At 38.8% G+C, this 72,089-nt stretch overlaps 1 protein-coding gene across 2 annotated transcripts; it reads right to left on the reverse strand.

Moving 5' to 3' along the window:
- Positions 1 to 40,860: 40,860 nt before the first annotated feature.
- Positions 40,861 to 48,020, reverse strand: RGS4 (regulator of G protein signaling 4). 2 transcript variants are annotated; one of them, XM_043878216.1, is made up of 5 exons: positions 47,752 to 48,020; positions 44,821 to 44,925; positions 44,439 to 44,500; positions 43,685 to 43,851; positions 40,861 to 43,296 (listed from the first exon to the last, which is right to left on the reverse strand). In XM_043878216.1, exons 1-5 carry the CDS (start codon positions 47,793 to 47,795, stop codon positions 43,057 to 43,059), a joined length of 618 nt encoding a protein of 205 aa, XP_043734151.1. In that variant the 5' UTR covers positions 47,796 to 48,020; the 3' UTR covers positions 40,861 to 43,056. The 2 variants fall into 2 exon arrangements, with proteins under 2 accessions (XP_043734151.1, XP_043734152.1); XM_043878217.1 differs by lacking the exon at positions 43,685 to 43,851 and having other exon boundaries at positions 42,960 to 43,296; positions 47,752 to 47,925.
- Positions 48,021 to 72,089: the final 24,069 nt, after the last annotated feature.

Below are 72,089 nucleotides of genomic sequence, written 5' to 3' on the forward strand. Positions count from 1 at the left end.
AAAATTTCTTTAATTTTTAAGTTCTTTATTACTCCTTTAATTTTCATTTTTAAGACCTACTATTACCTTGCAAAAAAATACCCTATTTTTAGGGCAAATTTCATATATTTTTTATAATTTTCGTGATTTTGTTTTGCTTTTTTAATATTGTATTTTTGAGAGTCTAACCTTTACTCTAGATTTTTAATCTTTGCTTTTTGGTATTTGTTATCAATTTTGTACCTTTAAGAATCCAATCTTCGGTACCCATTTTTACTTAGGAGTGTGATTACTGGCTTGATTGCTCTCTCCCCTTTTGACTCTCCTTTTTCTCCCCTAGGTCAGCTCTATCTCCTCCCTCCCCCTTCTCTTCTCTACTTAACTCTGTGACTCGCTTTGGGTGTTCCAGGCTGTGGAGAACACTTAGGGAACTGGCTAGATCTGTCTCTCTCCTTTTGACTCCCCCTCCTCCCCTCCTGGTCACCTCTATCTCCTTCCTCCCGCTTCTCTTCTCTATGTAATTCTGTGAACCTCTCTGAGTATTCCAGAGTGTAGAGAGCAAATAGGGAATTAATTACTGGCTAGATTGCTCATTGGTGTTGTATGGATGGAGAAGTCTTGAGGCTACTGTAAGAATAAGACCAAAAGCCAGAGGCAGGAGGCTTAAATCCAAAACTTGAGAACACCAGAAAACTCCTGACTCCAGGGAACATTAATCAACAAGAGCTCATCCAAAAGCCTCCATACCTACACTGAAACCAAGCTCCACCCAAGAGCCAACAAGTAGCAGAGCAAGACACATCAAGCTAATTCTCCAACAACGCAGGAACATAACCCTGAGCATCAAAATACAGGCGGCCAAAAGTCACACCAAACCGACAGACACCTCAAAATCTGCTACTGGGCACTTCATTGCACTCCAGAGAGAAGAGGTCCAGCTCCACTCACAGAGCACCAATGCAAGCTTCAAACCTGACAAGCCACTCGTCCAAACCCACCCACAAGGAGGAACCTCCACAATAAAGAGGAACCTCAAACTTACAGCATACAGAAAAGCCACCCCAAACACAGCAATCTAAGCAAGATGAAAAAGCAGAGAAATATTCAGCAGGTAAAGAAACTTGATAAAGCCCACCAAACCAAACAAAAGAGGAGGAGATAGGGAGTCTACCTGAAAAAGAATTCAGAATAATGATAGTAAAAATGATCCAAAAATCTTGAAAACAAAATGGAGTCACAGATAAATAGTCTGGAGACAAGGATTGAGAACATGCAAGAAAAGTTTAACAAGGACATAGAAGAAATAAAAAAGAGTCAATCAATAATGAATAATGTAATAACTGAGATCAAAAGCACTCTGGAAGGAACCAACAGTAGAATAACAGAGGCAGAAGATAGGATAAGTGAGGTGGAAGATAGAATGGTGGAAATAAATGAAGCAGAGAGGAAAAAAGAAAAAAATTAAAAGAAATGAGAACAACCTCAGAGACCTCTGGGACAATGTTAAATGTTCCAACATTCAAATCATAGGAGTCCCAGAAGAAGAAGACAAAAAGAAAGGCCATGAGAAAATACTTGTGGAGATCATATTAGAAAACTTCCCTAAAATTGGGAAGGAAGTAGCCACCCAAGTCCAAGAAACCCAAAGAGTCCCAAACAGGATAAACCCTAGGTGAAACACCCAAAAACACATACTAATCAAATTGACAAAGATCAAGCACAAAGAACAAATATTAAAAGCAGCAAGGAAAAAAACAACAAATAATACACAAGGGGATTCCCATAAGGATAACAGCTGATCTTTCAATAGAAACTCTTCAGGCCAGAAGGGAATGGCAGGACATACTTAAAATATGTCCTACAAGTAAAACCTACAAGCCAGATTACTGTACCCAGCAAGGATCTCATTCAGATATGAAGGAGAATTCAAAAGCTTTACAGACAAGCAAAAGCTCAGAGAATTCAGCACCACCAAACCAGCTGTCCAACAAGTGCTAAAGGATCTTCTCTAGACAGGAAACACAGAAAAGGTTTATAAACTCGAACCCAAAACAACAAAGTAAATGGCAATGGGATCATACTTATCAATAATTACCTTAAATATAAATGAGTTGAATGCCTCAACCAAGAGACAAAGACTGGTTGAATGGATACAAAAACAAGACCCCTATATATGCTGTCTACAAGAGACCCACCTCAAAACAAGCGACACATACAGACTGAAAGTGAAGGGCTGGAAAAAGATATTTCATGCAAATAGAGACCAAAAAAGGCAAGAGTAGCAATACTCATATCAAATAAAATAGACTTTGAAATAAAGGCTGTGAAAAGAGACAAAGAAGGACACTACATAATGATCAAAGGATCAGTCGAAGAAGAATACATAACAATTATAAATATATATGCACCCAACATAGGAGCACCACAATATGGAAGGCAATTGCTAACAAGTATGAAAGGGGAAATTAACAGTAACACAATAATAGTGGGAGACTTTAATACCCAACTCACACCTATGAATAGATCAACTAAACAGAAAGTTAGCAAGGAAATACAAACTTTAAATGATACAATGGACCAGTTAGACCTAATTGATATCTGTAGGACATTTTACCCCAAAACAATGAATTTCACCTTTTTCTCAAGTGCACACTCAACCATCTCCAGGATAGATCACATCCTGGGCCATAAATCTAGCCTTGGTAAGTTCAAAAAAATTGAAATTATCTTAAGCATCTTTTCTGATCACAATGTGGTAAGATTAGACGTCAACTACATGGGGGGGGGGACTATGAAAAATACAAACATATGGAGGCTAAACAACACACTTCTGAATAACCAACAAATCACAGAAGAAATCAAAAAATAAATCAAAATGTGAATAGAAACGAATGAAAATGAAAACACAACAACCCAAAGCCTATGGGATTCAGTAAAAGCAGTGCTAAGGGGAAGGTTCATAGCAATACAAGCTTACCTCAAGAAACAGGAGAAAAATCAAATAAATAACCTAACTCTACACCTAAAGCAACTAGAAAAAGAAGACATGAACCCCAGGGTTAATGGAAGGAAAGAAATAATAAAAATTAGGGCAGAAATAAAGGGAAAAGAAACAAAGGAGACCATAGCAAAACAAACTAAAAGCTGGTTATTTGAAAAGATAAATAAAATAGGCAAACCATTAGCCAGACTCGTCAAGAAACAAAGGGAGAAGAATCACATCAACAAAACTAGAAATGAAAATGGAGAAGTCACAACAGACAACACAGAAATACAAAGGATCATAAGAGACTACTATCAGCAACTATATGCCAATAAAATGGACAACTTGGAAGAAATGGACAAATTCTTAGAAAAGTATAACTTTCCAAAACTGAACCAGGAAGAAATAGAAAATCTTAACAGACCCATCACAAGCACAGAAATCGAAACCGTAATCAGAAATATTCCAACAAACAAAAGCCCAGGACCAGATGGCTTCACAGCTGAATTCTACCAAAAATTTAGAGAAGAGCTAACATCTGTCCTACTCAAACTCTTCCAAAAATTTGCGGAAGAAGGTAAACTTCCAAACTCATTCTATGAGGCCACCATCACCCTAATACCAAAACCAAATATGCCATAAAAAAAGAAAACTACAGGCCAATATCACTGATGAACAAAGATGCAAAAATCCTTAACAAAATTCTTGCAAACAGAATCCAACAATATATAAGAAAGATCATACATCATGACCAAGTGGGCTTTATCCCAGGGATGCAAGGATTCTTCAATATTGGCAAATCAATCAATGTGATACACCACATTAACAAATTGAAAGATAAAAACCACATGATTATCTCAATAGATGCAGAGAAAGCCTTTGACAAAATTCAACATCCATTTATGATAAAAAAAAAAAAAAAAACACTCCAGAAAGCAGGACTAGATGGAACATAATGTCAAGATAATAAAAGCCACTTGTGGTAAACCCACAACAAACCTTATCCACAATGGTGAAAAAAATGAAAGCATTTCCCCTAAAGTCATAAACAAGACAATGGTGCCCATTCTCACCACTACTATTCAACATAGTTTTGGAAGTTTTAGCCACAGCAATCAGAGAAGAAAAAGAAATAAAAGGAATCCAGATTGGAAAAGAAGTAAAACTCTCACTGTTTGCAGATGACATGATCCTCTACATAGAAAACCCTAAAGACACCACCAGAAAATTGCTAGAGCTAATCAATGAATAGAGTAAAGTTGCAGGATATAAAATTAACACACAGAAATCCCTTGCATTCCTATACGCTAACAATGAGAAAACAGAGAGAGAAATTAAGGAAACAATTCCATTCACCATTGTAACGAAAAGAATAAAATACTTAGGAATAAATCTACCTAAAGAAACAAAAGGCCTATATATAGAAAATTATAAAACACTGATGAACAAAATCAAAGATGACACAAATAGATGGAGAAATATACCATGTTCATGGATAGGAAGAATCAACATAGTGAAAATGACTATACTACCCAAAGCAATCTATAGATTCAATGCAATCCTTATGAAGTTACCAATGGTATTTTTCACAGAACTAGAACAAACAGTTTCATAGTTTGTATGGAAATACAGAAAACCTCGAATAGCCAAAGCAATCTTGAGAAAGAATGGAACTGGAGGAATCAACCTGCCTGATGTCAGACTATACTACAAAGCTACAGTCATCAAGACAGTATGCTACTGGCACATAGACAGAAATATTGATCAGTGGAACAAAATAGAAAGCCCAGAGATAAATCCACACACCTATGGACACCTTATCTTTGATAAAGGAGGCAAGAATATAAAATAGAGAAAAGACAATCTTTTTAACAAGTGGTGCCAGGAAAACTGGTCAACCACTTGTAAAAGAATGAAACTAGAACACTTTCTAACACCATACACAAAAAATAAACCCAAAATGGATTAAAGATCTAAAGGTAAGACCAGAAACTATAAAACCCCTAGAGGAAAACATAGGCAAAACACTCTGTGGCATAAATCATAGCAGGATCCTCTATGACCCACCTCCCAATGTAATGAAAATAAAATTAAAAATATACAAATGGGACCTAATTAAACTTAAAAGTTTTTGAACAATGAAGGAAACTATAAGCAAGGTGAAAAGACAGCCTTCAGAATGGGAGAAAATAATAGCAAATAAAGTAACTGACCAAGAATTAATCTCAAAAATATACAAGCAGCTCATGCAACTCAATTCCAGAAAAATAAACGACCTGATCAAAAAATGGGCGAAAGAACTAAACAGACATTTCTCCAAAGAAGACCTACATATGGCTAACAAATCCATGAAAAGATGCTCAGCATCACTCATTATCAGAGAAATGCAAATCAAAACCACAATGAGGTACCATCTCACGCTGGTCAGAATGGCTGCTATCAAAAAGTCTATGAAAAATAAATGCTGGAAAGGGTGCAGAGAAAAAGGAACCCTCTTACACTGTTGATGGGAATGCAAACTAGTACAGCCACTATGGAGAACAGTGTGGAGATTCCTTTAAAAACTGGAAATAGAACTGCCATATGACCCAGCAATCCCACTGCTGGGCATACACACTGAGGAAACCAGAATTGAAAGAGACACATGTACCTCAATGTTCATCGCAACACTGTTTACAATAGCCAGGACATGGAAGCAACCTAGATGTCCATCAGCAAACAAATTGATAAGAAAGCAGTGGAACATATACACAAGGGATTATTACTCAGATGTTAAAAAGAATGCATTTTAATCAGTTCTATTGAGGTGGATGAAACTGGAGACTATTATACAGAGTGAAGTAAGTCAAAAAGAAAAACACCAATACAGTATATTAACGCATATATATGGAATTTAGAAAGATGGTAACATGACCCTATATGGAAGACAGCAAAAGAGACACAGGTGTAAAGAACAGACTTTTGAACTCTGTGAGAGAAGGCGAGGGTGGGATGATTTGAGAGAATAGCATTGAAACATGCATATTATTATATGTGAAACAGTTCACCAGTCCAGGTTCGATGCATGAGGCAGGGTGCTCAGAGCTGGTGCACTGGGATGACCCTGAGCGATGGGATGGGGAGGGAGATGGGAGGCAGTTTCAGGATGGAGAACATATGTACACCCATGGCTGACTCATGTGAATGTATGGCAAAGCCACCACAATATTGTAAAGTAATTAGCCTCCAATTAAAATAAATAAATTAAATTTTTAAAAAAGAAAGGCATTGTGAAGAAGAAAAAAAAAATAATAAATCAGATTGATTATATTCTTTGCAGCCAAAAATGGAGAAGCTGTATACAGTCAGCAAAAACAAGACCAAGAGCTAACTGTGGCTCAGATTATGAACTCCTTATTGCAAAATTCAGACTTCAGTTGAAGAAAGTATGGAAAACCATTAGACCATTCAGGTATGACTTAAATCAAATCCCTTATGATTGTACAGTAGAAGTGACAAACAGATTCAAGGGATTAGATCTGATAGAGTGCCTAAAGAACTATGGATAGAGGCACATGGCATTGTACAGGAGGCAGTAATCAAGACCAGCCCCAAGAAAAGAAATGCAAAATGGCAAAAATGGTTGTCTGAGGAGGCCTTACAAATAGCTGAGAAAAGAAGAGAAGTGAAAGGCAAAGGAGAAACGGAAAGATATAGCTATCTGAGTGCAGATTTCCAAAGAATAACAAGGAGAGATAAGAAAACATTCCTCAGTGATCAACACAAAAAAATAGAGGAAAGCAAAAGAATGGGAAAGACTAGAGATCTCTTCAAGAAAATTAGAGATACCAAGAGAACATTTCATGCAAAGATGGGCACAAGAAAGGACAGAAATGGTATGGACCTAACAGAAGCAAAAGATATTAACAAGGTGGCAAGAATACACAGAAAAACTATACAAAAAAGATCTTCATGACCCAGATAATTATGATGATGTGATCACTCACCTAGAGCCAGACATCCTGGAATGTAGAGTCAAGTGGGCCTTAGGAAGCATCACTATGACCAAAGCTAGTGGAGGTGATTGAATTCCAGGTGAGCTATTTCAAATCCTAAAAGAAGATGCTGCAAAAGTGCTGCACTCAATATGGCAGCAAATTTGGCCAGTCCTGTGGTCACAGGACTGGGAAAGGTCAGTTTTCATTCCAATCCCAAAGAAAGGCAATGCCAAAGAATATTCAGACTACCACACAATTGCACTCATCTCACACGCTAGCAAAATAATGCACAGAATTATGCAAGCCAGGCTTCAACAGTACATGAACCATGAACTTCCAGATGTTCAAGCTGGATTTAGAAAAGGCTTAGGAACCAGAGATCAAATTACCAACATCCATTGGATCATCAAAAAAGCAAAAGAGTTGCAGAGAAACATGTATTTCTGCTTTATTGACTGTGCCAAAGCTTTTGACTGTGTTGACCACAACAAACTGTAAAATTCTTAAAGAGATCAGAATAGCAGACCACCTTACTTGCCTCCTGAGAAATCTGAATGTAGGTCAAGAAGTAACAGTTGGAACCAGACATGGATCAACAGACTGGTTCCAAATTGGGCAAGGAGTATGTCAAGGCTGTATATTGTCACCCTGCTTATTTAACTTGTTTTTTCATTAGTCATATATGGATGTGAGAGTTGGACTATATAGAAACCTAAGCACCAGAGAATTGATGCTTTTGAACTGTGGTGTCGGAGAAGACTCTTGAGAGTCTCTTGCACTGAAAGGAGATCAAACCAGTCAATCCTAAAGGAAATCAATCCCGGATATCCTTTGGAAGGACTGATGCTGAAGCTGAAACTCCAATACTTTGGCCACTTGATATGAAGAACTGACTCATTGGAAAAGACCTTGATGCTGTGAAAGATTGAAAACAGGAAAAGAGGGGAACAACAGATGATGAGATAATTAGATGTCATCAAAGGACATGAGTTTGAGGAAGTTATGGGAGTTGGTGATGAACAGGGAATCCTGGCCTGCTGCAGTCCACGGGGTCCCAAAGAGTCAGACATGACTAACTGACTGAACTGAACACTCTCAAAGGCTTTAGTATAGTCGGTGAAACAGAGGTAGGTGTTTTTCTGAATTTCCCTTGCTTACTCTCTGATCCAGTAAATGTTAGCAACTTGATCTCTGGTGTGTCTGCCTTTTCTAAACCCAGATTGGATGTCTGGAAGTTCTTGGTTCACATAATGCTGATGTCTAGAATGCAAGATTTTAATCATGACCTTACTAGCATGGGAGATGAGTGCAATTGTCCGATGGTTAGCACATTCTTTAGTACTACCCTTCTTGGGAATTGGGATGAGGATTGACCTTTTCCAGTCCAGTGGTCTTCCAGATTTGTTGATGTATTGAGTGCAATATTTTGATAACATCATCTTTTAGGGTTTTGAATAGCTCTGCTGGAATTCCATTGCAACACTAGCTTTACTAACAGCAGTGTTTCCTAAAGCCCACTTGACTTCACACTCCTGAATGTCTGGCTCTGGGTGACTGACCACACCATCATAGTTATTCAGTTCACTAAGATCTGTTTTTTGTACAGTTCTTCTGTGTATTCTTTCCATCTCTTCTTCATCTCCTCAGCATCTACTTGATCTCTACCATTTCTGTCCTTTATTGTTCTCCTCTTTGGGAAAGATATTCCCTTGATATTTTCAAATTTCATGGAGAGATTTCTAGTGTTTCCTCTTCTTTTGTTTTCCTCTATTTTTATGCACCATTCATTGAAGGAGGCCTTGTCTCTCCTTGCTGTTTTTGGGAACTCAGTTGGATGTACCTTTCCCTTTCTTCCTCACTTTTCCCATCTCTTCTCTCTGCAGCTATCTGTAAAGCTTCCTCAGATAACCACTTTGCTTTCTCATTTTCTTTCTCTTTGGGGCGGTTTTGTCTGCTGCCTCCTGTACAATATTACAGAGCTCTATCCATAGTTCTTCAGGCACACTGTTTACTAGATCGAATCCCTTGAATCTATTCATCATTTCCACTGCATATTCATAGGGGATTTGATTTAAGTCAAACCTGGCTGGCCTAGTGGTTTTCCCCAGTCTTTTTAGTTTAAGACTGAATTTTGCTATGAGGAGCTGATGATCTGTATCACAGTCAGCTCCAGGTCTTGTTTTTGGCGACTGTATATACTGCTTCTCCAGCTTCATCTACAATGTAATCAACTTGATTTTCGTGTTGACCATTTGGTGATGTTCATATGTAAAGTTGTCTCTTGTGTTGTTGAAAAAGGGTGAGCCCAGGTTGGGTGCATGAGACAAATGCTCGGGCCTGGTGCACTGGGAAGACCCAGAGTGATCGGGTAGAGAGGGAGGTGGGAGGGGAGATCGGGATGGGGAATACATGTAACTCCATGGCTGATTCATGTCAATGTATGACAAAAACCACTCCAATATTGTAAAGTAATTAGCCTCCAACTAATAAAAATAAATGAAAAAATAAAAAAATAAAAAGGGTGTTTACTATGACCAGTGCATTCTCTCATCACAATTCAGTTAGCTTTTGCCCTGCTTCATTTTGTTCTCCAAGGCAAACCTTGTCTGTTACTCCAGGTATCTCTTGACTTCCTACTTGTGCACTGCAGTCCCCAGTGATGAATAGAACATCCTACTTTGTGTTAGTTCTAGGAGGTCTTCTAGGTCTTCATAGAACTGATCAGCTGCTTCAGCATCAATGGTAGGGACATAGACTTAAATTACTGTAATGTTGAATGGCTTGCCTTGGAAACGAACCGAGATCATTCTGTCATTTTTGAGGTAGCATCCAAGTACTGCATTTCAGACTCTTTTGTTGATTGTGAGGGCTACTCCATTTCTTCTAAGAGATTTTTGCCCAAAGTAGTAGATACAATGGTCATCTGAATTAAATTTGCCTATTCCTGTCTATTTTAGTTCACTGATTCCTAAGATGTTGATGTTTATTCTTACCATCTCCTGCTTGTCCATGTGCAATTTCCCTTGATTCAGGGACCTACGTTCCAGGTTCCTATGCAATGCTGTTCTTTACAGCATCGGATTTTACTTTCATCACCAGACACATCCACAACTGAACATCATTTTCTGCTTTGGCCCAGCAGCTTCATTCTTTCTGCTGCTATTGGTAGTTGTCCTCCACTCTTCCCCAGTAGCAAACTGGACACCTTCTGACCTAGGGGACTCATCTTTCAGTGTCATATCTTTTTGTCTTTTTATACAGTTCATGAGATTCTCACAGCAAGTATACTGGGGTGGTTTGCCATTCCCTCCTCCTATCTTTAGGGTAGGAATTGCTATTTGTAGTTTTAATTTACATTTCCTTAAGTATTATTGAGTTTGAGCATCTTTTAAAATGTATATTTATATTTTATTAGGGGGAAAGTTGCAGCAAAAATTTTTCTTTTGCTAACTGTTTACTGTGCAGAAACTTTATAGTTTGATGTAGTACAATTTCTTTATTCTTGCTTTGTATCTTGTGCATTTGGTGTCATATCCAAAAAATCATTGCCAAGACCATTGCCAAGGTGCCTTTCCTCTGTCTTTTTCTAGGAGTTTTATTATTTTAAGCCTTACTTAATCCACTCTGAGTCAACATTTTGTTTGTGGTGTAAGAAGTACAGGTTTATTCTCTTGCTTGTGACTATCCAGCTACTGAATAGGGCTGTAAACTGAGTTACATGGCTCAGAAATGCCATGACCTGGACTCCCAGGCTGTCTGGGGTCACAGTTTGGGCTCCTGGATCATGCGGGAACAGATGCTATACTCCACAGTTGCAGTGTTCATAAAAATAATTCAGTGAAATTTATTAGTATTCATTTTATATTCTAGCATACAGTACATTTTTGCAATTTTCCAAGATGGCTTGAAAAGAATATGTATTCTCTAATTTGGGGCTTTAATGTTCTAAGTTTCAGTCAGTTCAGTCACTTAGTCATGTTTGACTCTTTGTGATGCCATGGACTGCAGCCAAATGAGCCTAAAATTTTGAATTCAATTTTTCCTATATCAGTGAAGGATTCCTAAGCTGCACAAGTCAAATATGGAATGGAGGTTTAGAAGCCAAGCTGAATGCATCTGCTAAAGCAGAGATTTTGGCAGTGTTGGGAATTTAAAGATAAAATCTGTCACATTTAGAAAAACTTTCCCTAACTTAAAATTATGATCTAATTGCCCAGTCATTTCTTCTCATGCTTTTATGATTTCATTTTTTTTTCAATTAAACTCTGATTCATTTAGACATTATCCAGCCATAAGGTACAATATAGATTTTATCTTTTGCAATGTGGCTTGGTTGTCCCCCAAATTATTCAACCATCAACTTTCTTCAGCTGATTGAAGATGCTTCTTTTACATATAAAAACTGATGTCTAAAAATTAATAAAGCTAAAATCATATGTCAGACATCTTGTTCTCAAATGTACCCCTCCTTAAGTGTTCCCATTTTAATGAGTGTTATTGCTACTTACCCTTTTACTTACACCAAAACCTTAGACTCATCTTTTAACTCCTTTTTTCTCTGCAAGAGCCATCTCTGTGGCTATACTCCTGATCTCACCAGAAGAAGTCAGAAACATTCATCTCTTAATTTTCCCATGGAAGGGTCTTAACTGCATGTTTCCCCAGAGGCTGTCTGAAGGTCTGGATTCTAACTGGCCTGCATCGAGGCCATGATTATGGTCCTTCTCTTGTGATACTGACACATCCTGGTACACCTTCAACAACTGGGAGCCAGCTAAGAAGAAGGATGATGGATAGCCTGCACAATCTCTAAGTTCTGAGAGGCAGCAGAGCTTGAGCCAGTGTGATTGACAAGGAGCATCTCCTAGATGAGACCAGTCTTTCAAATCTGGGAGGGGAGGCTTTTTATCTAATGCTCAGAAACCAACACAGAGAGTCAAGGAAAATGAAGAACAGAGGGATGTGTTCCAAACAGAAGAGCAAGACAAATCTCCAGAAACTGATATTAATAACACAGAGATCGGTGATTTACCTAATACAGAGTTTGAAATAATAGTCATAAAGTTGCTCACTGAGATCAGAACAATGCATAAACAAAGAAATAAAGACTATTTTAAAAGTACCAAACAGAAATTACAGAGCTGAAGAGTACAATAACTGACCTGAAAAATTCAGCAGAAGGACTTCAACAGCAGTTAGAAAAATTAGAAGACTGGATCAGTGAATTCCACAACAGGGCAAGGGGATTCGTCAAGTCAGAGAAGCAAAAAGAAAAGGGAATAAAAAAAGAATGAATATAGCTTCAAGGAATTATGGGACACCATCAAATGGATAAATATATACTTTATAGAGATAACAGAAGGAGAAAAGAGAGAGAAAGGGACAGAACGCTTATTCAGAGAAATAACGGCTGAAAACTTCCCTAACCTGGAGAAAGAAAAGACATGCAGATCCAAGAATTCAAAAAGTACCAAGTAAGACGAATTTACAGAGACCCACACAGAGACATATTATAATTAAACTGTCAAAAGTTAAAGACAAAGGAAGAATCTTAAAAGCAGTGAGAAAAAAGCAACTTGTTACTTACAAGGGACCCACTCCCCCTGCCATAAGGAAACTGGCAGACTTTTAAAGCAGAAACCTTGTAAGCCAGAAGAGTGTGGGAAGATATATTCAAATTATTGAAAGAAAGAAAAAAAAAAAGCTGCCAACCAAGAATGCTGATCCTGGCTAAGTTATTCTTTAGAATTAAAGAAATAAAGAGTTCTTCAGACAAACAAAAGCTGGAGACTTTTGTCTTCATCACCACTAGTCTAGCCCTACAAGAAAAGTTAAAGGGAGTTCTTCAAACTGAAATGACAAAATATTAATTAGTAATATGAAGGTATATGAAATTGTAAAAGTCACTGGCAAAGATGAAAAATGCATACAAATTTTAAAAAAAGAAACAGTGACTTGGGGTGTGGATATTTTTATGCTAATGTTCTGTGTTGTGGTTTTTAAAGATGGCTGTATGAATATGTCATTTGTGTAATTTTAAAAATTAATAAAAATTAGCATCAACAAAGGCAAAGAGCCAAGTTTGATTACTGGGATAATCAGAAGAAAGGAGAGTAGAGAAGAGAGGAGATTACTGGGATATTCAGTGGAGTGGCCAAAGTGCTTTAAGTACAGTGAAGACTAATATAGACTTTTAAGTTTTATATAATCTTGAATTGAAAACCCCATCTGCCTCCTCAGTTCAGTTCAGTCGCTCAACCAGGTCCAACTCTTTCTGACCCCATGATGGCAGTACACCAGGCTTCCCTGTCAGTCACCAAGTCCCAGAGCTTGCTCAAACTCATGTCCATTGAGTCGGTGATGTCATCCAACCATCTCATCCCCTGTTGTCCACTTCTCTTCCTGCCTTCAATCTTTCCCAGCATAAGGGTCTTTTCCAATAAGTCAGTTCTTCGCATCAATTGACTAAAGTATTGTAGTTTTAGCTTCAGCATCAATCTTTCCAATCAACATTTAGGGCTGATTTCCTTTAGGATTGACTGGTTTGATCTCCTTGTAGTCCAAGAGACTTTCAAGAGTCTTCTCCAACACCACAGCTCAATACCATCAATTCTTTGGTGCTCGGCGTTCTTTATAGTCCAACTCTCACATCCATACGTGACCACTGGAAAAACCATAGCTTTTACTAAATGGACCTTTGTTGGCAAGGTAACGTGTTTGCTTTTTCCTTCAGTAAATTCTCAGGTACATATTTTTGTCCTTTAAGTTTGTTTACATTTTTGTTTCACTTTGATTTTGTAGAATTCAATAACAAGTGATTGTGTTCCATTCTGGCTGGGGTGTACAGGAGAATACAATAGCGTTAATAATATTTTATGTAATTAACTGCTGACAGAATAAACTATGAGACAGAACTGACTATAAAACGTAAGCCTAATAGAACATACAGAGAAGTGGAGGTGAGAGTAACAGAAAATTTTAGCTGCTTTTTGAGTTTTCTGGTATTTTTATTTTTCCTTGTCTTTGAGAGAAAACGTTCCAATCAGGCAAGAATAAAAGCCTTATTCTAATAAACCTTGCAAAAAGTTGGTAGGCATTCAATTTATAAACATAAGTGATAAGGATAAGTGAGGATAAGTGAAAGTCACTCAGTCATGTCCGACTCTTTGTGATCCCATGGACTATACTGTCAATGGAATTCTCCAGGCCTTATGTTAATTCTATTAATGCAAGTTAGCCCCTTTTTTGACTTGAACTCACTCAGGTCATTGACCAGTCTATTCAGAATCTATATGACTAAGGTTCATCTCCAGAATCATGTTGAGTTCACCATGAAACCTCATAGTGTTCATGCCCGGAGCCGGCACACGAGATCCCACCCATGACAAGGTCATGAGGGAGAAAACCTGACAGGAAAGGTGGATCAGGTTTTCAGGGATTCTGAAAAGCTGCCCCCGGTGCTCACCTTAAAGATGATATCTGTCTTTCTGATGCTTGCTTCAATAGACTACTCCCTAATTTCTGTGACACAGGCAGAAGGCCTTCCCTGATCTCTTTCCAAATAAGAATCAATTTAGAACTTTAATCAATAAGTTTCCCGGGTGGTGGTATTTTATGAGATTATCCAGGGTGAAAGGAGTGTTTTAATTTAAACTCCTTTGCTGGTATTTTAGTTTGTTTGGCAAATGCATTTATGCCCTTGGTACTAATATGCATGATTGCTTATAATACCCTAATCATAAAACAGCATAAAGAACCTGATCACATAAAGGCCCTATAGACAAAGAGCCCTTCGGGGGTGAGGAAGCCCTATTAGAGAACATAAAAATATTATTCTAAAAGTGGTTATAGTTAAAGATCTAGAAAAATAAGAGTTTAAAATTGTTAATTTTAACCAGGAATGCTAAACAGGGGCTGCCTCACTGGAGCTGTAGAGTCTTTGTGTGGTAAACCTTTTAGATAAATTTAACTGATAACTTCTGCAAAAGGACTGACCTTTGTGTTCATTAAAGAATAGATTATGGAAAACAGCTTTGCATTCACCTAGGTCATAAAATGTCAATAGGCCCCAAGGCCAGAAGATAATGTACAAGACCGTCATAAACAAAGAAGCATGCAGAAAACACCCTGGTTTCATGAAGAACAAGCTGATGTAATGTTAAACTATCTTCCCCTTAGAAATGTACTAATTTAGGGTATAAAAGCCACGGTAAAAAATAAAGCATTGCCAGACTTTGCCAGACTCTACTACACCCCCCCCCCCCCCACCAGCCTGGTCTCTCTCTCTTTCTCTTTCTCTCTCTCTCCCTCGCAGACTTGGCCCTATCAAGGCTGGTCTCACGTCTCTCTCTTGCCGACGCCGGTCATCCTGAGGGTATCCCCTGGATCCTGCCGAGGCTGGACCCTGGCAGTTCAGTCATTCTTTCTCAGACAACCTTCTCATATGCCGTATATAAACTTCTACACTGCTACCTTTCATTTGCTTCCTCTCTCTCCTGAATCATTTTCCATGGAAAAATTTTGGACTATCAGACCATACCAACTTTTCCTTTGGTGCATATAAAATCATCTCTCCTCAAGTGTATGCCACACATATGACTATACCCAGGGTTGCCCTCTTGCCTGTAACCTCTATCAAGTTATTTAGTCTTTCTGAATCTCAGTTTGAATTTCTATAATTTGGAGAAAATAATATTAGCCTCATTAACACAGCAATCATGAAATATCATACTTGCCAAAGTGCTGAGCACTTCTGTAAGTACATAGGAACAGCTTAGTCATTCCAGCTCATTTTGCCACTTAAGGATTTATCATCAGTGAGCTGTTTCTTAGCTTCAGTGTAACATTTTTCTCTGCAGTGGGATTGCTACCAAGCCAAAATGAGACATTACTATCCCTGCTGCTCACTGAATGACAACTCTCTGCCAATTTCTCCTCCACTTTTATGACTCTTGGTTCAAATAACAAGTTAGTTCTCTACAAAAATCCCATAGCTCATTAATTACAGTGAGTAGGAATCATAAGTATCCAGAAGGGAAAAATTGTATTCTTCCATTTTGCAGTTTGTAAAGGATGAGGCTGTAGAAAATGGTTGACTGACATTCACACTTGGCTATGTGTGTCAGCAAGCCAAAAGGGACTGGATAAAATAGAACTATTAGCTTGGTAATGACATCTTACTGATTTCTAGATATTACACAGGATTTAACTTACTTAAATTATGTTGAATTTGCCATGACAAATGCCACTATAAGGAAACTTTTGAAATTTAGTTATATGAAACTTCTTAGAATTTAGTCATTCTTTCCCAGAAAACTCTGCCATGTACCTGATATTACTAAATGTCCACATTATTAGTACTCGTTTTTAGAACTTCCCATCTTTTTTTGAGTCATTTCCATTTTCAAAAAATTGGGCTATCTTACCACACCTACTTTTTCTTGGACTCTTCTGCAGTCTTTTTTCTTTAAGACTATCACCAGAGCCAATTTAAACCCTGCCTAATAGCTAGGAATGGGGAAAATGTGTTGCTAAAAACAGTATGTTTAAAATGAGGGATGTATTTAATATAAAACTAAGAATGAAAAATTTAGGTGCATAATAATGCTCTACAAATGCCTAACTGTACTATTCTAAAACAGAGTTATTCTATATAACTTAGACAGAGTAATCTTTATGAACCTGCTTCCTCTTTTCAAAAAATGGCAGGTTAATACTATCTGATCTACTAATATTCCAGAAAGAAGTCTATATAAATGTGACTTGTGCTATTATTAGCAGTGTTCTGGCTCTCTTCAGATCCTTAGTTCAGTTTAGTTGAGATAAAGCTCAGAACAGACAAAACAACTTGAGAAAAGAAGGCTGTACTTCAGTGGATATTGTTTCTATTACCTTCGCCAGTATATCAGATGATTAGATAACCAGGACTCAGTTTCTCAATAAGCAAATCAGATTCTTCAAATCAAGGTTTTATTTGAATAAGGATAAGTAAAATATTCCTGCTTATCATTAAAAAACATGCAGATCTGCTATTCACTTCCATCTTAGGGAATTTAGCATAAGGTCAAGCAGAGTGAATTAAGAATAAGATCTTCCAAAATAAATATTACTTCTTATAAAAATGTGATTCTTACTAAGAATGTTCTGTCTCCAATATTTCATTATCATCAAAATATCCACTTATGTTTATAGCTTTCTTTACATTTTATCTTTTATTAAAAGTTTTATATATTCTATCTCTTTCAAAAATGTTGAAAAATCATGCAACAAAAATGTAATTTTCTGTCCTTCTTTCCTTCCTTCCATATATATTTGTCAAACACTGGACTAATGATGGGGAAATACATGAGAATGAGACATAAATTTGTCATGAGGAGCTCATAGCCTCACAAGAGAGAGGAAAGGTAATTAAGTGTTTAAATAAAGATATGTAGGAAATGTTATGAGAACAGATAGAGGAACTAATGAACTCTTCTCTGGGGAATCAGAAGACACTTCACAGAGAAGGAGGCACTGAAGCTAGATCATAATTATTTAAAAAACAAAATATAAAGGCTTTGCCAGATAAAACGGGGGACATTCAATCAAGAAAGAAGGAGCAGAGAGGGCTAAAGAATGGCTTCATAGAGAGGTCCAAAAGGGAGGTTAGGCAAGGAGACAGCTGGGTCTGCTCTATGTCAGAGATGCAGTTCCAAGAAGTCTGTTTACTTAGCCACAAGGCTGATAAATCACTTTTCTCTAATGCTACAAACATTTATCAAGGTTGTTCTTTTGGGAAGTGTCAGTTTTTGCAAGCCTAGAACATGACATCAACTTCTTTTAATTTTGTGTAAATTGATTTCTTCTACTTTTCTTTCTCATATTCATTCAGTTGTTAAAGAATGGTCTATTTTAAGAAAAAAGATTTGGTAGTCAATGAAAATGAGCAACTTTTTTTTATAATTTCTGAGGGTGAGGAGAAGAATACAAAGAAAGACAAAAAGTCCTGTCATCAAACCTAGAAGACTACTCTCTATGATGTATCCTTACATCATAGAGATTTAACTAAGATACTTTGTGGAGAAAAAGAACAAGGAATTCTAATGTGCCAGGCAAGGGGAAGTACATATTATATCTGATTTACCATACCAGTAAATTTAAAACCTTTCAATGGCCTGGGAACTGTGATCTGGCCTACTGCTACCAATCAATCTAGTTTCATTGCTAATCATTCTTCCCATCACTCACACTCCTGTCAGACTGGCCCTCCACCTGATCCTTAAATGGGCAAAGCTTGCTTTCTTTCTGCCAAAGCACTCTCAGAAAACTTCATTCTTCCTTCCTCACATCCTTCAGATCTTAGCTCAAAGAAGCCTTCCTCGATCACAGTCTATAATACAAGATCCACATGCCCCTTCCCTGTCATATGGTAACTACTTCTCTGACTTATTTTCACTCTCTAAGCACTTATTTTCATTTTTATTTGCTAAATTTTTTTCTTTTTTTTTTACTGTATCTCTTTTCCCATTAGAGCTTAAGCAACTGTAAGAAAAGGTATTAGTCTATCTTGTTCAAATAAAGTATCTAAAACACTTGACATTTAGTAAATGGTTAATTATATACATTGAATAATGGAAAACACTTTATATTGACATTATTGGCAACATTTCATAGATAAATAGCTTAAATTTCTGAAAAATGATTTTTCAGATAGTCCATGATTTATAGGTCATCTGGATTGAGTATTCAATATCTCATGATTTGAGATATTTAGTATAATGGAAAATCCATGAAAATCCATGAAAATCATGGATTTCCCATCATACTACATTTTTTTTACCCTAAAAAGATGCTTTCCATGAGACGTATCTTCAGATATAACTAGCCTTATAATGTGCAGTGTATTTATCAGGGTTTTCAAAACCACTAAATCCTAAAAGATGATGCAGTGAAAGTGCTGCACTCAATATGCCCTCAAATTTGGAAAACTCAGCAGTGGCCACAGGACTGGAAAAGGTCAGTTTTCATCCCAATCCCAAAGAAAGGCAATCCCAAAGAATGCTCAAACTACCACACAATTGCACTCATCTCACACGCTAGTAAAGTGATGTTCAAAATTCTCCAAGCTAGACTTCAGCAATACGTGAACCATTAACTTCCAGATGTTCAAGCTGGATTTAGAAAAGGCAGAGGAACCAGAAATCAAATTGCCAACATCCACTGGATCATCACAAAAGCAAGAGAGTTCCAGAAAAAATGTTGACTTCTGCTTTATTGACTATGCCAAAGCCTTTGTGTGGATCACAATAAACTGGAAAATTCTGAAAGAGATGGGAATACCAGACCACCTGACCTGCCTCTTGAGAAACCTATATTCAGGTCAGGAAGCAACAGTTAGAACTGGACATGCAACAACAGACAGGTTCTAAATAGGAAAAGGACCACGTCAAGGCTGTTTACTGTCACCCTGCTTATTTTACTTATACACAGAGTACATCATGAGAAATGCAGGGCTGGAGGAAGCACAAGTTGGAATCAAGATTGCTGGGAGAAATATCAATAACCTCAAATATGCAGATGACACCACCCTTATGGCAGAAATCAAAGAGGAATTAAAGAGCCTCTTGACAAAAGTGAAAGAGGAGAGTGAAAAAGTTGGCTTAAAGCTCAACATTCAGAAAACTAAGATCATGGCATCTGGTCCCATCACTTCATGGCAAATAGATGGGGAAACAGTGACAGACTTTATTTTTGGGGGCTTCAAGATCACTGCAGATAGTGACTGCAGCCATGAAATTAAAAGACACTTGCTCCTAGGAAGGAAAGTTATGACTAACCTAGATAGCATATTAAAAAGCAGAGACATTACTTTGCCAACAAAGGTCCATCTAGTCAAAGCTATGATTTTTCCAGCAGTCATGTATGGATGTGAGAGTTGGACTGTGAAGAGAGCTGAGTGCCAAAGAATTGATGCTTTTGAACTGTGGTGTTGGAGAAGACTCTAGAGAGTACCTTGGACTGCAAGGAGATCCAACTAGTCCATCCTAAAGGAGATCAGTCCTGGGTGTTCATTAGAAGGACTGATGCTGAAGCTAAAACTCCAATACTCTGGCCACCTGTTGCAAAGAGCTGACTCATTTGGAAAGACCCTGATGCTGGGAAAGATTGAGGGCAGGAGGATAAGGGGATGGCAGAGGATGAGATGGTTGGATGGCAGCACCGACTCAGTGGACATGAGTTTGGGTAAACTCCAGGAGTTGCTGATGGACAGGGAGGCCTGGCGTGCTGCAATTCATGGGGTTGCAGAGTCAGGCACGACTGAGAGACTGAACTGAACTGATCTGATAACTGGTTTAAGCAAAAATGGACTTGCAAATGGTCACAAGTATTTCACAGAAACATTGGCAGAGCTGAAGACACAAACTTGAGCTGAGCTTCCAAAAACAACTATGAATCCCACATCAAAGAACTAGCCTGCCAAGGAACAGTTGCTACCTCTCCCACTTTTAGGGAACTAGAGAAGCATGAAATTGGTTGACATAGCCTCTAGATTCAAGGCAAGATTTTATCTCTCCCATGAACAGAAAACTGCTGAATCAGGAAAGTTACACCAGGGGTCCTAGTTGCATAATTAAACCACCATTACCATGATCCTTGCCAGCAACATGACTGCCCTATATCCTTTCTCTCTATGAAACTCCGTTCTGTATCAAAGACTTATACAAGTCCATCTCACTGGTGGAGCTCAAATCTCATTTAGACTTACTGCAAAGGAACTGAGAAACATAGTTCTTTCACTTTTCACGCTATCATGACTAGAAAGTAAGTTGTAAGGGGATCAGAACTGTTGTTGACAGCTAGGTGTCCTATGTTAGGCACATGTTAGTTTATAAACTTATTCAATCTCTGCGAAAACACGTAAGGTAGGTACCATCATGCCCACTGAAAGTGAACAACATTTATGCCCACATTAATGAAGTCATCTAATGAGAGACCCTTGTGTCTTCTTTCTGGAGATTATCAACATCCTCTTTTCAGTTGCACAAATTGGCAATCTTTGTTTTGTTTATGGTTGAAGACTTTAGAGTTAAAAAGCAGACCATGACACTGTTTTAAAAATGTAAAGCCCAAGAGGGTACAAAAATGCAAATTTATGCAACTCCTTCAAAAGTGTCTTGCTGACTTTCAGCAGTGTTGCAAAGTATGTGAGGTGGTTTGGGACTTTCCTCCTGTAAAGTTGGCCTCTTGGTGTATTTCCATAATAGTGGTCTCGTTCTCAGTTCTGAAGATACAAATTTTTCATTTTTATCAATTCTTTTTGGATGATAGACTAGTAGACAATATTTTACTAAGGGCATGTCTGCTAATATTATACCAAATTTATAAGAGATGGATTTAAAAACCAAATTAAATAAGAATGGGCTGCTAAGTAACATTTATGGAACATTTACTGTGCGGCAGGCACTGTAGTAGGTATTTACTTGTGGATTTTTATTATTCCCCCTAAAACTCTGGAAATTAGGGTTCTTTCATTGAAACAAGTAGGTGATACAAGGCTTAATGACATGCTGGGCCACAGCAATTTAATGCACCCGAAGTAGCAGTAATTCTGCCTAGTAATGGGCCATATCTAAAAGTAGCTGTAGGTATGCTTTTGGCATCATGGAGTTGTTGGGAATCAACTTAGAAAACCCATATAGTTTTAATACAGTTGTATTGCTAAAAGTGCTGCTAACCTAGAATAAAAATAGGTTGATGATGTTTAATAAGTAAACAAATCTCCATGTTCCCAATTTTCTACAGATGGAAAACAGACAGAGAAAGTTACTCAGTGACAGGGCAGATAAACTGATATCTTCTTTCAGAAATAACCAAAGAGCTGTTGGAAAAGGGGGAAAAAGCCTCAGAGGCTGGACCCAAGAGCTGTAGAAAACAGTGACCTAGTATCTAGTAAAGGAACTTGTCTACCCTCAGTGGAGAGTGACATGGACTATTTGCTTAGTATAATCTCAGAATTTCTCCTGGCCAGTGACTTCTGTAGACCTTTTATTCTTTATCTTTCCAAATATAAGTATTATAGTTATTATATCCATATCCCATTGTATACTGATAAGTGTGGAGAGCAGGTTGCTCAAGAATTTATAGACCTATGGAATCAGATGAACCTTATCTTAACATGAAGTAGATCAAGAGATTCTGAACTTCAAGCTTGGGGCTAGAGTTGCGTAAGACTTATAAGGATTTTAGGATGGAGTGAGCATATTTGATGTGTGGAAGATATATTAAATATGAGTGAAAGGTGTAATACGATAATTTAGATTGTTTTACAGCAAATATTTGTTCCCTTCTTCCTTCCACTATAGGCAAAGTATACTTCCCTGCATGGCTTCCTGACATGGCTTTGGTCATGTGACTTTTTGACCAATGTGATGTTAGTGTATAAGATGTTGGAAAAGGCTTGAAATGTATTCGTAAAGTGGATCTTGTCACTTTACACTTCTGCCATCTCCCTGAGAAGAACATCAGGTGGAGTGCCTACTGCTCAAGGAGGAGGAAGGTGTGCAGAGAAGACCTAGACATAATATGCAACCTGAGGACAGTAAAACTGTGCCTAGTTTAGACCAGAGGACCCTCGGCAATTCCGCAGGCATCAGGTTAGAGAAGTACAGGCAGGCCACAGAGACAGTGCCCGTTTGGTTCCAGACTACTGCAGTAAAGAAAATATTTGACAAAGGGAGTCACAGAGTTTTTTGGTTTCCCAGTGATGGAGAAGGGATAGGCTACCCACTCCAGTGTTCTTCGGCTTCGCGTGTGGCTCAACTGGCAAAGAATCCGCCTGCAATGCGGCAGACCTGGATTCGATCCCTGGGTTGGGAAGATGCCCTGGAGAAGGGAAAGGCTACCCACTCCAGTATTCTGGCCTGGAGAATTCCATGGACTGTATAGGCCATGGGGTCACAAAGAATCAGAGAAGAGTAAGCAACTTTCACCTTCACCTTAAGATCTGCTTCACCTAAAGTGCACATAAAAGTTATGTTTACACTACTCTGTAGTCTACTGAGTGGGCAACAGCTTATGTCTAAAAATGTGTATACCTTAATGTTAAAATATTTTATTACTAAAAATGCTAACCATCATCTGAACCTTTAGCAAGCTGTAGTAGTAACATCAAAGATCACTGATCACAAATCACCATAACAAATAAAGCAATATGGAAAAAGTTTGATATGTGAGAATTACTGAAATGTGACAAAGAGAAAAACAAATATAGTATATTAATGTATACGTGTGGAATCTGGAAAAATGGTATTAATGATCTTATTTGCAAAGCAGACATACAAAAGTAGTGAAAAGACACTGTTGGAAAAATGACTCTGATAGGCTTGTTTGGCACAGGGTTGCTGCTGCTGCTAAGTCGCTTCAGTTGTGTCTGACTCTGTGCGACCCCACAGAAGGCAGCCCAGCAGGCTCCCCCGTCCCTGGGATTCTCTAGACAAGAACACTAGAGTGGGTTGCCATTTCCTTCTCCAATGCATGAAAGTGAAGTCGTTCAGTCCTGTCCGACTCTTAGCGATGCCATGGACTGCAGCCCACCAGGCTCCTCTGGCCATGGGATTTTCCAGACAAGAGCACTGGAGTGGGGTGCCATTGCCTTCTCTGGTGAAGTGCAATAAAGAACAATTGAACAAGATTTGCCTATAATTATTAAGTCACTGATTTTCAAATATTGAAGTGGGTTGTTACACAGAAAAAAGTTAACTGATCTAGAAATAAATGAGCAATTTAAACGTTCCAAGAACTGCCTCCCTGGTGCAAGAAACAAGGAAACTAAATTGCCAGAGTTTACTTGAAGTACACATACAAAATCTAAGCCAAGAGCTTGCAAATTTTTTATGTATTTCCACCTGCCAGAACACATTTCTGCCAGTGACAGTATTATCACCAGTGGTGGCCTTTGGCTTTAAAGATTAGAAATCAACTTTGGCAAACTTGAGACTCAAAGAGAATGTATCAGAAACACTATACTGTTTACAGAATCAAAGAGCTTTGATTACTTTGAATAACTAAGCTTTGATTATGCAGCCATAAGAAGAAACAAAACTGGGTTATATAGAGATGTAGAAGGACCTAACAGGGGCATACAGAGTGAAGTCAGAAAGAGAAAAATGTAGTATATTAATGTATATATATGTATATATGGAATCTGGAAAAATGGTATAAATGATCTTATTTGCAAAGCAGAAATGCAAACACAGTCAAGTGGGAGGGAATATATGTACATATATATGATGGACTCATTTTGCTTACAGTAGAAACTAACACAACACTGAAAAGCAAATATACTTCAATGAAAATTAATTTAAAAAAAGTTCAGGACCAGAGAAAATTCACAGATCCTAACAGCAGAATTCACGGACATTTTCATGCTCAAAATTCAAGTGACAGAGTCTGATTAGCTTCGTTTATCTGATGTGCCCCGTTGCATGGAGGGGAGGAGGGGCCATGCTGTTATGACTGATAGTCCCATTAGTACACTGTGAGTTCAGTTTCTTAGTGTCTAGTCTGGAAATAGCACTAGATTTTATACTTCAACTTCAGGATGTCTCCACTTAAGCTCATCCAGTACTTATCCATTCTTTATAACCTCATCAGTAGCACCTTATGTAAGTATATCACCCTACACCTTTCAAAGAAATGAATGTTTTCATTCTCAGGGAACCCCACAAAGTTTCAGCTTACCTTCTTTGATTCCAGTATACATGGATATTTTTGAAAAATTTCTTAAAACTATTTTCTCTGCCCATCTCTGATCTTTATCTTAATAAATTGTGACTAGTCTCTACAAAGTATGGATTGTGTTATCTGTTATCTTTTTCTGCCTCTTTTCTTGGGCTGCAGGTAAGGAGTTCTTTGTATTGTGGCGACAAGAATATAAATGTCCACCTTGTGCCTCTATAACATTACCTTCACTTCAATGATTAATTTGTGGATATGAATATCAAGAACTTTCTGTGCCTATTTAAAGAAGTGAAATTGAGAAATGTTTCCAACAAATAAGGATGATAATTTGGCCATGACTACTAAATGACCTAGGTAGCAAGCATTTTTCATCTGCATGACTCATCGTAGATTAAAGTTCTGCCTATCTTTATTCCATTACTTGCACCATTCCATTCCAAACTAAAACTGATGAATTATAAGCAATAAAAAGGATTCATGATAGTTCCTATTTCAGCTTATAAAGATAACAAGCTCCAAGCTCTCTTTCTCTCCTTTTTTTTTTTCTTTTTGGTTCTTATTTCATTTTGAACACTGATATTTGGGGAGGAAAACTTCATTCTAACGTATCAAGGTCTTAAAGAGAGACAACTTGTGTAATAAACATACCTACATCTTTATAGTAACAATACTGTCTTCATCACTGTCCCTTGCTGGTAGTAAAAAACCATCAGAATGAATTCAATAGTTTTTGCGCTTTTTTGTTTGTTTGATTTTGTTTGTTAGTTTGCTTGCTTGTTTTGCTGATAAAGACAATTCTCCTGAGTGGGGTTCTCCCCACTTTGGAGGCAGCAGATCTCAGTGAGAAAAATAACTGATTAAAGGGCAATCTATCACCTAAAAGAATCCATGTAACTGCCCAATGTGCCTAAAAGAATAGTCCAGTTCCTGGAATAAGTTAATTCAGGCAAAGAATAGCTAAATGCAAGAGAGAATCTTGTATACTAAAGCACATCTGCTTGACTGGAATCTTTGGAAAAACTTTTTTTCCCAGTGATCTGAGAAAGCAAAATTCAGATTACCAATTCACCTTTTTCAGTAAAGCAGGCTATCGACAGCATCTTTTAAAGAACCTCTCTAATGTATATTTAAGCAATCAGTGTGTTTCACTTGAATACCAAATGATTGACAAGCACGTTATAGCAATATTTCTGACTTAGATGTACGCTCCTTATATTTCCTCTTTTTCAATAGTAGGTTCTATTCCTTAATTTGCCTTTTTTTCCCTCTGAAATTCTTTTATATCCTGCTTCTTCTCTTTTGGTTTTTTAAAATTAATTAATTTATTTTAATTGGAGGGTAATTACTTTACAACATTCTGATGGTTTTGCCATATATCCACATGAATTGGCAACATGTACACGTGTCCCTAATGAAGTATATTTGATTTACAATGTTGTATGTTAACTTCCATGTTAAAAAGCAGACACATTCCAACAAAGGTCCATCTAGTCAAGGCTATGGTTTTTTCAGTAGTCATGTATGGATGTAAGAGTTGGGCCATAAAGAAAGCTGAGTGCCGAAGAATTGAAGCTTTTGAACTGTGGCGTTGGAGAAGACTCTTGAGAGTCCCCTGGACTGCGAGGAGATCCAACCAGTCCATTCTAAAGGAGATCAGTTCTGGGTGTTCATTGGAAGGACTGATGTTGAAGCTGAAACTCCAATACTTTGGCTACCTGATGGGAAGAGCTGACTCATTTGAAAAGACCCTGATGCTGGGAAAGATTGAGGGCAGCAGAAGGGGACAGCAGAAGATGAGATGGTTGGATGGCATCACTGATTCAATGGACATGAGTTTGAGTAAACTCCAGGAGTTGGTGATGGACAGGGAGGCCTAGCATGCTGCAGTCTATGGGATCACAGAGTCAGACATGACTGAGCTACTGAACTGAACTGAACTGATGTTAACTTCCACTGTACAACAAAGTGATTCAGCTATACATATATATACGTTCTTTGTCATATTCGCTTCCATTTGGACCTGTGCTGTACAGTAGAATCTTGTTTCTTACCCATCCTACATATACTAGTTTGCATCTGCTAATCCCAAATTCCAACTCCATCCCTTCCCTTCTCCTTGGAAACCAAGAACACAAATTCACTCTGAAGTTCTATTTGCACAAATCAATAAGGGATTAAATCAACTGACTTTCCTTCCTTCTTCCTTCTTTTTTTTCTTCTTTATATATCTTTTCTTTCTCTCTCTCTTTTCATATTTCTCTCTCTTATCTTTGCATTCAATTTCCCTTTGTTTGACAAGCAAGCATTTATTGAACATCTGCACTGCTCTTCCCAGAGAAGAGTGTAACTGAGCTCCAAGACATTAGAGTTCTGCAGTGAAGGGAATCCATCTCAGATGAGTTCTGCTGCTTGCATGAGACACACCTTAGTTAGCATCGTATTTTAAAGTATTCTATTTGTGAATAAATGACACTAAAGCATTTGCTAAGCACTACTCTATATACTTACCACTGTTTTAGAGCTATGGAGTATACAGAAGAAACTTTCATGGGTGATCTGCTTTCAAAAGCTTTACTCATTTTTTAAAGAGAATATGACCAAGAATTTAGGAAAACATCAAAGAATGACACAAGGCAGCATAGGACAGAGGCAGAAGAGATTAAGAAGACGGGGCAAGAACACACAGAAGAACTGTACAAAAAAGACCTTCACGACCCAGTTAACCACAATGACAAGGTCACTCTCCTAGACCCAGACATCCTGGAGTGTGAAGTCAAGCAGACCTCAGTAACAATTACTACAAACAAAGCTAGTGTAGGTTATGGTATTCCAGCTGAGCAACTTAAAATCCTAAAAGATTGGAAAACTCAGCAGTGGCCACAGGACTGGAAAAGGTCAGTTTTCATTTCAATCTCAAAGAAGGTCAATGCCAAAGAATATTCAAATTACCATACAATTGTGCTCATTTCACATGCTAGTAAGGTTATGCTCTAAATCCTTCAAGCTAAGCTTCAGCAGTACTTGAACCTAGAACTCCGAGACATACAAGCTGGGTTTAGAAAAGGCAGAAGAACCAGAAATAAAATTGCCAACATTCTTTGGATCATGGAAAAAGCAAGAGAATTCCAGAAAAATTACTTCTACTTCATTGACTACACTAAAGCCTTTGACTGTGTGGATCACAACAAAATTGTGGAAAATTCTTAAAGAGATGGGAATACCAGATCACCTCTCCTATCTCCTGAGAAATGTGTATGCAGGTCAAGAAGCAACAGTTAGAACCTACGTGGAACAACAGACTGGTTCAAAGTTGGGCAAGGAGTATGAAAAGACTGTATATTTTCACTCTGTTTATTTAACTTCTATGCAGAGTACATCATAGGAAATGCTGGGTTGGATGAATTGCAAGCTGAAATCAAGATTGCTGGGAGGAATAACAACAACCTCAGATATGCAAATGACACCACTCTAATGACAGAAAGTGAAGAGGAACTAAAGAACCTCTTGATGAGGGTGAAAGAAGAGAGTAAAAAGCCTGGCTTAAAACTCAGCATTCGAAAAACTAAGATCATGGCATCTGGTGCCATCACTTCACGGCAAATAGAAAAGGAAGACATGGAAACAGTGAAATATTTCTTTTCTTGGACTCCAAAATCACTGCTGATGGTGACTGCAGCCATGAAATTAAAAGACGCTTGCTTCTTGGAAGGAAATAGTGAGAAGTTGCTATAAAGTGAAAGTCGCTCAGTCGTGTCCGATTCTTTGTGACCTCATGGGCTGTAACCTGTCAGGCTCCTCTGTCGATGGAATTCTCTAGACAAGAATACTGGAGTGGGTGGCTGTTCTTTTCTCCAGGGAATCTTCCCAAGCCAGGGATCAAACCCAGGCCCCCCACATTGCAAGTGAATTCTTTGGCATCTGAGCCACCTGGGAAGCACAAGCAGACTGGAGTGGGTGTCTCTTCTCCAGGGGATCTTCCCAACCCAGGGTCTCCTGCATTGCAGGCAGATTCTTTACCCGCTGAGCCACAAGGGAAGCCCTGTATTCTCCTAGGGTGTACCAGATATACTAAACAATCTCCAAAGGAACAAGTGCTGAATAATATAGAGAAGAAATCTTACAAAATGCATCAGAAAGTTGGCATTAAGAAGAAAAATAAATTCTTAAAAGCCAATAAAGCGGAAGTGTGAATTCAGAGACATATCACCACCAGGTATTGAAACTCACTTTTTTTGAGAAAATTCTTAGGAATCAGTGTTTTCATTTTGATTGCAATGTAAATAAAAGAATATGCAGCCAGATGTAATACTACCACTTATTTAAAAAATTATCCTTTCCCTATTAAAACAAAAGTGCTATAAATATTTGCATATAAATGAACAGTTTATTGGAGTTTAATTCAATATTTTGTGTTATGCTCTTTTGATCTTTTTAAACCATTTTTTAAAATTGAAATATAGTTGGTTTACCATGTTGTATTACTTTCAGGTATATAGCAAAGTGACTCAGATATATACGTATGTATATAGATAGATGGATATTCAATCATGTATAGTTTTTTCAGTCTTTTCCTTATAGACTATTACCAGACATTGAGTATAGTTTACTGTGCTACCAGCTGATCCTTGTCGTTCATCTATTTTATATACAGCACTGTATATATATTAACCTCAAACTCTGAATTTCTCTCTCACCCACTTCCCCACTATCACCTTTTGAAACCATAAATTTATTTTCTATGCCTGTGAGTCTGTTTTGTAAATAAGTTCATTAATATCATTTTTTAAGATTCCACATAAAAGTGATAACATATGATATTTGTCTTCGTGTGACTTCACTTCATATGATAATCTTTAGATCAATCCAGGTTGCTGCAAATGGCATTACTTCATTCTTTTGTGTGACTGAGTAATATTCTATTGTATGTACGTATACACCACATCTACTTTATCCATGTCTCTGTTGATGGACATTTGGGTTGCTTCCATGTCCTAGCGGCTATAAATAGTGCTGCTATGAACATTTGGGTGAAGATATCTTTTTTATTTCCATTTTTTGGTTGTGCTGTGTAGCATTTGGGATCTTAATTCCCCAACTAGGGATCAAACGTGTACTCCCTGCAGTGGAAACACGGAGCCCTAAACACTGGACAGCCAAGGAATCCCTGCATGTGTCTTTACAAATTATAGCTTTGGCTGAGCATGTGCCCAGAAGTGGGGTTGTTGGACCATATGGTAACTCTATTTTTAGCTTTTTGAGAAACCACCATACTGTTCTCCATAATAGATTATTAAGTTCATTTTACCATTGGGGAAACTAAGATATAGAGAGTGGTAGGAACTTATTTATTTGATTGGATTGTTTAATATAGCTTCCTGATTCTAGGCTAATTACCCTACACCAGTGGTTTCCAAACTGACTATTTAGAGAGATTGTTAAATATAAATTTTTTATAGTATCCATCCTTAGAATATCAAATCTTTGGAGTTGGAGCCTAGGAATCTGTCATTTATGTAAAACTCCCCCAATTTCTGCTTCAGTCAAGAATTTTCTTTTGTCCCAGACCAGTTACATAAGACTGACCAAAAGTTCACATAAGGTCACGGCAAAATACTGATATCTCTTTATGAGAGAGGTTTTAAAGTGATTATTAAAAGCAGTACAATTTTGGGGAACAGTCATTAGGACTTATTAAGACCAGAAGAGCTCTGAGTTCAAATTTCAAACTGGCCTCACTTTAATCTTAATTCTGCTATTGACAAATCATGAGATCTTGGGCAAATGACAACCTCACTCAAATCAACTCACATTGATTCATGTCAATGTATGGGAAAAACCACTACAATATTGTAAAGTAATGAGCCTCCAACTAATAAAAATAAATGGGAAAAAAAGCTTTATTAATCTTCAAAGTGGAAATACCAGAAGAATTGAATGGGATAACATTTGCAAAGCAGAAATTCCAGCGTTGATGTTGTTGCTGTCCAGCCACTCAGCCATGTCTGACTCTTTGCCACCTCATGGACTGTAGCACGCCAACCTTCCCTGTCCTTCACCATCTCCCAGAGCTTGCTCAAACTCATGTCCATTGAGTTGATGATGCTATCCAACCATCTCATCCTGTCATCCCCTTCTTCTCCTGCTTTCAATCTTTCCCAGCATCAAGGTCTTTTCTAATGAGTTGGCTCTTCGTATCAAGTGGCCAAATACCGGAGCTTCAGCTTCAACATCAGTCCTTCCAATGAGTATTCAGGATTCATTTCCTTTAGGATTGACTGGTTTGATCACCTTGCTGACCAAGGGACTCTCAAGAGTCTTCTCCAACACCACAGTTCAAAAGCATCAATTCTTTGGCACTCAGCCTTCCTTATGTCCCAACTCTCATATCTGTACATGACTACTGAAAAAACCATAGCTTTGACTGTAAGGATCTTTGTTGGCAAAGTAATGTCACTCCTTTTTAATACAAAATTCCAGTATGAAGTTAAATACAAGCCCGGAGTAAAATAAAAGTTATTCTTATTTTTAAAATATGGCCTTAAACATTTACCTTTATTTTCCTGTTGGCTTTAACTATTCCTTTGTTTTCCATGAGTCTTTCCATTTATACTTAGGGTTGTTCATCTGATTCAAATTTTCTGAAAGATTTCATGCTAAGGAATTAATAGTGCTGGGAGCCTATTTTGAGCATTTACTTTTAGTGCTGAGGTCACTGAATACTCAACTTATTTCTCAGCCATCAGTGCTGAGGAGCCTTCAGTTAGGGGAATAGAATTAGAGGCAGGTGTGGAGACTGCCCCACCTGCCACCTATAATTATTCTACAGACTGAGTCCAAATGTCAATGGGGATGTTGAGACGAAGGAGGCAGATGGGTGAGCTGACTAAGCTGGTGATGCCAGCACTAGATTTAGTTTGGTTTTAGCAGTCCTGACTGTCACTGCAAGGATAGGAATACCTTGAGCATGTCATAGGAATAGGATTTGAAAGAAACAGTGTGGGGTGTCAGAAGACACAGTCAGAAGCAAGTTGCTATTTTTTAACAAGAAATAGAGGAAATGAACAGAATTAGGAGCACACCAAGAAATGAGTGTGATACAAGATTAGCAGAGAAACATTTTTTTGAGGGCAGAGAGATCAATTAATCTAGTTTTTCTGAGTGATCACCAGGTAGATAGAGCTAGAGGTTTATGTTGGAGACAGTGTAGCAAAGAACATGAGCTCTGGAGCCACAGGTCCTGGGGCCAACTCCTGGCTCCCCTGCTTCTGAGCTGTAGGATCTTGGACAAGGTACCTTTTTTTTGTTCCTTTATTTATCTTCTCTACAAGGGAGGTGATAAATTTTAGTGCCCCCTTATTATAAGGTTATTATATGAATTAAATTAGTTAATACATATAGAGGTATTAGCAGAAAGTAAACAATAAATGTTAGTTATTTTGAGGGAAAATTGTGCATATAAAGGAGCATACTAATTTTAATTATATATGAAATTACATAAAGTATATGTTAAATTTTAATTGTATATGTAAAATAGGTATAGGAACACATTGTTTGTACTCTTGTAACTTCTTTTCTTTAAAACTTCTTTTCTCTGTAAAATGGCTCCAACCAACAGTTCTTTACCCTGGTCATTTCACCCCCAGATCCCAGCACAAGCTTGGGAGAAATATCTTTGCATTCTCCAAGAGGAAAATGGCAAGAGTACAGTAGACTCTGAGTGTATTAGGTCATGTAAGTACTTAGTACACAGTAAGCACTTTGGAAATAGGAGGAGCTGGATAAATCCAGAAATATGTAAAACAGAAATCAGTCACTCAGTCAACAGTCACTTTCTATGTATTAGGCTCCTTACTTGGTACAGAAGTTAAAAAATCAAGCAGGGCATGGCTAGCAACTTCAAGAAACTGGCAGTATCATTTGGAAAACACACTTGTAAGTCAGTGGTTGTATGATAATGTACTGGTAATAATAAAAGCATGACAGAATATCAAGAGAGCCCACAGAGGAACATTTGCATCATGACAGAAAGTGAGAGACTTCTCAATGTGGGTAGATCTTGAATTGAGTTTAAAATAAAGAGTAGGAGTTTAGTTAGATTAAGGAGGGGGATGGAAGGCTGATTTGGATGATGACAGAGGCAATTAACAAAAGGCTGTGTTAGGAAATGTGAATCATTATAGCTGGATCAAAGGAGGAGTTGAAAGAGATGAGGCCAGAGGACTAGAAAGAATTTAAAATTAAAAAGAGTTGAACACCAGCCTAGGGTTGGGAGTATCTCAAGTTTTAAGCAGGGAAGTGAGAGACCAAATGCACATCTTAAAGCAGACTGGAAGTTATTCAGAGTGAAGCAGAGGGTGTCAGACTGGAGGTAGAGAGGCTGAGAGTGAGGCCCAGGCAATAACCCAGGCCACACGTGATGATGGCCTGCTATGGCCACGCCAGTGAGGAAGCAGGAGCACACGTTGAGAAATCCCCAGTAAGATTCTGCAGAGCTGGGTAACTGCTGGGTGTGTGGAGTGTGTGCGAAAAAATGGCCAAGAATGATTCTGCAGTTTCTAGTTTGAGGGACTCCATGTAAGCTAAATCCATCTCCAAGATGGGAATTGGAAGACAAATTGACCTAAAATTTGCAAACTGCCCTCACAGATGAACCTTCTGACACCCAAAGAATATGTATCAATAAAAGGTCAGGGAAGCCTGGCATGCTGCAGTCCATAGGTTCGCAGGCGAGTCAGACATGACTGAGCAACAACAACAACAAATAATTATTAGCAACAAGGCAAAGGCAGAGAAATACCAAGTCCTACAGAGAAGAAATGAGAAGAGGAGGAGGAAGACAGAGTTGACAGGCATAGTGGTAAGAGAAAAAATGAGTAGGATTTGTTATTGTTATTGAAGAGATATCTCAGAGAGAAGACAGCTACAGAAGGGCTCTGTATTGGGAGAATACTCTGGAAATTTTACAAATAGTACTTTTATAAATAAACAAAACTCTATCTTTTACTTTTTTTTTTTTTTTTTAGAAGAAATGCCCCCAAAGTCCACCCTGGAAGGTCACTCTCAAGAGGTCACAGCTCACTAATTCCTAGAGTCTAACTCTGCTGGTTTGCACAGGCTGTTGCCTTGACCAAACTCACATGAGGAGCAATTCCCTTAACCCAGACTCTGAGGTCATCAGTGGCTTCCCTCCCAGCATGGGGACAGCAGAAATGTGACCAGGACCTCACATCACGTGCCTGTTTCCATCCGGGGTCCTGTCTGTGTGTAACTCCAGCAGGGACTTGGATTTCCTTGCAAGGTCAACCCAAGCAGAGGTGAGCTAGAACCGAGGGAGAGTTGAACTGTTCTTATATCCTTTTTCTTCTTCCTTCAGGTATTTAAAAGACAAAGACTTACTCTGAAGAATAGTTCAGGATCTGGCAATTTGGAGAAAGAAAGAAGAGGACATGAGAAATGATTCTTAATGAGTAACCTAGCCTAGTATGTATCCCTTGCTTCCCAAGCATTTTTGCTAGTCCCAGAGACCTTCCATCTGCCCCAGCTCAGGCAGGATATAAGACAACATAGTACCAGCATGAAGGTCTGGGGGGGAGCTGTGCTGTTCTTAGTCACTCAGTTGTGTCTGACTCCTCTGTCCATGGGATTCTCCAGGCAACAATACTGGAGTGGGTTGCCATGTCCTCTTCCAGGGCATCTTCCCCACCCAGGGATTGAACCCAGGTCTCCTGCATCGCAGGCGGATTCTTCATTGTCTGAGCCGCCAGGGCAGCCCCCAGACATGAGCACTGATGAGGGTCTGACTTTTTGTCCTGCAGAGTGTGTATCTTTGTTTCCTTTTTTCCTATCATATCTTTCATATACTTTTTTAAAAAACATTTTCTTTCCTGTCCTTCTCTTCTCTCCTTCCTTTCCTTTCTCTGCTCTTTTTATCTTATCTCTTCTCTCTATATTTCTTCCTGTCATTCTTCCCTTGCTTGCTTGCTTTCTTCTTCCTTCTCTGTTCTCTTTCCCCTTTCTTCTTGACTAGACTAATTAAAAGTGTGAGCTCGAAACAGATTTCTCGGTTTGGCTAAATTCTATCTTCACTTCTTTGGTATATAATCATGGGTAAATTTCTGGACTTTACTATACCATATTTTCCCTATGCACAATGGAAAGATACTACATCTACTTCAGAGTTTTATTCTAAAGGTTAAATGATATCATGTGAGACTCTCATCATACACTTGGCAACTAATAAACATGCCATAAGCATAAGACATTACCATTAAATTTTAGGTTGCCTTTGGAAACTCAGTTCTTTGTCCAGGCATTTTTTATAGTTCCATTGATATGACTAAGAAGTGCAATAGTCCCTGGCCCCAGCTCCCTCATTATCACTGTGTGTGTGTGTGTGTGCGCACACACACACACACACACACACACACGCGTGCGCGCACTCTTAGTCACTCAGTCATGTGAGCCCATTGCCTGTACCCACCAGGCTCCTCTGACCATGGAATTTTTCAGGCAAGAATACTGGAAGAGTAGCCATTCTCTTCTCCAGGGGATCTTCCCGATCCAAGAATTGAACCTTAGTCTCCTGCGTCTCCCATTGGTGGGTGGATTCTTTACCACTGCACCCACCGGGGAAACCCCATCATTTTGCATACAAACTCCAAAACACTGGAGTCATTTTCTAAGTGAACACTTCCTGAGTGATCTCACTCAGATTTTCCTTTATTATATTACAAAAAAGACAAAACCCTGTATTTTATTTTCTCGTGTCATATTTTCGCATAGCATCTAGACCCGATAGGCAGAGCAACGCATAATACAATAAAAGATTTTGATAAATAACAATTTAGTTGGTCATCACTTTTTTAAAGGCTTCTGTAATGTTCTATATGGGAAAAGAATCTAAAAAAGAGTGAATATATGAATATGCATAATTCATCCCCTTCTGTGTACATCTGAAACTAAGCATTGTAAATCAACTATATTCCAATAAAAATTTAATAAATAAAAAGATAAAATATTTAGAATTACCTATTACAATTAAAAGTTTAAATTAAAAGAATGCATATAAATATCTTGTGTGTGAATAATTTGAGTATTCTTAACTTTTACTTTTTAAAATTTGATTAAAACTTTTTTTTTCCATTTATTTTTATTAGTTGGAGGCTAATTACTTTACAATATTGTAGTGGTATTTGCCATACATTGACATGAATCAGCCATGGATTTACATGTATTCCCCATCCCGATCCCCCCTCCCACCTCCCTCTCCACCCGATCCTTCTGGGTTGATTAAAACTTATTATATATTTACAAAAAGAAAACTATTTGCAAAACTGGAAGAAAAAAGGCCTGAGCACACACGTTTTGACTGAATCAAATGAATGGAATGCTTTAGTCTTTATACCGTGCTTTTGAGTCTGGCTGGTCACATGAGTCAATTTATGTGACTGGCTTTCCTCTGATGAATTTTTGGTCCCCATGCTTGACTTAGGGTGATGGGTAGTTGGTTTTCCCTTGAAGGCAGCTTTTATTCTGTTCTCTATATTTGTTTTTAATTTTCAAAATCATAAATAAAAACTTTTTTATCTGTAAAATGAAACTAAAAGTGCAACAATAGGAGAATATTGCCCTTATACTAAGAATTAAAACTTATAAACTATAGAGTAATATTGGACAGAAATAGGCATCATTAGGTAAAATTCAGAAACAGATTGTAGTACATAGTGAAACTTACTTAAAGTGATAAAATGACATTTCAATTAAATAGAAAAAGCACAGATTATTCCAAAACCATATGGTATTCCTTTTGGCCTTGTTTGATTTCATATATAAAAATAAATTCCAGAGGGGACTTCCCTGGTGGTCAACTGGTTAGGACTCCATGCTTCTAATGCACGGCACACATGTTTGATCCCTAATCAGGGAACTATTAATAAGATCCCACATGCTGCATAGTGCTGCCAATTAATTAATTAATTAAAAATTTTAAATAAATAATAAATTCTAGAAGTACCACCTCACATCAGTCAGAATGGCCATCATTAAAAAGTCTACAAATATAAAATGCGGGAGAGAGTGTGGAGTAAAGGGAACACTCTTACACTGTACATAAGAATGTAAATTTGTGCAGTCAGTATGAAAAACAGAATGGAGGTTCCTTAAAAAACTAAAAATAGCATTTCCCTATGATCTAGCAATTGCACTTGGGCATATATCTGGACAAAACTATAATTCAGAAAGGTACACGCACCTGCATGTGCATAGTACAACTATGCACAATAGCCAAGGCAGGGAAACAGTCTAAATGTCCATGAACAAATGGACAAGGAAGATATATATATACACATATACATAAAGGAATATTATGCAGCCATTGAAAAGAATGAAATAATTTGCAGCAACATGCATGGACCTAGAGATTATCATAGTAAGTGAAATAAGTCAGAAAGAGAGAAACAAATACTGTATGATATCACTTACATGAGGAACTAAAATATTACACAAATGAACATATCTACAAAGCAAAAATAGATTTAGGGACATAGAGAACAGACTTGTGATTGCCAAGGGGAGTAGGGGTGGAGGAGGGAAGGACTAGGAGTGTGGGATTAACAGATGTAAACTATTATATATAAGACAGATTAAAAAACACAGTCCTACTGTATAGCACAGGAAACTATATCCAATATCCTATGGTAAGCCATAATGAAAAAGAATATGAAAAAGAATATATATAACTAAATCACTCTGCTGTACAGCAGAAATTAATATAAAACTGTAAATCAACTATAATTCAATTATTTTCAATTCCAAATATATTACCATAAATAAAAATAAAAACAATCTAATTAAAAACATTAGCATTAAACATAGAATACTAGCAAAATATCCTGATAAAGGTGGCCTTTGTGAGCTTTCTAAGAAGCTTGGATCCATAAAGCAAAGTTTGACAGATGGTTTCATAAAAAGTAAAACATTCTCATTTGCAAAAGATACCATAAACAGAGGCAGAAAAATCTTGTCAAAAATATGGTAGGCAGAAAATTAATATAATTTTTATGGGAAGGGTTTTAGCATATTAATAAAAAGAAAAAGAAAATAGTTGGAATGAATATGAACAGTAGCAAAATGTAGATAAGGGTAGTGAAAATTTATAAATGTCTTCAACTTCATGAGTGGTCAGGACAACACAAGTGAAAACAACAAGATGTCACCTCTATCCCATCAGATTGGTAAACCTGGCATTATAGTAAATGTGGTATTATGACTTATTTAATGCCATAAAGATATGGGGCAATTGACATTTTTTATACTGTTGAAATGAATGTGAATATTTAACACCTAAAATGTACTTACTCTTTTTTTTGTTTGTTTTTATTTATTATTATTTTAATTAATTAATTAATTTTAAAAATGTTTTTATTTTAATTTATCTCAGTGATCCTACCCTTCTTCTGGGACTCCATCTCGGAAGATACCAACATATAAGGATATAGTACAAGGATGCCTATTATTGTTAATTTATATATTGTTAATATAGGTCATTGTTAAACATGCATTTTTATCAATTAAAAGTGAAAAGTTCTTGAATCAAATATGGTACATTCAAACTATGGAATTTAATGAGGCTATATTAAAAGTAATTGGCAGATGACTATACCCTTGGGAAATTGTTCATGATATTCTTTAAGTGAACAATGGAAATGGTGGGCTACGACAGCACACACGCACACACATACCTATATGATCGTGTATTTTCCTTCCAGTTTTCTTTAACCTTTTATTTTGTGTTGGAGTCAGCCAATTAACAATGCTGTGACAGTTTCAGGTGTGCAAGGAAGGGACTCAGCCGTGCGTGGGCCCATCTTGCCCACACTCCCCTCCCGTTCAGGCCGCCGCATAACACTGACTAGGGTTGCCTGTGCTATACAACAGGTCCTCATTAAGTATAGGTCATTTTCAATAAATCAGGGTCTTCCAGTTTTATTGAGATATAATTGACATCCAGCACAGTTTTAAGTTTAAGGTGTACAGCATAATGATTTAAGTTACATAATTATGAAATGATTACCACAATAAGTTTAGTGAGTATCCATCATCTTATACAGACACAAAATAAGAAAAATATTTTTTTCTTGTGATGAGAACTCGAAGGATTCATTCTTTTTTTGACTTCCATATATAACCTACAACAGGGTTAATTATATTAATCAAGTTGTACATTACATCTCTCCCCTGGAGAAGAAAATGGCAACCAACTTCAGAATTCTTGATTGGAGAATCCCATGTACAGAGGAACCTGATGGGCTGCAGTCCGTAGGGTTGCAAAGAGTTGAACACAACTGGAGCAACTTAGCATGTACACATATTGTATCTCTAGTATTTATTTATCTTATAACTGAAAGTTTGTACATTTTGACCATCTTTGTCACCATACAAAAATATTAATTATTCTTGACTATATTCCCTACACTGTGTATTTCATCCCTATGACTAAATCATGACTCATTTATTTGGTAACTGGAAATTGGTAGCTCCTAATCTCCCTTACCTGTATGAGTCATCTCCCCACCACCCTCTCCCCTGACAGCCACTTGTTTGTTCTCTGCACTTATGACTCTATTTTATTTTGTTATGCTCACTCATTTACTCTGTTTTTGTTCTTTTGTTGTTGTTTGTTTGTTTTTTAGGTTCCACAAATAAGTGAAATTGCTTTTTCTTGTCTGACTTATTGCACTTAACATAGTACCCCCTAGGTCTATCCATGTTGCTGCAAATGCCAACATTTCATTCTTCTTTATGGCTGAGTAATATTCCACTGTGTATTTATATACCAAATCTTCTTTATCCATTCATTCATTAATGGACACTTAGGTTGCTTCCGTATCTTGGCTATCGTTAATAGTGCTGCAATGAATATAGAGGTTCATACATTATTTTCAAATTAGTGGTTTCTTTTTTTTTTTTTTCTCTAGAAAATACCCAAAAGTGGAATTGCTGGATTGTATAGTAGTTCCATTTTTAATTCTTTGAGAAACCTCCATACTGTTTTCCATTTTGGCTATACTAATTTACATTCCCACCAACAGTACATGAGGATTCCATTTTCTCCATATCCTCACCAAAACTGTTAACTTTTTTATAATAGCCGTTTTGACAGGTGTGAGGTGATCTCTCATGGTTTTGATGTGCATCTTGATCATGAGTGATGCTGAGCGTCTTTTCATGGGTCTATTGGCCATCTGTATATCTTCTTTGGAGAATATCTGCTCAGATCCACAGCTTATTCTTTTAGACACTGTGTGTGTGTGTGTGTGTGTGTATGTGAGTGTGGGGTTTTTGCCACTTTATTTTTTAATTGAAAGATTATCGCTTTACAAAATTTTATTGTGTTCTGCCAAACAGGGGCTCTGTCACAACCTATTTTTTAATTGGGTTGTTCTTTTCTCTTTTTGATGTTGAATTGTATGAACTGCAACCTCACACACCTAGAGTGTGTGAGAATGTTGACAGCTTTGTGCATTTTGGAGTTGCAAGAGCTTCCTTTAAATATTTATGAGGAGTTTGGATTTCTTTGTGTATTTTTATTAGTATACAGTTCATCATTTTCATTGGATCCTTGAGGATCTATTCCTCAAAATAGCATAAGACCCTTTGTCCCTAACACCTTGTAAGCATGAGAGAGGTAGGGGAGGCGGAGGTCTCCCAACGATAGCTATGACTGTACATGTGAATGTTCTGTGACGTTTTTCCTAGGGAAAAGAATGTGTCAAAGAAGAAAAGCGTTCTGACAATTTTGGCAGGGGTGCATTTATCAGCATCTGTGGCCCCCCTGCTCCCCCTCAGTCTCCTGCTTCCCTCTTCTCTCCGTCAGGCTGGAAACGGTGGGAGAACCACTGTTGCTATGGGCGGTGAACTCTATCCCTTGAGAACTTACTGAGGACCTGCAAGTAAGCCGCCAAATCTGCTCAGCAGAGTCTCTGAAGCAAAGACTGCCTCAGTTCTTTGAATAAAGGCAGACAGAGCAGTGGCAGGAACCAAGACATAAACAATTTTCATTTCCCACTTTCTTTCCCAGAGCTGGCATGGGAGAGAGAAAAACCTGGCTATTAGCCATTTTCTACACTCGCCCCACACTCTGCTACTATTTCTCATAACATGTCTCTGTGGATCATTAATGTGTTTGCAAGCAGATAGTTTTGCATGAAGTATTTATTTACCCTTATTATTAAGTTGTGTGTGTTTCACTGGAAGTACCTACTCTGAGGCCATTAAAGCACACGATGATAAAAATAGGCATGCACATGGAAGGAGTATTCTGTCCGTGGACCATGAGCAGGTAAGCTCAGCATGCCAAATAGTGATGACATAAGGAGGAAATGCAATGGAAAAACACACTTGAGAAATGTATTACATAAAATAATTTACTTCTCATTCAGAATGACCTTCCAGACCTATTGGTGAGACAGCAGTCTGTGCGTACAGATACAATCTGAAGATCATGACAGTTCTAATAGGGCAAGACCAATAGAGTTACACATTTGGATCCTGGAGTTAATTAGAGACAAAGTGTGGAAATGTGTATAACAGAAAGAGACACTGATGAGGAACTTTGGAGGCATGGAAAGCAAATCTGCTAGAGATACAGAAAGGGTACAGTTGAGGAAACCTATAAATTTAATACAAGAGACTTCTATACACACACTTCAATGTCTTCATTTTATAGCCCAGTCTATTGGCTTAAAAATCACAAATGTGTCCATGTTTGTAAGTTATACCAGAAGAATCAGTGCAGTGTTCATGCATGCATATGTGTGCACTTCAAAGGCAGTAATTTTAGAAGAATGAGAAGAAAATTACTTCCTGGCCATTCATTAATAATTCAGGTGATATCTTGCACCTCCATTTATAAAACAATACAATAATAAAAACATTGTACAAAACATCATAAATAACATAAATGAGACATTTTCAAGTATTTCATGTGCCTTGGAAAATTCTAAACAGTAGTTTAAAATTGATCTCCTTTTTTTTATCCCTTTTCTCTCTCATTTCATCTCAGAGCCTAAAATGAAATGTTTTCAGCCCCTGTTAGTCCTGATGTCTGGGATTCAATGAGCCAGATTCCATCTTCAAAAGAGAAATTTATGCGGGCTTTTCAGTTTGTGAAAACATGTCCACCCCTTATAAAATGTAATCTTTCCCCTGATGCTGGTTTATAAGGAACAAGTATATAGCCTAGAGCCAATATGGGGGGAAAACTGCAATGAATTAAGGAGCTTCATCTAATGGCTAAAGTTCTCAGGGAAAAACAAAATGAGAAGAGCACCTTAATCAAGAGAGGAAAAAAGAGTAGGGGATAAGAACATTAACCTTTAAATTCTGTGTCCGTACTAAACCAGCATTCTATAGTAGGGAGAGCTGGCAAGGCTTTACCTCTGTTTCTTCATTCAGTTCAAGCACTCCTCCTCCAACTCCACACCAACCTGGCTGCTATTATGCATCAAGCACCCAGGCAAAGAAGGGGAGGCCAGCAGCCCGGGGGCTCAAAGGTGCCACTAGTGACAACCAGCCAAAGACAGCACTGTGTCAAACAGGCACAGCATTTTTTTATGTTCGCTCCTTAGAATACTATCCAACTTGGAAGCTGTCAGTGGTTAAATGAAGCATGAAGTCCATGCTTCTCCAGCAAGACTCACGGAGTTTTACAGAATCAACTTTCCACAGGTCAGCATTCCTTTTGTAGCCTGCAGGGCAGCTGGTTTATTTTGCTCTGTTCAGTTGCAGAGTGAAAGACAGGGGATCAGAACATGCATGTAAGTATGTTCACACAGTCTAGTTATGAGCACCTAGGGTCTCTCTTATCTATTCTTGCAGAAATATATATGTATGTATACATGCATACATATATACAGGCTTCAGGTATGTATATATATGTGTATATATACATATACATATATACACACACACATGCACACACAGAGATACATAAAACAGATCAACCCCATCTAAACATCTCAAGACTGGTTAACAGAACACATGTGCCTGTGGATGTCACGTGACGTGTACCAACCGCTCACCAACCAAGCTGAGGTCACACTGTTGGCAGGAGAGAACGGCCAAGTCTTTGAATCCAGACCCAAAGGCCATTATCCAGATATCTGCTCACATGGCACACCAAAAGAAATCTGAGACAACTGGACTGGGATGAGGTCCTGCCCTGATGAACACCGAAATGTAACCTAGTTTTTGTATGGGAGTGACTCACACATAGCCAGCAGCGTGAACACTAGACTGCAAGGTGGAAAAAGCACTGGTGCTTAATGAAGGTCAACATGTGGCCTCAGGTTATCCGGGCATAGAGTCTTGGCATCTCAGCCTCCCACTGCTGAGTGAGAGCTAGGCACACTGGCGGACCAGGGAAGGGCAGTCCGTGGAGCTCTTTGCTCCTTTCTGCTTCTCTGACCCACAGCTGGAAAGGCTGACCAAGTCAAGGTAGAATCGAGATTTGAGGAAGCGGCGGTATGAATCCTTTTCCATCAGGTTGAAAATCTTCTTCTGAGCCTCATCGAAGCAAGTTATCGTGGGCTCCAGCATGTTCCGGCTTGTCTGCTCTCTGGTGCAAGAGTCCAGGTTTACCTGAGGGGCAGAGGCCAAGGGTCCGTTACACGTTTTACCCCATAAGGATGGGAGGTCATGAGCTTTGTACGAGTGCGCACCCTCTATACCTCAGGAATGAATAAAAGGACACTTGGCTCCACCCTGGCACATATGAGAGAACCCAAGGAAATAACTCCCATTATTTCTCATAAACTGGGAAGATTCATTCAAAAAAATGCATGAAGGGAGATAATCTTAGTCATCTAGATGAAGAGCTTTTTACTTAACGAACTTATTTGAGGCTGTCAAGATTATAACAACCTGCTCCACTGTTGCAGCTTTAACTCACATCATCTAAGGATCCATGTTACTGAATGTCTAGAAGGATTCTTTAAGATCGATACAGTTCTCTTCCATCTATACCTACCTCTTTGGTTGCCTGGACTGAGATGAATTCATTATAGATCTTTTTGGCCTTGGGACTTAGTTTAGAGGGTGATTTGATTTTCTTGTATTCTTCACAGCTGATCCAGAAGTCAATGTTCTCCTCACTGTACTCAGACTTCAAGAAAGCTTTGAAAGCTGCCAGCCCACCTGGGACAGAGGAGAAAGAACCAGAGTTGTCATCACACTGGTGGACACTGCATTGCAAATAAAGCTGGGGTACTTGAGGGAACAAAGCATTGGTTCAAATAGTTCCCTATCTCCTCTGTTGGAGGGATTACTGAGGGTCAGATAATTCTAATCTATGTTTGATATCTGCTGGATAACATTTATACTGAGTGTTTCTTGCTCATGGTTTGAAGTTTCTTTGGGGAACATTTTATGCTTCTGAAATACCTATGCTGCCCTTGGTTGCCAAAGTGAGTTTGGGAAGAGAAACTGAGGTCAATTCTGAAAGAAATCTAACTATTTGGAGTTTTTCCTCTGCCCTTTTTTGATGTGGTGAGAAAGATGGTTTTCCACATGGACTATGTATGAGCTTTCCATTGTATATCACAAAGATCTAGGGTATGGTAAAATTTTAAGGGGACTAATTTTTCTGAGCCTGAAATTTAGGAAAAACCCAAGCCTTTCTGCAATTCCTATCAGATCAAGTGTAGTATGAAATAACTTGTCTATCCAGCATGTTTTATCTTCATCTTGGGGAGTGGTGGATGGTGGGAAGCTGTCATACTTACATTCATGACTAATCAGGTTTTCCAGTGATTCAGCCCATTTTTTTACTTCCTCATGGCTCACCCTAAAGACATTAGAGAAAAAGAATAATTTGAATGCTAAGATATAAAATGGGGGCAAAACATGTACGATTTTGAATAAAATGCAGAGATTTTATTTTTCATCATAACAATGAGACCTGTTGTTGAATAGGGCAACCTTTCCACTAGATGTAGGGAAATTTCAAATGCAACCATGATCTTCATGAAGAAGATCCATGAAGAAGGCCTTCATGATCCAAATCTAGGTTAACTAGGGACACATAGCTTCTTTTTCCCTCACAAAGCATCTCTGTCATCAGATAGTTAATACTCAGTGGCTCTTCGCCAAAGCCTTTTCTCTTACCTCTGACAAATCACCACTTTGTCCTTCTTGCTGTGTGAAGAATTATGTTCACAGGAATCTGACTTCTGCAGCAGGAAACCTAGCCGATGCTTCATATCTTTGGCACTGCACACGAGAAGGGGGAGAAACAGAATAATGACACTCAGTTCTTTTGAAAAGATACCTTAATGGGACAGTTCAAAGGGTCCATTACTAGTAAAGAGGCAGAGGCAGTTCATTTAGGAAATAGGAGTTGAGGCTGGCAGGAACTCTCAGGAAAATGAGATTCCACCTCTACTTCTTCCTATGACTCACTGCAAAACTTGGAGCTGAGCCTCCTTCATCAGTAACTGGATTTCTGACCTTTCAGTCCACCTGTAACCCTGTTACACTTAGGTATCACTTAGGTATCTTCAGTAGAAACATCATGAAAACTTGACGGTTTTCTAACTTTTAGGAATTGAAGATCAGGGAACCGTGAAATATGACATCTGGTTGTTGCATGCCACCTTCTGGAGGGTGGCTGCTATTTTTCCATCTGCCTCATTGTTAGAGGAATGTAGGAGCACCTCAGGAATTAAAGGTTTGTTCCATTTCAGGCTGAATGTGGTGAGCAAGTTACGTGATGGGACATACAGGGATGCGAGTGGCTCCAGCAGAGAGTAGGGGGGAATGAGGGGGTTAACACAAAGGCTCAGGCTGAAACCTGAGGTCCTGCAGGCTTGTTGTAAAGACTCTCCTGCTTTCCCTTGAAATATCTACACTCTAAGAATATTTATACTATGAAGGACACTGGGACTGGAAAACAATAACAAGGAGAAGCGTGTAAGAGTCGTCACTGAAGCTCGTGACTAGAGCAAAGCCTCCAGCTTCTGGCCACTGTTTAATAGGTAGCTAGGGCATGGCAGCGCACACGACTTACTAAAAAAGGGGGGCCCCTAATAAGCTTTTAGCTCAACTTTCTCACTCTTTATTTGTTCTTTTGCTTGGATCTCCTTTTCTATAAAAGCAGAGACATGGTTTTAAAGTGAAAAATGTCATTTTGAAAGAAATGAATGACTAATTGAATGACTAGATGTCTCTACTTAGAGAGAGGAAAATAAAGCCACGAGGATAAAAGGACATTTTAGGAGGGCTACTAATATATTAGTGCCTTAGCTATGTGTATTTCTCCAGGAAGTTTGAAATCCATTATGTTCTTGTGCTGCCCTTAAAACAGTATTTTTTCTCCCCTCCCCCCCCACCCCAAGATTGTTCTTTCTCTGTTTCCTCCACTGCTCATGGGATACAAAGTCTTTCTTAACAATAGCAAAATCTAAGCATGAAGCCTAAGGTGATGATGTAAGCATATTGTGATCTCATATTTCCATGTGCCAGGTCTGGCTGAGATCTGACAGTTATTGACCAATATAGAGTCATTTCATGAAGACCTGGAAGTATGCTTAGCAAGAACATTACACTTGTCCTTATAACACAATAGAACCAAAGAAATAAAAACCAAAATGACTCCAGGGACCTCGGAAGTAAGAAATCTAGATGTGATCTGCACTCCACCACCCACCACCTATGTGACCTTGAGCCTTTCCCATTCCCTCCGGAGCCTCAGGCACCAGTGTGAGAATCAAAGTGCTGGATAAGATGATTCACAGTCCAGCAGTGAGGAGAGGGGAGAGCAGCGCCCCCTGCTGACACACACTTTACCTCCCCAGGTTAGCCTCAGCTCCTGAGAGTAAAGCTCTAGAGCAATTACTTATCTGTCTCCTGAAATATTTACCAGAGCAAAACTTTCACCTGACATTCCTGTGTTTTGCATGATTAATTTTATATCTGAGTTAACTGAAGCTTGGGTTGATTTGCCTTATTCAATTCAGGAAATTAATGATGAAGGTCAGAGCCACTGTTTTCATAAGCACTCTCTGCCAGATCCTCCTGCTTCATTTGAAAGCAGCCACAAAAGAATGGGGAAAAAAGAACATTTTTTCGTGTTCCTGAATGACAGGAGGTAAACTCTTTAGGACTATATTTAAAAAGTGTGCTTTCTGAGATAATTCTAAGTTAAAATTTAAGGTGATTTCTATTTGCAGAGGAACATGAAAAGGGGTAGTATACCTACAAAATGACTTTTTACCTTTAACTTCAAGGTTAAGTCATGTAAAAGACATTAGTTTTGTATTTTTTCAGCTAGCTAGTATATGAACATCCTATGAAAGCATTTATTAGTACTTTTTTTTTTAAAGTCAAAGACATAGGAGCAGCTGCATATCTTTAAGTTTGTTTACTAATCAAGAGACAGTAAATTGATAAAACAATGCCTCTAAGGTGAGACTTTCCACAGAACCCTTAGCTGATTGGTTATGATCAGTACTTGACAACCATATAGCATTTCCAGAACTAGAGTAGGGAAAGAGATAAGGGAGATCTAGTTTTGAGACTCTTATTTTACTGCAGCATTTGCTTTGAAGAACAGAGAGTGAAAGATACTGGAGCATCCCACAAATAGCACAGTGCCTTTCTGGTGATGTAGCCAAACTTCAGCCTGGAACATCCTCCCCAAAGTGAGATTTAATATACCATCAGAAAGCCCAGACCTATGATTCCATGTGCCTCAGTGATAGTTAAATAGCAGTAATCACAGGTAGCAATATTATAGACCACTGTTCATAGTCCAAAACCTCATATCAGTCCTTAATTAGAACTAGCTTGGTTAGAGGATTGAAGAGTCTTCAAAATCAAGGTCATAGAAAACAACATATAGGATGCCAAAATCTGGAGTGATCACTTCCTAAGTCACAATTTCTTGCTAGTTTTAAAGGAAAGCTAGGAGGTCGAAGATTTCTGCATCACGTTGTTCCTAATCCAAAGAACCAGGTTAGTAAGTAGAACATGCAAATAACTTAAAGTCTATTTGAAAGTTTAACACAGTCTGGTTCAGTGGCTGAATATAAATCTTACCTCCTTAAGCAAGAAGCCGGCAGACCCGCAAGTCCTTTGCACATCTTGTGTAGTGTGGGATTCACGACAGGAAAGAACTGCTGCAGGAAGAGCTGTGGCTTCTGTTCTGAGCGCACTTTGCCTTTTCTCGGGTAAAGATACTGTCAGAATCCTCTGAGCGTCTCCCTCCCAAGCCTGTAGGGGTCTCTTTTATAGCCCAGCAGCGACCGTCCAGCCAATCAGATAGCAGGTCTGTAATACCAGCTCCTCTCAGCCTCCTTCTGGCTCTCCATCCTCTGCAAGAGATAAGGAAGAAAGGACTGACGCAACAATGCAAAGTGAACGAGCAGAAAAATCCTCCTGCAAAATAGGCACACAGAAAATATAAACTTGCTTACTGTCTCTAAGGCTGTCTCAGGTCTCAAACTTCCAGGAAAGGAAATAAGAAGTGTACAATGCTTCAAAACACGGGTTTATTCATTTGTCTATAAAAACAATGTCAAGGAAATTTGCCTCCTGGAAGGAAATGGGCCAGCAAGAGTTTGTGGGCTTACTTTGGGGCTTACTTTTAACATCCTTCTTTTTCGGGTTAGAAGTATCATACCATCCATGGTCCAAAATCTGATCCTCACTGTTTCCAAAAGGTTGTGGGCAGAGTCACTGTTTCCAGGCAGAGATTTGTAGAAGTTGCTCTCTTGGTTGTCACATCCACACAGGGATGTGGGGGAGGAATAACTGGAAGACAAGCAGTTATACGCCTGGCAGCATAGAAAACTAGCTTAGGGAAAATAGATTAGCTACATCTGTAATCAGCCTGACTGTGGAATACTTCTCTAGAACTCTTACTAAGAATAAGATTCAGCCAAGCACTGACAATCTCTTTTGTACATGCATATCTCCTGCAAAAAGCTTCAAAACAGCAGCTTGAAGACAAGAACAGGGAATAAAGGAACAAATATAGACACCTATTCTTACTTTAAAGTAGATTTTTATCTTATTATATCTTATTCAATTTGAGGTGTACAAACTAAAATTTCGAAATATTGAGAAACAGAGAAACATAGAAGAAAAATATGTACCTTGCCTTTCATGTTACCAGGGTTCACAAAGAACATAAGAATATCTAACCCTGCAGGTGGTTCTAAACACGTGGACAATTAGTATCTTTTGTATACAAAATGATGGATCAAATACTTCAAAGAATCATGCAGGTGTTTCACATCTTGTAGCTGTAGCTCAAACACTCACATCAGAGTTATAGAGGGATCTTCTCCATATAGGAAAGCTATGAGGTGAAGTAGTAATTAATTGCTATGTCAGAACTGAACAGCTTTCACTTTGAAAGCAGAAAGTTTCCTGATCATAAGATATAGTGAACTGTGCCTTAAGTATGAGAAGCTGAGGCATCTACTTGTTCAGGTGATGAAGATGAAAAACAGATGGGTTACAGTGAGATGCAAAAGGACTCTAGAATATTAAAGGGAAACTGGTAAAGAGGAATGCCCTGGCCACATGTGGCTCTCAGCCTCCCCTCACTGACCCCATCTGTCTATGGCTATCAGAACAAAGAGATGGCTGAGAAATACAAAAGGGTGGAAAGACCACTGTCTCCAGAAGAGACATTTAAATTACAGGAAAAGATCTTTGGTTTTCTCCCATCAAGATAGAAAAATGTATTAGATTAACAACTGGGCAACTTTTCTTTGAACATGGAACAGATGAATTTCTCCGTGAAGCTGGCAGCCATCCCTTGTGGTGTTGTGGAAGGAACTACAGCGCAGTGCAAAATGACGGAAGCCAGAGAAGGTAGGCCCAGAATGATGGGTCAATCAAAAACAGCATCAGAGGGGAGAGACTAATTAACTAAAAGGGGGAAAAGGTCACCCAAAATTGGACCAGGGGCTTCTTTGCTTACCTGGATACCCAAGATAGTGATCACTTAAATAATTTGATTTTAGAAACATGAATGAAGACTTAATAGGAGTTGATATCTTGGACCTAGGTCAAAGAAAAGCCTGATTTGTCATGAGTTGAATATAAATAGCTTCAATAGATGAGCTGAATAAGATTTAATACAACCTAGACTAACACCTTAATTTTACTAAAAAGGAAACAGAGAGAAAGTAACTTGCCAAAGTCACAGATTCTTAGTAATAGAGCTAGTTTCTTGGCACTAGATCATGTGGACTTTTTACTATGCTAACCTATCACTCAATTGTCTTATCAAATGAGATAGACTATGTAAACAGAAGTAGTTCTAAACTGTAAAGTGCTATGCAAATATTTTTTATTGTTACATTATACACAGTAGATAACACAGTAGTATACACAGTAGTAATATTAATTTCATACATTTCCTTCCAGGAAAACTCACTCCTCTGTCCGATTTTTTTTTTTTCCCTCCATAACAGTGGGAGCGGCTGCAAACCTCACTGCTACCTTTTTTTATTAAAACCAGGTCTTTTTGGTTTTGTGACTAGTCTATTAATCTGTCAAAGCATTTCACATTTATTTACTTCTTTAATTATGATTTCTTGCTTTCTTAGGAATTTTGATATTTCAGAGTGTTTGGAAAAGCTTTTCATAACATATTTTTCACTATGGGAGGCAAAGACTGGTACATCATGATACCTTGACAAATTTCCACCCTCTTTCTCTGACATGCACAAAGCATTAAACTCTATTATTCTAGGACCTGTCATTCTTGGATGATTCTGGTGATGTGAAAGAGCTTTATTCTAAAATGATTTAATTTTTATTTATTCACTTATCTAATACATATCTTTTGAGCTCCTGCTCTGGGACAGGTACTGTTTGAAGAAACTGCTGTTAGTATGATGAGCAAGCAAACAGGGTCCCCACCCTGGTGGAGTTTTCACCACAGTAGAAAAAAAGAGTCAGAAAATATATAAATAATTCTAGATTCACCCATATCATGAAAAAAAATTGACAACTGATATAAAAGAAACTGAATAGCAAAGGGCACATTTAGCCAAGGTATCCAGGAAAGTCTTCCTTGACCAAGTGATATCTGAAATGAGATTTGATGGCTGAGAAGGAATAAGAAATGAGAAAAGCTTAGGAAATATATACCACATAGAGGTAAGAGCAAAAGGTATACAGAAAATAGAGGTTAGATAAAAAATGAAAACATTCTTTATCCAAACTGGGAAGGGGCAAAAAGGGGCCAGCATGGATAGAAAAAATGTGAACAAGGAGAGAATAACATGAAGTAGAGATGGGGAGGTGGAGGCCAGGTTTTGCAAAGATTTGTAAGCCATGGTCCAGTGGCTGGACCTTACCAACATGCCATGGAAATCTACTGCAGGAATTGACACAGGTGATGGGCACTGTCTGATTATTCTAGCTAGCAGGGAGAATGAATTGAAGAGGAGCGTGGAAGCAAGTAGACCAGTTAGCAGAATTAATAATTTGGATCCTAGTTCATGAGTTTCTACATTACAAAATGGATATTTACTTTACAAATATTCGCTGTAATCTATATGCTAGACATTGTGCTAAGTTCTAGTGACCTCAGTAGAAATCAGAAATAGTCGGTGCTTTTTAGGAGCTCACACTCTCAGGAGAAAGATTTTTAGTTGAGTGTCATTATTACAAACTTGTTTATACAAAATTTGAAGAAAGCACAGAATAAACTCAAGCTCTGAAATTTGGAGGATTTTTTTTGCAAAGGAGACTGTTAAAAGATGAATAGAGACTTCAGTCAGTCAGTTCAGTCACTCAGTCGTGTCTGGCTCTTTTGCGACCCCATGAACCGAAGCACGCCAGGCCTCCCTGTCCATCACCAACTCCCGGAGTCCACCCAAACCCACGTCCATCAAATCGGTGATGCCATCCAACAATCTTATCCTCTGTCGCCCCCTTCTCCTCCTGCCCTCGATCTTTCCCAGCATCAGGGTCTTTTCAAATGAGTCAGCTCTTCGCATCAGGTGGCCAAAGTATTGGAGTTTCAGCTTCAGCATCAGGCCTACCAGTGAACACCCAGGACTGAGAATAGAGATTTAGCAGGTATATAAAGAAGAGAAGAACATTACAACAGAGAGCAAATAATAATAGCTTATTTCATTGGGTACTAAGAATGCAAGGCACCAAGTTAAGCACTTTACATAAATACCTCAATTATTCCTTGGGTCATCCTGAAAGAAAGTCATGAAATGTTCCCCATTGTACAGATGAGACATAGACGGGTTAAATAACTTACCTGAGGTTATATAAGTGGTGGTGACAGGTGTTTAGTTCAGACAGTCCAGCGTTTCTACTATTAAACCTCTATACCATTGACCTCTATGCTGCCATGACCATAAATGGTGAAAGAAAGTATATATTTTTTGAGACTGTAGAGAGATAGAGTATAGCTTTTGAGGAGAGGGACAGTGAAATAAAGCTAGATGGTTACTCTGAGACCAAAGGGTATTTCTGGTCACCTTAAAGACCAGATTTTACCCTGTAGTGGTTGGGGGAATAGCTAAGTTATTTAAGCAGATAATGTTCTAGAAGTAACATGGTAGGTAAATAGACTGGACATGAAAAGAACTGGCAAAAAGTTTGAAGACTATTTCAATAGTACAAGTGAAAGATGATTATCATGAAAAATATGCTGTACAAGATAGTCGCAGAATCAAATGAAGTAATACATATAAATGTGATCCTTAAACTGAAATGCTGAACATCTGAAAGGTATTGCTGACAAAAAGGATAAAGAAATACTGTTTTCTACTGAGGGACATTAAGCCACAGCAAGATATGAGCTGTATGGGGGTCTCCAGGTAAGTTTCTAATTTCTCCACCCTTAGCTCAGGAAGAACAAAGGCAAGTGTTGCTCAAGCTCTGAGTGGATCTAATACAAGGAAATAAGCTACTGTGGCAGGCATTGCATTGTTTGCTTCTGGTAGGTTTTAGAAAGGGACACTTCTCCCTGCTAGGGCAGGATATGGGTCTGCTCTCAGCCTTAGGCTGCGCTCACACCATCTACAATTTCCTCCCAGCTGTCAGAAGCCTCCCCCTCCCTTTATTGTTTACTACAATGGCCTGGACATCAGTGAGAGTTCACAGTTATTGACTTTTTCAAGCTAAAAAGCAAACAGACCCAGCTGGAGGTTGCTGTATGCCAGGAAGAGGGACAGGGACTTTCCCAGTCTGTCTTGTGTTTGGGAAATACATCCTACTCTCTACATCCAGTTCTGTGGGCACCTGCGGGAAATCAGAACCTCTCACCCTGACACTTGTCACTTAATTAACTGGCAGGGAAAATCCTTTCCAAGAAGAACAAAAATATCTCTCTCTCAAAGATTAAATCTTTCTTAACAGAACTTAGCCCAAAATAGAAACAGCAATTTCATAAGAGTTCATTTACCTTGTGCCAGTGGAAAGAGATGACACAATGTCAAGGAATGTGCTTGAACTTTATAAGCAGGCAGACTTAAATTTTAATTCTAGCTCCTCCATACACTGACATGGCCCTGAAAGTTAATCTTTGTGACTTCTAGCTACTTAATGTTTAAAATGTGTTAATAGTAAATTGTCTGATAGCAGGTGCTCAATAGTATTTTTGGAATAAATATTGTTAACATTATACAACACAGTATAGTTGATTTACAATGTGGTGCAGGAAAATTTGATAGATAGAAAAAACACAATGGCTAGAATGTGGTGAGTAGAAGGAGGAATAGCATACAGTTAAGGTGTTTGATAAGAACCCTGGTAAGGGGGCTGAAGTTTATTTCACCTACAATCAGAGGGTGTTGTGTGTATGTTTCATGACTTACGTTTCAAGGTTCTTTAGCTGTTTTATGGATAATAGACTCTAAGGGGTCAAGAGGTTGTGGAGGAAACTGGAAGTTGTCTGCATAAGGAATGCTGGGGCCTACACCAGAGAGATAAACAAGGGCCCATCCCTAACACAAGAGTTTGTGTTCTGGTGCTAGAGAGTCGTTAAAACATTAATTTCAGCAAAATGTCAAACATTCAAAAATAGAATCATGGATGCTAAGAGAGCAGGAGGGAGAAAAAAAAGCATGAGATTCTCATAATGTAAAGTGAGCCTTGCAAATATACTGAGTCTGGGGTAGCTGGATGAAGCACAAGCTGGAATCAAGATTGTCGGGATAAATATCAGTAACCTCAGATAAGCAGTTGACACCACCCTTATGGCAGAAAACAAAGAACAACTAAAGAGCTGCTTGATGAAAGTGAAAGAGGAGAGTGAAAAAATTGGCTTAAAACTCAACATTCAGAAAACCAAGATCATTGCATCTGGTCCCATCACTTCATGGCAAATAGATGGGGAAACAGTGACAGACTTTATCTTTTTGGGCTCCAAAATCACTTCAGATGGTGACTGCAGCCATGAAATTAAAACACGCTTGCTCCTTGGAAGAAAAGTTATGACCAACCTAGACAGTATATTAAAAAGCAGAGACACTACTTTGCCAACAAAGGTCCATCTAGTCAAATCTATGGTTTTTTTTTTTTTCCAGTAGTCGTTTATGAATGTGAGCGTTGAACTATAAAGAAAGCTGAGCACCAAAGAATTGATGCTTTTGAACTGTGGTGTTGGAGAAGACTCTTGAGAGTCCCTTGGGCTGCAAGGAGATCCAACCAGTCCATCCTAAAGGAAATCAGTCCTGAATATTCATTAGAAGGACTGATGTGAAGCTGAAACCCCAATGCTTTGGCCACTTGATGTGAAGAACTGACTCATTTGAAAAGACCCTGATGCTGGGAAAGATTGAAGGTGGGAGAAGTGGATGACAGAGAATGAGATGGTTGGATGGCATCACTGACTCAATGGACATGAGTTTGAGTAAACTACAGGAGCTGGTGATGAACAGGGAGGCCTGGTGTGCTGTGGCCCACGAGGTCACAGAGAGTTGGACATGACTGAGCGACTGAACTGGGGTAGCTTATGTTGTAAGACCCCCCACTCCCACTCCGTAAATCTCTACACTGCCCTGGTATTGGTCCTTCATCATTGGTCCTTCATCATCTTAAGAGCAAAGCAATGATCCAAACACCAGGAAAATGTTAATGATCATACCCAAGCACAGGAACTATCCATGGATGATTCCACATTGGGGTGGAGAAGTCAGTGAGATGATCGGGAAGCAGTATGTTGATTTGGATCCCGGGAAACTGATGATGGAGTAACAAGATAGGACACTGAAAAGAGGGAATGGAAACAGAATGGAGACTTGAGCAAGTCACACATACTGAACTTCTGTTGTCCCCACCCCAGCCCACCAACTTCCAAAGCATTTACAGATTCATTAAAGCCCAGCTTAAGATCTTGTCCCTCCATAAGCCTACCCTGAACATTGCAGTTAAAAGTCAGTTTTTTTCTTCCTGCAATTGTAATCTCTGCCAATTTAAGACAACATATCACTTTGGTCTATGTTTTCCTGTCTCAACATTTAAACAAACCTGTGAATTCTTTAAGTACTTCCTGTTTCTTTTGCACAATGTTGAGCTTCTAGTAGGTTCTCTATGCTGAGTGGCTTGGGACATTTATAGCAGCTGCGACATCATCTCCTTAGGCCTACAAATTCCCTCACTGGCTAATTTGAAGTGCACCAGCCTTTTTACATGTAGCTGTATCTACAGTCTCTGTTATAAAACCAGTTTAATTTTTTAAGTTGTCAGACTCCATAAGTTCTGTGATGCTTATGAATTATATTTGTATTATATTAATACAGAAGAGCTTTGGAAAATAATAACAACAAAGCCCATCACAAAATCCATTACAGGAACTTCCTTGGTGGTGTGATTGATAAGAATCCATCTGTCAGCAATCCCACTTCTGAGCATACACACCGAGGAAACCAGATCTGAAAGAGACACATGCACCCCAATGTTCATCGCAGCACTGTTTATAACAGCCAGGACATGGAAGCAACCTAGATGCCCATCAGCAGACGAATGGATAAGGAAGCTGTGGTACATATACACAATGGAATATTACTCAGCCATTAAAAAGAAGTCATTTGAATCAGTTCTAAAGAGATGGATGAAACTGGAGCCCATTATACAGAGTGAAGTAAGCCAGAAAGATAAAGACCAATACAGTATACTAACACATATATATGGAATTTAGAAAGATGGTAACCATAACCCTATATGCAAAACAGAAAAAGAGACACAGATGTACAGAATAGAGTTTTGGACTCTGTGGGAGAAGGTGAGGGTGGGATATTTCGAGAGAACAGCATCGAAACATGTATATTATCTAGGGTGAAACAGATCACCAGCCCAGGTTGGATGCATGAGACAAATGCTCGGGCCTGGTGCACGGGAAGACCCAGAGGGATCGGGTAGAGAGGGAGGTGGGAAGAGGGATTGGGATGGGGAATACATGTAAATCCATGGCTGATTCATGTCAATGTATGACAAAAACCACTACAATATTATAAAGAAATTAGCCTCCAACTAATAAAAATAAATGGGAAAAAATAAATAAATAAAATTAAAAAAAAAAAAAAAAGAATCCACCTGTCAATGCAGGGGATGAGGATTCAATTTCCTGGTCTGGGAAGATTGCATATACCAAGGAGCAACTAAACTCATGTGCCATAACTACTGAGCCTGTGCTCTAGGGCCTGTAAGCTGCAACCCATGTACTGTGACTACTTTTAAGCCCATGCATGCCTAGAGCCACTGCAATAAGAAGCCCACACACCACAAGAGTAGTCCCTGCTTGCTGTAACTAGAGAAAGTCCATGCAAAGAAACGAAGACCCAGCACAGACAAAAATAAATAAACAAAATTTATTTGTATATATATATATATATGTATTATATATATATATATATATATAAGCAAAATCCATTACAATGAGAAATAATGATACCTAGCAGGGGATCTGGGTTTTGTTTAGCTTTGGCTGGCCAAAAAAAAAAAAAAAAAATTAGATTGAATATCTAAGTTCTTTTCCTCATCAAAGTCTTGTTTTACTTCTTATTTATGCATCGATAACACTAAAATCCAGCTCACAGAAGAAAATCAAGATGATTTCAGAAGTCTACCTTAAAAATCAGACATCATGAGAGATGAGGAATGCCTGAGAGAGAAGAGAGCTGGACCTTGAGAAGAGTACTGGCATGAGCAGTTTTGTACACTGGACCCAGTCTATACTTTCTGTATCTTCCTTAAGGTGTCCTTCCTCTCTTTATCAACTCTAGCTTTTGCATTATTTTGGTTTTGACTTCAGTGTTCCTCACAGTTAATGCAATGTCAGAATCTGGACATGTTTTCAACTCTTCCCCTGCAACAAAAATCAAATTTGTAGGTCTTGACCATGCTCTTTCATTTCGGTCTTGGGCCTTCCTCTAGGTTTATACCTTTCTGTTGCTCTCAGCAACTCATAGCAACAGCTGATTCCAATGGAGCTCTTCACGTGTATCAAAACATTACCTTCATAACTCCCTCAAAGGATAAATGTCTTTGTATTCTCACTTTATAAATGAGGGACCTGAGGCACAAAGAAGTTAAGTAAACTATTCAAGAGTTATCCAGCTTTATGTCATATGCTTGCTATTCTAAAGATAAAATGTTACTTAGCGTGTATGCATTTCTTCCTTTCTTTCAGGGAACCAGGATGATAAGAGTCAACCTCGATCATGTCCATGAATTAAGCTTCCTATATCCACTTTGAATTTAATGACTTCAATCTTCACTCTTCAGCTGGCACTGATACAATTGCAGAATCTAAGTAAAGGCAAGATAAGGAGGAAAGGACAGTTCTAGAAGTCTTGCCTATAAATGCATGTGGCAGCTCCTGCCAGGATGAATTCCTCTGAGTGTAAACCTTATTTTTAAAGTTACGTGTTTTTAAATTTATAATTAACCATTTGACTTGACAATTAAGGTATAAGGAAGTAACTAACTGTATCTGTTTCAAGATAGGTCAAGTTTTAAAGAAATACTGCAACAAAATCCTAAAAAGAGGACCCTGAGGAGCTCCTGTTAAGTTCTGCCCCTTGCTTCGGAGCTCAGTGTTACCCAGTTAAAGATTGGATTCACCTGTATCAAACTGTAGGAACATCTGCTCTTCATTTCAGAGGAAATCACAGTGATTGAAATGGCCTCATAATGCTGAGGTGTTGACCTAGAAACAGGATAGGGTGTCCCGCAGTATGTAGTTCATGTACTTCCATTGTTTTTGCAGGAGTGTTGATGGGTTGTGTTGAGTCATAAAATGGTCTCATCCATTTCCTCTTAAAATAACCCTTCCATTTCTATAACACTTCACAGCTTGTGAAGTACTCTTTCCTACATTATCTCATTTGCCTTTCACATCAAACTCAACATATCCAAAATTGAGATAATTTCCCCTCTCAAAGCTACGCTGCCTTCAGAGTTCTTCATTCCCGTCAAATCCACTCCTACCCTGTTTTTCACTCTGCTCTTCCTCTCCATGCCTCACCACCTCAACGGGTAAGTTCAGACCCTCCTCACCCATCCCCTGGAACAGACCTCTTCATTTTTTATATAACTAAGAGTGCTCCTGTTTCAAAATCTTTAGGCAGAACATCAGTATATAGAGCAGACTGACATGAAGCAGTTGGAAAAAATGAAGAAGAGCATTCCACACACTGGGGAGATCCCCTGAAAGCCCTAAAGTTTTATTGAACAGCTATGCACTTATCTTGTTGCCTATGTCTATGTCCATGCTCCACTGGCTCAGTTAAGTAGTTGCAATACAGACTATAAGGCTCACAAAGACTAAAATATTTACTATAAAATATGTTGACTGCTAGCTTACACTATAGTAATAATATGCTAAATGAACTTTCATATTAACTCTTCTCTGATAAACTACTGTCATAACTGCCTCTAAACTACTGTCGTAACTTCCTCATAACTGATACTACTAAGTTCCTACAAAATAAAGTTCAAATTTCTTAACCAAGACTTCCCAAAACATGACTTACAAATACCATTTTTACATTAATTTCCCTTCCCATTAATTAATCCCTTCACAAACACTCTGAAATATGTTTTCACTCTAAGTGGTCCATGTTTCCTTACACCCAAGTCATTTTATCTAGGAAAAGCCTTCTTGCTTTTAGCTACTCAATCTTTAAAATTAATCCTCCTTCAGGAAAAGTCTTTTGAGCTCACAGTAAAAAAGGATCTTTCAAATTTCCCAAAGTACTTTTATCACTTCTAGTACTTTTGCCACTACCAAAATATTTTTATCACAGACCTAGTGCTGATCAATTTCTGTTATAAATTCTAATTACAGATAGTTCCCAACTTATGATGGTTCAACTATTTTTCATATTTATGATGCTACAAAGGGCTTCACTTGTGGCTCAGATGGTAAAGAATCTGCCTACAATGCGGGAGACCTGGGTTTGATCCTTGGGTTTGGAAGATCCCCTGGAGAAGGGAAAGGCTACCCACTCCAGTATTCTGGCCTGGAGAATTCCATGGACTGTATAGTCCATGAGGTTGCAGAGTCAGACATGAATGAGCAACTTTCACTTTCACTTTCAAAAGCAATATACATTCAGTAGAAACATATTTTGAATTTTGATATTTTCCTGGGCTAGCAGTATGTGATATGACCCTCTCTTACAATGCTAGGACCCAGCAAAAAGCCACAGCTCTGAATCAAATACACAATCATGAGGGTAAACAACTGATACATTACAACCATTAAGTTGTTCACTTTCAGCAGATTATTCAATAAATTACATGAGATATTCCAAATATTATTATAAACTAAGCTTTGTGATAGATGATTTTGCCCAACTATTGGCTAACATAAGTTTTCTGAGCACGTTTAGGGTAGGCAAGCTAAGTAATGATGTTTGGTAGGTTAGGTGTATTAAATGCATTTCAAACTTGCAATATTTTCAATTTATGCTGCTTTGTTGAAGCATAAGCTGGTAGCTTAGCTAATAAAGAATTCACCTGCGATGAAGGAGACCCCAGTTTGATTCCTATATCAGGAAGTTTCCCTGGAGAAGGGATAGGCTACCCACTCCGGTATTATTGGGCTTCCTTGGTGGCTCAGATGGTAAAGAATCTGCTTGCAATGTGGGAAAACTGGGTTCAATCCCTGGATTGGGAAGATCCTCTGGAGGAGGGCATGGAAACCCACTTCAGTATTCTTGTCTGGAGAATCCCCATGGACAGAGGAGCCTGGTGGGCTATAGACCATGGGGTCACAAAGAGTCAGACACAACTGAGTGACTAAGCACAGCACAGCACAATCCCACTGTAACTCAGAATGTGTGTGTGTGTGTGTGTGTGTGTGTGTGTGTGTTATTATCTTCTAAACTCATTGATGATAAGAGTCTAACTATATTTTCTCCCTGCAGAGCCTTTTGATACCTAGCATGTGTCTTGCATTTTATTAGCTTAAGCTGAGGAGTTGCTGAATGAATAAACCTGTGGGGTAAGAACTATTGTAACATCCATTTTACAGATGAGTAAACTAAGACATACTCCCAAGCCTCAGTCAGTCTCTCTCATCAGGAAGCCTCCATAAGCCTCTTATCCTTATCCATCGGAGGGCAGACAGAATGAAAACTACAATCACAGAAAACTAATCAAAATGGTCACATGTACCACGGCCTTGTCTAACTCAATGAAACCATGAGCCATGCTGTGTAGGGCCACCCAAGATGGACAGGTCATGGTGGAGAGTTCAGACAAAACATGGTCCATTGGAGAAAGGAACGGCAAACCACTTCAGTATTCTTGCCTTGAGAACCCCATGAACAGTATCAAAAGGCAAAAAGATATGAACACTGAAAGATGAACTCCCCAAATCAGCAGGTGTCCAAAATGTTACTGGAGAAGAGTGGAGAAATAACTCCAGAAAGAATGAAGAGAAAGAGCCAAAGCAAAAACAACACCCGGTTGTGAATGTCACTGGTGATGGAAGTAAAGTCCAATGATGCAAAAAACAATATTGCATAGGAACCTGGCCCACGAATCAAGGAAAATTCTAAGTGTTCAGATAGGAGATGGCAAGAATGAGCATTGACATTTTAGGAATCAGTGAACTAAAATGTACAGGAATGGGTGAATTTAACTCAGATGAGCATTATATCACTAGTGTAGACAAGAATCCCTTAGGAGAAATGGAGTAGCCCTCATAGTCAACAAAAGACTCTGAAATGCAGTACTTGGATGCAATCTCAAAAACGACAGCATGATCTCTGTTCGTTTCCAAGGCAAACCATTCAATATCATGGTAATCCAAGTCTATGCCCTGACCAGTAATGCTGAAGAAGCTGAAGTTGATCAGTTCTATGAAGACCAACAAGACCTTCTAGAACTAACATCCCAAAAAAGATGTCCATTTCAATATAGGGGACTGGAATGAAAAAGTAGAAGTCAAGAGATACCTGGAGTAACAGGCAAATTTGGCTTTGGAGTACAGAATGAAGCAGGGTAAAAGCTAATAGAGTTTTACCAAGAGAACACACTTGTCATAGCAAACACCCTCTTCCAACAACACAAGAGAAGACTCTACATATGGACATCACCAGATGGTCAATATCGAAATCAGATTGATTATATTCTTTGCAGCTGAAAATGGAGTAGCTCTATACAGTCAGCAAAAACAAGACCCAGAGCAGACTGTGGCTCAGATCATGAACTCCTTATTGCCAAATTCAGACTTAAATTGAAGAAACTAGGGAAAACCACTAGACCATTCAGGTATGACCTAAATCAAATCCCTTACGATTATACAGTGGAAGTGACAAACAGATTCAGGGGACTAGATCTGATAGACAGAGTGCCTGAAGAACTATGGATGGAGGTTCATGACATTGTACAGGAGACAGGGATCAAGACCATCCACAAGAAAAAGAAATGCAAAAAGGCAAAATGGTTGTTTGAGGAGGCCTTACAAATAGCTGAGAAAAGAAGAGAAGTGAAAGGCAAAGGAGAAAGGGAAAGATATATGTATATATATACTTATTTGAATGCAGTGTTTCAAAGAATAGCAAGGAGAGATAATAAAGCCTTCTTCAGTGATCAATACAAATAAATAGAGGAAAACAATAGAATGAAAAAGACTAGAGATCTCTTCAAGAAAATTAGAGATACTAAGGGAACATTTCATGCAAAGATGGGCACAATAAAGGGCAGAAGCAGAAGATATTAAGAAGAATTGGCAAGAATACACAAAAGAACTATACAAAAAAGATCCTCATGACCCAGATAACCACGATAATGTGATCACTCACCTAGAGCCAGATATCCTGCAATACAAAGTTAAGTGGGCTTAGGAAGCATCACTATGAGCAAAGCTAGTGGAGGTGATGGAATTCCAGTTGAGCTATTTCAAATCCTAAAAGTTAAAGTGCTGCATTCAATATGCCAGCAAATTTGGAAAACAGCAGTGGCCACAGGACTGGAAAAGGTCAGTTTTCATTCCAATCCCAAAGAAAGGCAATGCCAAAGAGTGTTCAAACTACCAAACAATTGCACTCATCTTTCATGCTAGCAAAGTAATGCTTAAAATTCTCCAAGCCAGGCTTCAACAGTACCTGAACTGTGAACTTCCAGACGTTCAAGCTGAACTAGAAATAGCAGAGGAACCAGAGGTCAAATTGCTAACATCCATTGGATCATCAAAAAGGAAATGCAGTGACAAGGCATGCTTTATTGACTATGCCAAAGCCTTTGACTGTGTGTATCACAACAAACTGGAAAATTCTTAAAAGGATGGTAATACCACATCACCTTACCTGCCTCCTGAGAAATCTGTGTGTGAGTCAAGAAGCAACAGTTAGAACTGTATATGGAACAAAAGACTGGTTCCAAATCAGGAAAGGAATATGTCAAGGCTATATATTGTCACCCTGCTTATTTGACTTATATGCAGAGTACATCATGCAAAATGCCAGACTGGATAAAGCACAAGCTGGAATCAAGATAGCTGGGAGAAATACCAATAACCTCAGATACACAGATGACACCACCCTTATGGCAGAAAACAAAGAACAACTAAAGAGGCTCTTGATGACAGTGAAAGAGGAGAGTGAGAAAGTTGGCTTAAAGCTCAAAATTCAGAAAACTAAAGTCATGGCATCTGGTCCCATCACTTCATGGCAAATAGATGGGGAACACTGAAACAGTGAGAGACTTTATTTTGGAGGGTTCCAAAATCAACAGATGGTGACTGCTGCCATGAAATTAAAAGACGCTTGCTCCTTGTAAGAAAAGCTATGACCAACCTAGACCGCATGTTAAAAAGCAGAGACATTACTTTGCCAACAAAGGTCTGTCTAGTCAAGATTATGGTTTTTCCAGTAGTCATGTATGGATGTGAGAGTTGGACCGCAAAGAAAGCTGAATGCCTAAAAATTGATGTTTTTGAACTGTGGTGTTGGAGAAGATTCTTGAGAGTCCCTTGGACTGCAAGGAGATCCAACCAGTTCATCCTAAAGGAAATCAGTCCTGAATATTCATTGGAAGGACTGATGCTGAAGCTGAAACTCCAAGACTTTGGCCACCTGATGTGAAGAACTGACTTATTTGAAAAGACCCTGATGCTGGGAAAGATTGAAGGTGGGAGAAGTGGATGACAGAGAATGAGATGGTTGGATGGCATCACTGACTCAATGGACATGAGTTTGAGCAAGCTCGGGGAGTTAGTGATGGACAGGGAAGCCTGGCATGCTGCAGGCCATGGGGTCACAAAGAGTCAGACACGACTGAGCAACTGAACTGAACTGACTGAAACTAAGACATAAGGTGTGTGTCGGTAAGGTTAAGTTAGAGTAAGCTGCAGCAACACACACCACCCCACCCCCACCAAATCCAAATGCACTTAAAAGAACAAAGCCTTATTTCTTGATCATACCATATATCCTTTCACATGAATTGTGACTGTTCACTATTGTCTTGACTCCAGGACTACACACTGTTGTTTTGACTTTGAACAACCTCTGTCTGGAATGTTGTTGATATTCATGGTATAGAGAAAGGAGAAAACATAGCAAAGTATTCACAATCTTTGAAATTTACTACTTAGCAGTGTCATGTATTAATTTTGTTTATATTTCATTGGCCCAAGCAAGTCATTTAGCCAAGCTTGATGTCAAAGGGGCAGGTAAGGATAATTTTCCCCCTAGGAGGGGCAGCAAATATTTTTTTTGAACAAACCAAATCTACCACAAGGAGGTTGAGTGATTTGTCTCAGATGACACAGCTAGCAAGTGACAAAATAAGTAAGCACTTGAAAGAAAGCCATTTGAAAGGGAGTCTTTTTTCATTTTGTCATAAAGCAGATAATCAAAAGGAATAAAGCAGTGCCTATAGAAGCAACTATGCTGTTACCACTTGAACTGACCCACCAGCTAAGAACCTTTGAAGGGATAGAGAGCAATTGAGAACAGTCATGTCTTTAGGTCAGGTCTTTTAGTGTATCACTATTGGAGAATCAATAGTGGCTGTAGATGGAAATACAGGAAGTGACAGCGTCTGTTACTGTTGATTGCTTTAAGAGGATGCTGGAAGCAGTGCGAATGCAGTAAATGGAAAAAGCTTCAGCTGCATTACCTCCACTTTAAATACCATTACCAGCACTCAGGAATAAAAAGGCCTGGGGAAACTTGACAACACAAGAGTTAGAGGGACATTTATAAGGATCAGGATGACTTTGTTCACGGATGTCTCTTTAAATGTATTCACCTTCCTATTATTTAAATTTGGTTTGTGTAAGCAGAGCAGATTTCTGATCATCTCTATGGAGAATTAAACAGCTTGTTAGCTTCCACTGGGTTCCAGGCAGCATGCTAAGACAAGGAAACAAGACAGATATAGTTTCCAGCTTCAGGGAGATTATAACCTAGTATGAAATGCAGACTTTAGGTAAAACATTATTATAGGAATGCTGAGAAAAAATAGGGAAGACCAGGGTTGTAGGACACACTACTGCTGTCCCAAAAAGATTCCCCTGAATCTCTTTTACTGTTACTTTGAGTTTCTCCCCCCAGCTACTGAAAGCCTACACTTCATCTTTTTTTTTTTTTTTTTGTAAATTAATTTGTTTATTTTAATTGGAGGCTAATTACTTTATAATATTGTAGTGGTTTTTGCCATACATTCACATGAATCAGCCATGGGTGTACATGTGTTCCCATCCTGCATCCTGCTCCCACCTCCCTCCCCATCCCATCGCTCAGGGTCATCCCAGTGCACCAGCCCTGAGCACCCTGTCTGATGCATCAAACCTGGAGTGGCGATCTGTTTCACATATGGCAATATACATGTTTCAATGCTATTCTCTCAGATCATCCCAGCCTCGCCTTCTCCCACAGAGTCCAAAACTCTCTTCTTTATATCTGTGTCTGTTTTGCTGTCTCGCATGTAGGGTCATCATTACCATCTTTCTAAATTCCATATATATGCATTAATATACTGTATTGGTGTTTTTCTTTCCAACTTACTTCACTCTGTATAATAGGCTCCAGTTTCATCCACTTCATTAGAAATGATTCAAATGCATTCTTTTTATTTATTTTTTTCCCATTTATTTTTATTAGTTGGAGGCTAATTACTTTACAATATTGTAGTGGTTTTTGCCATACATTGACATGAATGCATTCTTTTAATAGCTGAGAAGGAGCAGCGGCTGCGACTGTGCAGCTGCAGCGGAGAGGAGCCACCCCGCGTCCAGGCTCGGGGGCGGCCTCCGAGAGGAGCCACCCCGCGTCCAGGCTCGGGGGCGGCCTCCGAGAGGAGCCACCCCGCGTCCAGGCTCGGGGGCGGCCTCCGAGAGGAGCTACCCCACATCCAAGGTAAGAGAAGCCACAAGGCTGTGATGCAGATCTCACCCCAAGTAAAGAAGAAAGAAGAGGAAGGCTAGTGGGAGAGCCCCAGATGAGGTCCAGTGTAATGAAAGGCTGTCAGTCGACCAACGCCACCTGTCAGAGGACTCCCATGTTTCCCACTCTTATGTCCCTTCAAGCTCAGTCACAGGCTTGGAGACACGGTAGAGTGTGGCCTTGGCAGAAACTCAGTGGTGGATTTTAGAGGGCCCCCAGCCATTGGTCAGTTACTCTCTTTATAGTCAGATGATCATGGGGTGCATTTTCATGGCCCTGACATCTAGCAAGCAAACAATTTCATCAGGTCCAGACTCAGCCCTCAGCCCGATCAGGGGAACGTGTGAATTATGCCTCTGACATTATTTCCCTGGAAGGCAAGAGAGCTCTGCTTTCAGACTCTTCTATCAGTCATTGGGTAAGGGCATTTAACTACCACTTTCTGTATTGCTGCCAAAGGTGCTCCAGTATCCTGAAGTCAGTTCTCCAAAAAGAGGGTCAGGTAGGGTGATTAGAAGTGGAGGCTTCACTGCTGGGCACGCACACCGAGGAAACCAGAATGGAAAGAGACCCGTGTGCCCCAGTGTTCATCACTGCACTGTTGACAATAGCTGGGACATGGAAGCAACCTACATGTCCATTGGCAAATGAATGGATAAGAAAGCTGTGGTACATATACACAATGGAATGTTCAGTTCAGTCACTCAGTCGTGTCTGACTCTTTGCGACCCCATGAACCGCAGCACGCCAGGCCTCCCTGTCCATCACCAACTCCCAGAGTCCACCCAAACTCATGTCCATTGGGTCGGTGATGTCATCCAACCATCTCATCCTCTGTCGTCCCCTTTTCCTCCTGCCCTCAATCTTTCCCAGCATCAGGGTCTTCCCAAATGAGTCAGCTCTTCACATCAGGTGGCCAAAGTATTGGAGTTTCAGCTTCAACATCAGTCCTACCAATGAACACCCAGGACTGATCTCCTTTAGGATGGACTGGTTAGATCTTCTTTCAGTTCAAGGCTCTCAAGCCTTTTCCAACACCACAGTTCAAAAGCATCAATTCTGAGCTCAGCTTTATTTATAGTCCAACTCTCACATACATACATGACTACTGGAAAAACCATAGCCTTGACTAGACAGACCTTGTTGACAAAGTGATGTCTCTGCTTTTTAAGATGCTGTCTAGGTTGGTCAGAATCTTCCTTCCAAGGAGTAAGCGTCTTTTAATTTCATGGCTGCAATCACCATCTGCAGTGATCTTGGACCCCCAAAAAGTAAAATCAGCCACTGTTTCCACTGTTTCCCCATCTATTTTCCATGAAGTGATGGGACTGGATGCCATGATCCAGTTTTCTGAATATTGAGCTTTAAGCCAACTTTTTCACTCTCCTCTTTCACTGTCATCAAGAGCCTCTTTAGTTGTTTTTCGCTTTCTGCCATAAGGGTGGTGTCATCTGTATATCTGAGGTTATTGATCAAAACCACATCTCTTATGTCTCTTGCATCAGCAGGCAGGTTCTTTACCACTAGTGCCACTTGTGAAGGCCAGTTTCTGCTGTATGATGAAGCAATTGAGCTATATGTATACACATATTCCCTCCTTCTTGGACCTCCACCCTACCCTCCTTCATCCCACCACATAGGTCACCACCACAGAGCACTGAGCTGAGCTCCCTGTATTATACAACAGCTTCCCACTAGTTATCTGTTTTACACGTAGTCGTGTATAAATGTCAGTCCCAATCTCCTAATTCATTCCACCCCTCTTCCCCCAACCATGTCCACACATCTGTTCTCTGAGTCTGCATCTCTATTTCTGCCCTGCACCCCAATGTTCACTGCAGTAAGTGTCCATCAAGAGATGAATGGATAAAGAAGTCGTGGTACATATATACAATGGAATATTACTCAGCCACGAAAGGGAATGAAGTTGGGTCATTTGAGAGACATGGACGGACCTAGAGTCTGTCATACAGTGAAGTAAGTCAGAAAGAGAAAAACAAGCATCACGTATTAACACATATACATAGTAGTTGGAAAACCCCAACTTTATTGTTTCTCCTGTGAACATCTACATGTGGTTCCTCATCCTGGATCTGCTTCCTGGGAACCCAGTGTAAGACAAGGGCTCAGTAGGAACACACAATAAAGCAAACTTAACTAATAGTATGATGGTTACGTTGAGGCTCAAAAGAAGAGTAGATGGCAACAGGCAAAGGGATAAGAATATTCGAGGTGAACAAAATACCACATTCAAAACCCACAGGCAAGAATGAGAATGTCAGAGTCAAGAAAGGAACAAGTGATGAATAATGTCGACAGAGATGGAGGAAGAAAGCCAGATCTGGACATCCTGATTGGCTATGCTAAAGGTTTTCAACTTTCCCTAAAAGTGTAAAGAAGCCATTGTAAGATTTTAAGCAGGAAGCAACAAGAGTCAAATTTGCATTCTTTAAAACAAACTTATAGACTGATGTAAAGCTGGGGGCACTAGACAGAAGGTTATGGCAGTGGTCTGTGTGAAGAGTTAGGATGGCTGACTACAGTAGGGATCTTATAAACCATAGCCCACAGCCTGATTCCATATGGTTCAAGATCAAAGAATAGTTTTTCATTATTAAAGGGTCATAAAAAAGAAAACCACCAAAGAGTAAAACTAACTTGGAACAAAGGCTGTACGTGGTCCTGAAAGCCTAAAATATTCACTATCTGATCCTTTACAGAAAAAAGTTTGCTGCTCCCAGACTACAGTGATAATGATGGAGATGGAGAAATGCACTTGGATGAAAGAGATATTTTGAAAGTAGAATCAATCAAAATGGAGATGCAGACATAGAGAACAGACTTATGGGCAAGGGTAGAGGAGAAGAGAGAGAGGGTGAGATAAATGCAGAGAGTAGCGTGGATGAATATCACTAACATATGTAAGTAGACAGCCGATGGGAACTTGCTATATGACTCAGGGAACTCAAACAGGGGCTCTGTAATAACCTAGAGGGGTGGGGATGGGCGGGAGGTGGGCAGGAGATTCAAGAAGGAGGGGACATATGTACACCTTTGGTTAATTTATGTTGCTGTATGACAGAAATCAAGCCAATATTGTCAACCAAACCTCAATCATTTAAAAATAAATAAATATATATTTTTTAAAATTTTGATCTATTGAATTTAGAAAAGAGGAGGAAATAGGCACCCAAAATTTCAACTTGGGCAATTGGATGGATGGAGTTATTATTTCCTGACAGAGAAGATAAGCTGAGACTCTAGTTTGAGAGAGCCTGCAAAACATTCACATTGCATCAGAATTTACCTTTCCTCTTTTTAAGTAAATTCCAGTTTTAAAGTACAGACCGGAGAGATGAGAAAATTGTAATCTTCCCTCTAAGACACTTTATAATCTTATAACAGGAAGAAAGTACAAATAAAGTTAAACATATCATAGCACAAAATAGTGACAGATGAGTGTCACAAGAGAGGTACAAGATGCCAAAGAGGTTCATAGGAGAAGAGAGAAATTAATACCACATCAATTTAGGGAAACAGGAAGGATTTCACTGACGATGTATCACTTGAAGCAGGCTTTGAAGTATAACTAGAAATACAGCATAACTTGAATTAATCCCAGGTTCTCTCTTAGTGCCACATTCCCACATCCACAGAAAATGAAGCAAAACTTAATGAACATTAATTCCAATCTTAAATATTATCAATTTGTAACCAACAACTGCACTTATTAAATTCCTCCTTCCTCTCCTAGTCTATTATCTGACATCTTCAACAGCTCTGGACTCTTCCTCTAGCCCACTTACAACCTCTCCCAGAAATCCAGCTGTCTGGGGTGGCTTCGTCTCTCCCTCCCCTCCATTTCCTTCTACTTTGGCAGTTGACACCCTTGGTATCTGTTTTTGCCTTGTGAAAACCCGAGAACTACAGTGGCTAGGACAGAACTCTTTTTCAAGGGCTATGATTGGAGAAGGGAAAGATGGGATGGCTCACCTGTTAAAACGTGTCATCCTTGTTCCAAGTAAATAGAGTGGACAGCGTGGAGGCTTGTATTCAAGGAGAATTGGGGGTTTAATAAGAAGAGTTAAGACTGACAGCACGTCTCAGGATATACTGTGTAGATTTGTCTTCCATGGTCCCAATAGGTGCTATAGTGTGAGATGTAAAGACTGCAGTATTTATTTGCCGGAGGAAATACTTACTGAATTGGAAAAGGAAAGAAGGCAGGTAAAACCTAGCTTTGCTGAACTCCACACAGCTTAAATCTCTGTTGTACTGTTGAAGCTGCATTCAACATTATGGAAGACAAGTCAAGTTACAGGGGCAAATATTTACATTAAAAATCTATTCAATATTTTCAAAAGCTTCCAGAGTAGTATCTAAAATCAGCACACAGTTGACCCAAGCTCTTTCTTTGGGCCCCTCCTCTCCCTCCTGAGGATCCTATTTCACTGATGAATGAGAATTAATGGTTATGCTCCTATTCCTACAAGTCACTGAGTCACCAGAGATTCAATTATGCTCCTCACACATTCTCCCTTAAGGCAGAAAATGGATTCATGCACTTTAGATTTTTAGTGAGAAGTCTTGAGTCTGAGATGTTTTCCATCTTAAATTTCAGATAATTGGAAAATGAGGCCATGATGATTATCAACTACATTATGGACCTAATTCTAAGTGAAAAGTATAGTGCTTTTGGTATCATGGCTGATGTAAAGACAAAGACGGGGTTTCTGGTCTTAAAAATAGACACATACACATGATGAGATAGAAGGGAAGGGAAAGAAAAAGAATCATTTGGAGTGTGAACTTTGGTAACCTCAATGTCTCATTTCAAGCACTGATGCTATCATGAGCTTCAATTTTAAATCCTATCATGATTTCAGCAGCAAATTAATATCCTACTCAAAACTAGATGGATGCCATTAATTCCAGTTTTTTTTTAATATATAAATTTTTCTCCTTGTCTTTCTGACTTGTCATGCTGAGTACAATGTGGGACAGAAGGAAAAAAATGTTGATGTGGTTGACAGTACCCTGCTTTCTTCTTTTTTTTACAGATTCTTTTTCAGTCAGTCACTCCTTGACCCTCATCTAACCTGGACTGTATATCTCTGCATGACCTCTCCCCCTAATCACTGCTACCCATCCACATAACATGCATTTATTGAGAACTTACAGTATTCTAGCCCTTTCACACCTATGAAGACACAAACTACTTGTGTCAAGAGACCAGTAGCATTAGACTCTTACATATTCACATTTTTTTTTAAATTTCCAAGATGATCTCACATTTTGATCAAAGAATTTTTTTTCCCTCTTTGGAGGAAATAAGAATGAGTTTTCTGTTAGAAATTTTTGAAAAGAAAATTCATTAATATTTGATTATTCATTCAAGAAAGCAACCTGGAGATTCTTCTCATTCTATATGAAATTTTACTTTCTAGATCAAAATTTTCTCTGCTTAATAATCAGAAAAGGAGTGAATGGCTTCTAAAAGTTTATAACCCACACAGTACAAGAGATCTTTACGGACCCCATAAGAAATCAGGAAGCATGCATAGGCCATACCATGGAGCTTCAGAAAACTGGCTCAAATCCCAGAAAATCCAGCTCCTCTCTCCTGATCCAGCAAAGCACCCACAGGCTTCCTCATGCATGTTCTTTGGTAAGCTCTGCCCTGGGTAAAGAGGAGGGGGGGGGGGTAAAGAAGGAAAACAATCTTTAAGTCCATTTTCTAGTCAAGGAAAGTATAATTCAGAAAGATTAACTTTAGGGGATTATTGAAGGTAATAATTAGTAAATGATAACTAAGACTGGGGTACAGGTCTTCTGTCTTTAATTCCAGTGGTCCTCCTGATGACTCACAGCTGCTCTCTGAAATGTGCTCTCTTTGAAGCCTAGTTAGAGATTCATATAGAGGTGGCAGGGACTTAAAATGTTATGAAGTATAATTGATTTACAATGTTGTGCTAATTTCTTCTTTACAGCAAAGTGACTTAGTTACCCATCTACATATTCTTTTTCACATTATTTCCATTATGGTTTATCACAGGCTATTGAATGTAGTTCCCTGTGCTATACATTAGGACCTTGTCTTTTATCAAGCCTATGTATAATAGTTTGCATCTGATGATCCCAAACTCCCAGCCCTTCCTCCACCCACCCCCCTCTTCCTTGGCAACTACAAGTCCATGATCTGTGTCTGTGAGTCTGTTTCAGTTTCGTAGATATGTTCTTTTGGGTCAAGTTTTAGATTCCGCATAAAAGTGATATCATATGGTATTTATCTTTCTCTTTCTGACTTCCTTCACTTAGTGTGATAAACTCTTGTTGCTGTAAATGGCATTGGTAGGGACTTTTTGACAACGTTCATCCAGCTTCTGCTCTTGCTTTGTAGGAAGCAAGCAGAAAAATGCACCAGGCTATTAAAAATTATGCCACTACAGCATTGTTGATGGGAACTGTGGGTGATTTAATCTGCTTGGAGATATCAAACAACATCCAACAGCAGGTTGCTATGGCAATGTTAGTCTTAGCTTA

Source organism: Cervus elaphus, chromosome 20, assembly GCF_910594005.1.
Source record: "Cervus elaphus chromosome 20, mCerEla1.1, whole genome shotgun sequence".
NCBI lineage: Eukaryota > Metazoa > Chordata > Mammalia > Artiodactyla > Cervidae > Cervus > Cervus elaphus.

What these genes read in the sequence shown, in the direction of transcription:
- RGS4 (XM_043878216.1), bottom strand. Translation starts at nt 47,795, where the DNA reads ATGTGCAAAGGACTTGCGGGTCTGCCGGCTTCTTGCTTAAGGAG. An exon ending in CCGGCTTCTTGCTTAAGGAG is followed by an intron (nt 44,926 to 47,751) that starts GTAAGATTTATA and finishes TCTCGTGTGCAG; the next exon opens with TGCCAAAGATATGAAGCATC. An exon ending in AAAGTGGTGATTTGTCAGAG is followed by an intron (nt 44,501 to 44,820) that starts GTAAGAGAAAAG and finishes TAATGTCTTTAG; the next exon opens with GGTGAGCCATGAGGAAGTAA.